General features: G+C 30.3%; 2 protein-coding genes across 4 annotated transcripts; one reads left to right on the plus strand and one right to left on the minus strand.

Annotated features, from left to right (window-relative positions):
- Positions 1-3,257: 3,257 nt before the first annotated feature.
- Positions 3,258-31,193, plus strand: LOC108912419 (C2 domain-containing protein 5). Of its 2 annotated transcripts, none has more exons than XM_018717631.1 (17): positions 3,258-3,394; positions 3,472-3,652; positions 3,706-4,015; positions 4,691-5,036; positions 10,513-12,611; positions 17,778-17,942; positions 18,002-18,170; positions 20,546-20,684; positions 20,740-20,879; positions 20,962-21,388; positions 21,438-21,539; positions 21,602-21,908; positions 24,294-24,407; positions 24,464-24,600; positions 24,941-25,066; positions 25,121-25,267; positions 30,838-31,193. In XM_018717631.1, the coding sequence occupies exons 2-17, from the start codon at positions 3,476-3,478 to the stop codon at positions 30,901-30,903; spliced, it is 4,971 nt and encodes a 1,656-aa protein (XP_018573147.1). In that variant the 5' UTR covers positions 3,258-3,394; positions 3,472-3,475; the 3' UTR covers positions 30,904-31,193. The 2 variants fall into 2 exon arrangements, with proteins under 2 accessions (XP_018573147.1, XP_018573148.1); XM_018717632.1 differs by having other exon boundaries at positions 24,294-24,359.
- Positions 31,194-36,453: 5,260 nt separating this feature from the next.
- Positions 36,454-45,342, minus strand: LOC108912411 (myosuppressin-like). Of its 2 annotated transcripts, none has more exons than XM_018717618.2 (3): positions 45,232-45,342; positions 37,577-37,773; positions 36,454-36,685 (listed from the first exon to the last, which is right to left on the minus strand). In XM_018717618.2, exons 2-3 carry the CDS (start codon positions 37,764-37,766, stop codon positions 36,588-36,590), a joined length of 288 nt encoding a protein of 95 aa, XP_018573134.1. In that variant the 5' UTR covers positions 37,767-37,773; positions 45,232-45,342; the 3' UTR covers positions 36,454-36,587. The 2 variants fall into 2 exon arrangements, with proteins under 2 accessions (XP_018573134.1, XP_018573133.1); XM_018717617.1 differs by lacking the exon at positions 45,232-45,342 and adding an exon at positions 40,087-40,173.
- Positions 45,343-50,517: the final 5,175 nt, after the last annotated feature.

Genomic DNA, 50,517 nt, shown 5'->3' on the forward strand with positions numbered 1-50,517 from the left:
TCTCTTCCTTTTCCAATGGGTTTCATCCTACTATAATTTTTTTCACTTTTTACCATTTTTGAAGGCTTAAGCACTGGTCTAACTTAATACTTAATTGTTATAAACAAAGTAGCTGTGATTTTTTTAAAAAAGTGTCTAACTTTGCCCCAAATTAAGTTAGAGCAACTTTTCCTTTTTTTTTAATTTGTGTAAAAATTCCAGTTTTATGAATATGGAAAAATAATCTCTCTAAATATACTAGCAACAAATTTATTCTAATTGTTTATAAGACAAAAATTACAGTGTTTTTGTGGTACGTTTTTGCAGTGGTAAAAAATAATTTTTTTGCAATAAAATAATTTCTTCCAATAAAAGAAGTGTTTCTCTTTCATATTACACCCGCGGAATTAAAATATCTTTTTAATTTTGCGTGTCAAGTTATTGCAAAATTAATGCCTCTGGGATAAACATTTAGAATTTTGAAAAAACTATTGGATGAATCGGTCTGAAATTTTAATCACATATTAAGGACTATAAAAGCCAACTATTTGTGCAATATCAAAGCTTTTTATTTTTTTACTGTTTTTAAACAAATATATTGTTCTCAGTTAAACATTGACCCACTGTGCATTCAGATAATAAAAAGATATATTTTGCAATTATAAAATATTTTTGCATTTACGTTTTATTTCTCTAAATTTTGTACATTTTTTCTGAAAAAAGATATGGTCACCGTTATGCACCTTCGTATAGACAAAGAATAATTGCATTGTACTGCATATACATTTTTGTTGCATGGCGTGAAGTAACAGCGTTGGGTCAAGTGTAAGAGCATAGTCCAGTATTGCAATTAAATTCATAAAGATTTACCCTTTTCTTCTCTTTCGATAAGCACCAATCCACAATCAACAATCTGTATTTGGCTAAAATTTAAAAAAATTGTAAAATTTTACTACTGTATAAATTAAGTTTTTTGTTAAATACTAATTTTAACTATTTTAAGCAATATTTTTTTAGTTACTTACATTAAAACTATGTATAAAAATTCTGTGGTTTTATATGGATAAATAAAGGAATGTATTATTATTATTATTATTATTGCTTTTTTATTTACTAGAAAGAGAATATTTCTATTTTTATTTGATTATTTGTTAAAAGATAATTATATAATGCTATTAACATCAATTTTATTGAAAATTTAGCCGCATCTGAATGAAAAAAAAATAATAATAAATCAACCCCTGCACATAAGGTGTCAAACAAAAAACCACACAGAAAAGCATAGAATTTCAAACATTATTTAATATTCATTATTGTTCTTCCAAAAAAATAATTTATTTTTCAGAAAACAATATATGCCTAGGTATGGTGTTTACGAAGATAGTTGAAACCGTATAAAAACTAAAAGTCGGCATCTCTTTATTGTGCGCGGGCGCAATTATCTACTGTTCATTATGCTCTTCCAAGATCATTTCTTTTTCAGAAAACAAGCCTAGGTATGGTAGGGCTGTATTTATTACTTTAAGTATTTCTTACTGATATGGTAACATACTATGATATATGATGATCTATTTGACAAACCTAGACCTAGACGTATTTCCTTAGTTCCGTCATATATTTTATTTTTCAATTATGAGAGCATTTTGTGACTGCGAAATATATTCAGTCACGACGAAACGAAGTCAAAAATTAAAATATGTTTTACAGTTTTCTATAAGCCATACAATTTAATGGTTAAGTTTGATACTGGCTCCATCTGGACTAGAAGCTCCAAACATTCATATTTGTTGTTCTCTCTTTGGTGCGTATCTCTACTAATGACATTTAAATAAATTGATACCAAAGAAATAATTTCACAAAAATCTAGACATTGCTGGTAATACTGCATAATTCAGTCTAATATTTTGCAGGTCAGTTCCTCAAATCTGTACGAAGGAGATGTAAAATTATAATAAAGATCTATGACATAAAATTTCAATTTGTTATTATACTTTATTTATCCACAACTTCAATAATACAAATTATTTTGCAATAAAAAATATGTCAACTCCTAGCTCAACTCAATACCTTATCTATATAGGCCACATATAATTTTCTCAGAAAATAGTGTAGTTTTTGAAAAGACTGCTTGGGTGAAGGTCTGTTTTCAGAAAATATCTTTATTCCCCGCTTAAGTTTTCTTCTTAAAATGACCCAAAGATTCACACCCTTAAGTATCGGCATTCAATTAATAAACACCCTGTATAGTACGTCGATTTTCTCAAAAATGTTTAGGCCTCTGAAAATTCTGAAAAAATTCAGGTGGACAGTAACGGCCCTGACTAATCCAAAACTGCCGTCAGTTCCTCTCTAGCTCCGCCAGTTTTCGAGATTTTTTATATTTTTCCTTCCAGTTCTACTACTTTTGTTAGGTAGGCAACATACAATACACACCTGTATACTTGCTGCATAATAATTCCTAAAACCGCCTTTAGGTACGTATTTTACTTTTTTGACGATAATTTTCGTGAAAATTCTCAAAAAATTAGAATGCCGCCTAAAGACAGCACCCCGTATGTAGTTAAGGCCGCAGAATACGCCGCTGTGGTCCGCTATTTTTGTAAGTTGCTATTCTGTGGGAAAAAAATGATTATCTCGAAAATTACGCGAGCTGGAGAGAAATTCGTTTTAGTTTTGGATTTGCCAGTACAGTTATAGTCTGGAGGAATTTTTTCATATTTTTCCGGGCCCCTAAAATTTTTGGGCCGAAAAAATCGATGGACTTATATAACACTTAGAATCTTCGAGCATATACTACTGGAGCTAGCAACCATCGCGACAAGTGTGGCTGAGTGTTCGAGAGAGACAGAGAGTATCTCAGTGCATTCTGCCGTCTCACTCTAGCACGCACGCGATTGGTTGGAAATGAATGCTCGCGCTCATTGGCTCCCGCAGGGAGGATGGTCCATGTTAATTTAATTATTAACTTAAACCATTAGCACATATAGTTATGTGCCATTAGTAGCTGTTTTGTGATCTATTACTTATGAAATACTTTTAATTATTATTGTTTGTGTATTTTATTAGATTTAAATTTACCGCCATTATAGTGCAGCGACATCTTTTAGATAGTAGAAGTATAGGTTACTCTGTGTTTTCCAATGCAATTTCCTCAATTATTTTAAGGTCCGTGGTTTCCGAGTCTCTCGTTTGCTGCACCAGCTACAGATGGCGGTACTCTGCCGTTGATACCAACAGAAGACAAGGAATAAAACCCTCTTATTTAGTTACTCATATGTATATAGGTAATTTATTTCTGCTATATAGTAAATAATTATTTTTTTATGTCGGAGACTACCAGGAATTTCCTAGATTTTGAGCCCTCAAAAATAGAAAAATACGTTTGTCACAGTTAGAAGTTTAAAAGTTAAAAAATGTAAGTGTGTGTGTGTGTATATATATAAATCGCAAGTAGCTCACATAATATGTATTTAAATTTAATTTATTTTTAAGATCCATGCCAGGAAAAGTTAAAGTGAAAATATCATCTGGTAAAAATTTACCAGTAATGGACAGATCTAGTGATACTACAGATGCTTATGTGGAGATTAAATTAGGTAGTACAACATATAAGACAGATGTATGTCGGAAATCGTTACACCCCCAGTGGAATACAGACTGGTATAGGTTCGAGGTAAGTAGATAGATCGATAGTATTTAATAGTGAAAATAAGTAAATATTTTAAGGTCGACGATTCAGAATTACAAGACGAGCCTTTGCAAATCCGGTTAATGGATCACGACACCTATTCAGCTAATGATGCTATAGGTAAAGTATATCTTAATTTAAATCCTTTATTGTTGCCCGTTGATGGTCAGTTGGTCAAATATGGATTTAATGGTGACAGTACCACACATCATGAAATTTCTGGATGGATACCGGTATACGACACAATGCATGGAATAAGGGGTGAAGTTAATGTAACAGTGAAAGTAGAACTGTTTTCTGATTTTAATAGATTTAGACAATCTTCCTGTGGTGTCCAATTTTTTTATTGTAAGTTATTTAGTAAGCTCTTTTTAAACGGCATCACCTTTGTAAAACCAATAAATTTTGTGAAAAATTATTCATTGTTAATTGTAAAATTAATATTAATGGTTTTTATCACTTCTGTTTTTTCTAAATGGAATCAACAATTTGTAAAATCATAAATAGGCACATACTAATTTGCTCATTATAATACTCGGTTTCAAATTAATCAATAATTTTGAATTTTAAAATTCTAGCCTCAGTCTAAAATTTTTGAATTTTATCTAAAAGCTCAGTTTTATTTATATTAAATGTTAGGCCAGCCTCAGTTATTATCTCCCTAGTCCTTCTCTCTTGGTTAGATGTACTTTGTATAACTTCGATTTAACTGTATCCCACAGGAATAAATATAATACTTTCAAAAAAGAGTAAACTATTTGCGTTTCTTTTAATTATGCACTTTATTTATGATTCCATATATCGCTTACTACCCTGCTTAGGAAGAATAGAAATGATAAAACACATTTGATTTTAAATAAAAAAAATAGCTAACCATTTTTTTACAAATTTGACGTTTGAAAAAAAAAGAAAATGATAACCCGGATTAAATTGGACAATAAATAAATTTATTACAAGGGTGTTTCCATTTGAAATGGATCCATTGTATAAGGATGTAACTTCAACTATATTTTAATGTTTAAGCACCTACAGTTCCTCAAGGTTATTATGCCAAAGTAATTCATGGGTTTGTAGAAGAATTGTTAGTTAATGATGATCCAGAATACCAGTGGATTGATAAAATTCGAACTCCTAGGGCTTCCAATGAGGCACGGCAGACATTGTTTTTTAAACTTTCGGGTGAACTTCAGCGCAAGATTGGAGTAAAAGCTTTAAATTTAGGAGGAAATGCAGTTATTGGGTACAGACAGAATTATGATTTGGAGGGTGAATCTGGCATTGTTGCAAGGGGTATCGGGACAGCAGTTACATTGGTAAAGTCGATCAATGTTGCCCTCCCACCCAGTGCCATGGATGACATGAAAGAAGAGTGAGTACTTGTTACCTATTCGTATTTTTTAAATTTTTACGTAGTGTCTAGGTACAAAATTGTCTGAGTGTAAGCTTTTAGGTTTATCGCCATGGTTTGTTTTGGTGTTGTATTGCTCGCTGCACCAGTTTAGTCATCAGAAAAGGTGGCCTTTGATAGGGAAAATGAACAGACCATGGCAACCAACAGTCTAGATAATTAAATACATAAATTATTTTAGATGAATGTGTTGAACTTCACTTCTGTAGTCTATTTACAATAAGTTTGCAATGACGTCACAGTGTGAAGAGATACGATGTTGCCAGATTTAAAATATTTTCAGAATATTTAAGAAAATTCACTTTTGATAATAACTATAATATGTATATATTTTAATAACTAATTAAGAACTCCGCCATTTCTTGAGCATGACTTTATAAAGGTTTTGGCATGTTAATGCTCGACACTTTACACCGTTAATTTATTAGTTGTGAAAGTAACTTTTTATATGCTTTCAACGGGTCCAATACTCAAAAATCACATGGAGCAGCTATCGAAAGTAACGAAATCCTCAAATGCCTGCCAACTGGCGATCGATTAGTTTTAATGATTTTAATTCAGTCCCCGAGCAACATCACAAGGTAAGTGTGGTAAAATTAAAACAATAAAATTTCATAGTTTGACAAGGGTCAATGCTATACAGAACAAATTTATTTTATCGGCTGCATTTAATTACTGAGTGTGACGTCATTACAACATTACATTACATAAATATGCTTTATTAAGATCCTTTAAATACTGTAATTTATTTATTGATAATTTATAGGTTTAAATAATATTTTGATTAATTAAATCATTTATTAGATTTAAATTAAAAAAAAAGAATCGATTATTAAAAATGTAATTATGACAGAAAAAATTAGTCTAGTTGTTCACCCCTGAAGAGATATGGGCCATCAGTTTCCAAAGAAATTATGAAAATTGGCAGTAATTTGAAAACCGAACGAGGTACAAATAACAAATTTTTTACAAGTTGTTTACTAATACAGATGCGAGTTTTCAGCTATTTTTCGAAAATTTTAACCCCTCGAAAGGGGTTGAAATAACCACCCCTCAAGCCATTTTTTGCCATAACTTTTATATTTCGTAAAAACTCGATATCCAAAAATACGCATTAGATGAACTGGTTCTTTTAGAAACTTTTACCTCTCTAGCAATTTTCCTTTAAAACTTTTCGTTTATTAATAAAAAAATAAAATGTACATATTTTGTTCATGTGTATTTTTGAAAAATACATTTATTTTTATTGCTATAATGAGTGTTATTTTACTATGTTAATGGTCAAGATAGTGCATTTTATTTTCTTTTGAAACAACTTAATAAAAATTGTAACATTATAAAGACGATCCATATGTACCCGACTTACCTTATATAAAATTATACAGAAAAAAAATTTTTATTAATGTAAATTTATAACATCGCATGAAACTTACAGAATAATACTATTAATTTAAATTACTTAATACTCCCTTGAGTTCTATAAAAGTAAACGGAAACCATTATATTGTATAATGTGCAATGTACAATTCAATTTAATTTCATTTGGCGGTTGAAAATTGAATGCACAGTAGCAGAGTGGAGGAGTGGCTCATGGCATCTGGAATTTAGGGAGGGTAGCTTAAAAGCTACAGCATTTAGGCCTTATTGGGCCCCTTGTACTCCCTCCCATTAGGAGATCGATCCACCTGAGCTACTACTAACCAACCTATTACAGAGAAAACGGTGATGGATGACGTTGCTCAGGGGGGATCTCTCTAATATAGGCCATAGAAGGCCAACGTTCTCCCAACATGGATTCTCTTATTGACGAGACGGCAGTGCATTCGCATAGTACTGTCTCGTCTTCCTGTTCACAACCCCTACAAAGAGGTGCTTCACACTTCCTCACGTTGTGAAGGTGCATAGAAAATTACCGAGTCATGACATTTTCTGTTTCTTAAATATTTAAATTATTATTATTATTATTATTTATTACAGTAAAATAAAATCACTTTATTGATACTTTTGATGATTTTATTAATGTTAATATTAAATTAACATATATTAAATATTCATTGTCAATGCGGTAAGAAGTGGGTTTATGTTTCACCTGGTGACGTTGTGTCCTTAAAACTTAACCAATGGTAATAATTTTTTGTTTTATCACCTTATACTTGTCATCTATAGCCAAAGAACATGTGTTTTTTGTGTTGTTTGTTTTGTAGTTAAAAACTTTTTTGATATAAATACAGATCTGTTGATGAATTTATTAAGGCAATATTGAGATTCAGTAATTTATATTTTAGAAAAATGACTTATTTTGCATAGTGAGGGGATAACAACCATTTACATTTAAGTACTATTATTTTTCCTAACTGAAACTATTTATGACATGTAATGACCGTCATGACCTGGTCATGACGGCTATGACCGTCACGAGTTTAAATGACGGTCATTTTACATCACTGGTTATACCTGCTAATTCCGTTTGTACCACTTTTCTTAGATAGATATCCGGAGGTGGCAGACACAGCATTACCTCCATTGCTATGGTGAGTGTTGTTCGCATAGCTTCAGTTATGCTCAGACAGGCAATCCTTTGTACCTGGCTTTGTTTAGCTAACATTGGTCTCACAATGGCAGTGTATATCCACATAATCACTTTTGGTTTCATTCCCCAGGTTCCACCAACGCCAACGGTTCTGCGACACTGCTCACAGGATATGTACTTTTTTTTTTATCTTCTTTCAAAATGAAGATTCCATGTTAGTTTTGCATCGAGTGTTACCCCTAGATATTTCACATCAGATGCGAAGCTTAGCGTAGTGTTTAAGAGAGTCGGTGCCTTTATTGGCTCCAGTTTTCTCTTCCTCGTGAAGAGAACCATTTCTGTCTTCCTGGGGTTGACTGACAGAGCACCACTTTTCAATAGTTCTTAGGATTGTTTCAATTTTTTGGCAAAGAGTCCCTTCGAATTTTCCACTGATCAGCATAATGAGGTCATCTGCATAAGCGATGGTATAGATGTCAATTTCCGAGTTGAGGTGGCATAGGAGACTATCCAGAACTAGGTTCCACAGCAGTGGTGATAAAACACCTCCCTTACAACAATTCCTCTCGTGGAAGCATCCCCCACACTGATTTGTGTGGCTCTTTGGTGAGCATATTCTAGTTAGTAGATCTAAATCATGATCTTTCTCTTTTGCAAGGATCTTACATAGCCTAGCAGCCTGCGAGTAGTCCTCAATCTCCATACATCCCTTTAACCAATTTTTTTAAAAGTCTCAGGTGGGTTTTGTATGTTTCCTAATCTGAGTCTTGTCTTGTCATTTTTACCTTGTTAAATGATATCATGGCCTTCTTCTTCTTCAGTTCGCTCAGCTCCAAGCTCCACCAACAGTACAGTATTCACGAATACCTCAGTCACTTCATTATTCTTGGGCTCCTGATCTTGTACCGCTGCCAGGTTCTCCCGGAGGTGACATAGATATTTATCCTTGTCAGTTCCTCGGGGGTCCCGCAACGATTTTTTAGGAGTTTTAGTAAGATTAATATCAAAATTTATCCAGCGATGATCTGACATTGAGGCAGTATCTGCTACAAACCAGTTCTGGAATGTGTTAGATATGCGCGCCGTAGTCAACGTGACATCTATTAATGTTTGACTTCTTGAATTAACAAATGTCGATACACAGCCTCTATTACCTGTTGCTAGCATTAATATAATCATATAAAGACTTGCCTCTTGTGTTGTTGTTTTCACTGCCCCAAGATACATGGTGTGAATTGGTGTCACAAGCCATGATAAGTTTCAATTTCTGGGTACGACAGTGTACTACCAGTTCCTCCATCTCCCTCGTTGGTGGTGGGATGGCCGAATCCTCCGGGAAGTAAACTGATGCAATGACAACAGCAGTTTGTTTGCCCTTGACTACACATTCCACTTTCACGACAGTCAGATCAGATGTTGAAAAGTGTTGTAGTGGTTGGGTTTATTAAAACGAGAGTGACGAGAGGTATATATCTGTGTTGGATGTACTGAAAATGAAAATACGCCCAGTTAGTTTAGTTAGACCTAATATCCTGGATTCTTGTATTAGTGCTAGTGCCTGGTAGGTAGCTCAACCATCAGGAGTGGCCCACGGAACTCATTTGCATATCAAAACTTGTAAAGTAAATGTTATACACTATCACGCAAAACAGAATAGTAATAAATAATTAAATAACGAATAAATAAATAGATCTTTATGTGAATAATTTTGTTTTAATGAATATAAAGGTAGTAGGTAATAATATCAAGGATTTTACCCATTTTCGTTTCTTCTCCACATTGTACAGGTACAATAATTATAATCTGAGTTTTTTCATTGAAATTACAAAAAAGTTTTTAGTACAATAGATTTAGCTTTTGATATGAATTTTTATAATAAAGTATTAGAAAAATCAATTGAATTGAAATCACTAAATTAAAGAAACATTTTTATTTTAAATGGAACACCCTATAAGTATATTAGTGCATACTTAGCTTCATTAAATTTTTCTCATTTCCAAAAATATATAATATGTTACTGTTTGATTCAGGATTTTTCGACATACATATTTCAGTTTTTTGAAAAAACAGGAGCGAAATTTATATCTGACGGATCACAGAGTGGCTATGGATGAGGCACGCAAAACAAACAAATGACTTTGACAGAAGTTTATTTATCATAATTAATTTATTTCCTATAACAAAGAAATAATGTTTAGTGAGAAAGAAAAATTTGAAATTATCTGTTTATTTTACAAGAATCATAATAATAATGTGAATGCAGTGCACGCCGAGTATTCTCGTTTGCATCTCGGGTTTCCAATTTCATCTCGAGCTGCAATTTACGACATTGAGTGACGCTTTAGAGAAACAAAATCTCTTGGAAGACAGAAACGAAGAATTATTCCTAATGAAGAATTAGAACTAACTATATTACTATATTTTCAAGGTAAGCAAATATTCATTGGAGGTTCACCCTGGTAAATTCAAATATTAAATTATTGTAGAAAGGCCACAAGAGTCCACACAAGCCACAAGAGTAAATGGTTCAAGACAGTTAGAAATAAGCCAAAGTAAATTTATTAGACCGTTACATAAATATTTTGTATTAAAAACTTTTTTGTAATTTCAATAATAAAATCACAATAAGTTGTGGGATTATAGTGACTAACCCTGTACTGTAGTGCCACCACCTGATCCTCTAACTTTTACGTGTTTGCGCATCTCACCTTCAGATGGAATTGGTTGGACTGTGCGTAATATTAAATTCAATGCAAAATATCATTATTATTGCGAACATGGCTTTTAATTACATCCATATCTTTTATGACATTTATTTATAACAACTCGTCTCTTATGAGATTTAAATTTTATGAGCACGTTTATATTATACTTAAAAATTCTATTAATTTTTCTGTTTTTGTACAGGCGTGTTCAAAATTACTTAAAATTCCTGGGTGGCGACAAAAGCTTTCGCTTGAGCGCTACACGAAATTTGTTAATTCCTGTTCCTCTTACTTTTCGTCCTTATCCTGTATTACCAGATCCAAACTATTCAAGGTACAAGCAACTCTCCAAAAGATTATATACTTCTTTGGATTTGGGAAATTTAGAAACAGCTTACTCAAACCCAGGTTTAAATGAGGAGATTCCACATATATCTGTAAAGACTTTATTAAAACAAGAAGATGAGCGTGGCATACCAAGTGGTGGATTATCTCACAGATTAAAGAATTTAAAATATTCACAAAACTCACTATCAAAAAGAATGACTGTTTTGAAATCAAAAATGGGTGATAGTATCGGTGAGGAACTGGACGAGGACGTGTCTGTTGACAATAGAAAGAAGGATTTCAAGAAACCTAGCAGCGAATCGAGTATTATGGCTGAATTACTAGCTAGATCTGTTATTCGAGCTCACAACAGTTTAAGTTGTATTTTGGAAGTCCAAAATCCTACACGCAATGAAGATGACAATAATGACGGTGGTACTTTGGAGATGTTGGAACCAATAGCAAACTTACTAAGTAAAACAGCCTCAGAACCTGCAATTTCCTCAGATGATAATGGCAGCGAAAGATGTTTATCTAGTTGTGATTCTAGCAGTTCTGGTTCAGATTATGATTATGATGATGAAGCTCTGGAATACACAAACTCAAATATTGATCTTGAGACGATTAGTAATATTGTTAAAGATGTAGAAATGATACAGAAGAAAAAAGTACCACTACAGAAACAAGTATCTATGCCAGCTCTAGGACCTAACAGAATTGATTCAGTAGATACATTATCCAATAATGTATTCAACTTTTCCGAGGTCACAAATAAAAATTTTACTCTTCCTTATGTTTGTTCGGAGGTTGATTTACTCTCTGAAAATGATTGTAATGAAAATTCTACAAACATGCAAGATATTTTTTTTGAACAAGAAAAAACGTATTCTGCAGGAGGGATGAATATAGTACCAGAGGAAGTTAGTGGTATTTCTGAAGCTATTAGAAGTGTTGAGATAAAAGACACGGGTTTAGTCAAAACTGCTATTCAAACATTGCTTTTAGAGAAAGTAAGTCTTATAGGGTCATGTACCCCAGCTACGTCTCCCATCTTTAAAAGTGATACGGACTATGTACAAATTTATGACAAACCACATGAGGGAACTGCAAAACTAATAAATAAACCAAAATCAAAAATTCCAAAATCGGCCAGTTCGCTCTCATTCTCTGATTATGTAAAGAACAATAATGACACAGTTTTAGGAGCACCATTTGCGTCAGCACTTGCACTTAACTCTGAACATTTTAAAAGACAGAAATCTCAGCCGTGTGTTTTTGATAATGTCAAATTACGGTCTGCCTCTTTTAAATCTTTGGGGATAGAAACATCTAAATTGGAACGACAGAACTGTTTTTCAGATACACAACTACATAAACCTCTAATAAAAATAATGTTAAATGAATCCTTGAAAAAGAAGCACAATAACGAGGAACATAAATTTAAGTTATTTCAGTTGAAAGAGAAAAAGGGAAGCCATGAGTCATCATTAAGCGAGCGTAAAAAGCTCTTCGGTTTTTTGCACTGCATTCGAAAATCCAGTCAAGGTGAATCGAAAGAACATAAAAATATAATTTCTAGAATATTTCATAGCAAAAGTGAAAAGGATGGATTGACACTGAGAAAATGTAATATAGAAGAAACATCTGAATCGAAAAATTCTTGCCTTGATGAATCATCCTGGACTACTACCCCATCCTCAAATGTACTAACTAATACTAATAGAACCCCTCGTAATTTTCCCAATGATTTGCCTGACAATATGAAAATTGATGAAGGCTCTAATTGTAGCAAAATTAAGCATGCATGCATAACCCCCAATAGGCATAACACTTCAGCACAAGCAGATCAAAATGCCGCTCAGATTGGACAAAGTCCTGAACATCATAAAGCAGACCAATCACCAGCTAGACCAAGTGGGGTGCCCTGTATACATAGAAGATCGTCGGATTCAGACCTGAGTATTACACCTAAAGGTAATTATTCAAATTTTATATATATATATATAGCTTCATTAAATTTTTCTCATTTCCAAAAATATATAATATGTTACTGTTTGATTCAGGATTTTTCGACATACATATTTCAGTTTTTTGAAAAAACAGGAGCGAAATTTATATCTGACGGATCACAGAGTGGCTATGGATGAGGCACGCAAAACAAACAAATGACTTTGACAGAAGTTTATTTATCATAATTAATTTATTTCCTATAACAAAGAAATAATGTTTAGTGAGAAAGAAAAATTTGAAATTATCTGTTTATTTTACAAGAATCATAATAATAATGTGAATGCAGTGCACGCCGAGTATTCTCGTTTGCATCTCGGGTTTCCAATTTCATCTCGAGCTGCAATTTACGACATTGAGTGACGCTTTAGAGAAACAAAATCTCTTGGAAGACAGAAACGAAGAATTATTCCTAATGAAGAATTAGAACTAACTATATTACTATATTTTCAAGGTAAGCAAATATTCATTGGAGGTTCACCCTGGTAAATTCAAATATTAAATTATTGTAGAAAGGCCACAAGAGTCCACACAAGCCACAAGAGTAAATGGTTCAAGACAGTTAGAAATAAGCCAAAGTAAATTTATTAGACCGTTACATAAATATTTTGTATTAAAAACTTTTTTGTAATTTCAATAATAAAATCACAATAAGTTGTGGGATTATAGTGACTAACCCTGTACTGTAGTGCCACCACCTGATCCTCTAACTTTTACGTGTTTGCGCATCTCACCTTCAGATGGAATTGGTTGGACTGTGCGTAATATTAAATTCAATGCAAAATATCATTATTATTGCGAACATGGCTTTTAATTACATCCATATCTTTTATGACATTTATTTATAACAACTCGTCTCTTATGAGATTTAAATTTTATGAGCACGTTTATATTATACTTAAAAATTCTATTAATTTTTCTGTTTTTGTACAGGCGTGTTCAAAATTACTTAAAATTCCTGGGTGGCGACAAAAGCTTTCGCTTGAGCGCTACACGAAATTTGTTAATTCCTGTTCCTCTTACTTTTCGTCCTTATCCTGTATTACCAGATCCAAACTATTCAAGGTACAAGCAACTCTCCAAAAGATTATATACTTCTTTGGATTTGGGAAATTTAGAAACAGCTTACTCAAACCCAGGTTTAAATGAGGAGATTCCACATATATCTGTAAAGACTTTATTAAAACAAGAAGATGAGCGTGGCATACCAAGTGGTGGATTATCTCACAGATTAAAGAATTTAAAATATTCACAAAACTCACTATCAAAAAGAATGACTGTTTTGAAATCAAAAATGGGTGATAGTATCGGTGAGGAACTGGACGAGGACGTGTCTGTTGACAATAGAAAGAAGGATTTCAAGAAACCTAGCAGCGAATCGAGTATTATGGCTGAATTACTAGCTAGATCTGTTATTCGAGCTCACAACAGTTTAAGTTGTATTTTGGAAGTCCAAAATCCTACACGCAATGAAGATGACAATAATGACGGTGGTACTTTGGAGATGTTGGAACCAATAGCAAACTTACTAAGTAAAACAGCCTCAGAACCTGCAATTTCCTCAGATGATAATGGCAGCGAAAGATGTTTATCTAGTTGTGATTCTAGCAGTTCTGGTTCAGATTATGATTATGATGATGAAGCTCTGGAATACACAAACTCAAATATTGATCTTGAGACGATTAGTAATATTGTTAAAGATGTAGAAATGATACAGAAGAAAAAAGTACCACTACAGAAACAAGTATCTATGCCAGCTCTAGGACCTAACAGAATTGATTCAGTAGATACATTATCCAATAATGTATTCAACTTTTCCGAGGTCACAAATAAAAATTTTACTCTTCCTTATGTTTGTTCGGAGGTTGATTTACTCTCTGAAAATGATTGTAATGAAAATTCTACAAACATGCAAGATATTTTTTTTGAACAAGAAAAAACGTATTCTGCAGNTTACTATAAAAGTATTGAATTAAATGAAGCCTATATTAAAATTGTAATAAAACCGTCATTATAAAATATTTATTTATGAAATTTGGCATGAAACCGTTTTAGGGGATGCAGAATCCAGTGCCGTAGATAGATTTTAAATAAAAAAATCGCTAAACAGTTTTTGTAAAATTTGACAGTGAAAAAAATTCATAGTAGGCCTTGAAAATCAAAATTTCACCTTCTAATTTTGCATCATGAGAGTGCTTTTGGAGATCTATCTTTTAAAAAAAATCCGGTTCAAATCGATCCAGAAACAACTTTTGTACGCGAGTGTTTCCATTTGAAATGGGTCACACTGTGTATATATATATATAATGTGGAAATCTTCTTGAACCTTTCATTTAATATTAAAATATATTTATTTTCTTGGGAATTGGGTTCTGGTGTGACAGTCAGTTAAAAAAAGGATAAAAAAAACACTAGCGATTTCTTTCTTGATGTTTCTTTCCTGATCAGGAACTTTGTCAAAAGGCTTTTATTGTTACATTTGTCATAGTTAATTAAATAAAACTTAAACAACAACCATTCCCCGTAAAAAATTTTTAAAAACTGCATCAATCCTACAGTGGACAAATTTTTTACAATGTAATATTATGTTTTTTTAGTTTAAATTTGAAAAAGGCTTGTGTTTTTAGATGTTGTAAGCGTGTCAGGATAATACTTTTAATCGGCAATGTGGTACGTCGATACGTTAAAAAAAAGATTTTCAACATATCGTCAAAAAAGAAATCGCTGCTGTTTCTTTTATCCTTTTTTTAACAGACTATCACAGCAGAACCCAATTCCGAAGGAAATATATATACAGTTATACACATAAAAACCCATAATATAATAATAAAAACACTAAAAGATCTATTGCACCATTCTTTTAACGTTCAGAAAATTCGTTGTTATTGGCGTTGTCTCAGTTATTTCATATTTTGTTATTTTAACACAGGTTACCTAGAAATGTACAATTTACAATAGATAATGTTAAGTTTTTAGGTACCTACCTATCTATTAACTGCCTACTTTATTTACTTGATAATTAAAATATTGAAGACAACTTGAAATATTTTTACAAAAACAATATGAACCAATGAAAATTGGTGAAATACAGGGTGATTCACTTTTTATAATTAGGACTTTAACCATTGACAGATCAAAATAATGTCATTTTGAAGTATACACTTTTTCTTCCAAAGGCTTCCTTTTAGAGATGAAAAAACATTTTTTTTTTGTTTTTATTTAATTTTCCTTAAACTATGAAAGCCATTGGTTTTATAGTTAGTATGAAGTGTATTAATGAAAAGCTTTCATTATGGTCTTCAAATTAGGCAGTGGCTCGGGAAGCATTATCCACGTCGTTGGATAGGGCGTATTTTGGAAATGAATCATGCCTGAGTACCAGAATCAGAACCTGGTACCGGTCCCATTGCTTGACTGCCACGATCGCCAGGTCTAAATCCCATGCATTATTTCGTTTGGGGATTTATTAAAGAAATGGTGTACAGTACAGTTCACCAGTCCGTACTCTTGAAATGTTATCAAGAAGAATTGAAAATAATTGTGAAACTCTTACAACTCCAATATGTTTAGGAGAGCAGTTCAAAGCTTATTTAGGTCATGTGAGAAATGCATCGAGGTTCAAGAACAACATTTCAAACATTTGTTGTGATACTTTTTCCTTTATTCTATATTATTAATTGTTATTTGTGTTTGCTTCTCAGTATGAAATATTTTATTCTGTATTACTTTGTTTGGAAAACTTAAAACCATTTCACATATAAAAACCATAAGTAATTTTTCTCATTTCATTTAAAAATAGTAAGTGACCTTTTTGCCCTAGAAACCGCAATGTAAAAAAAATATATTCATTAATTTCCAGTGGCATCAAAATTATATTAAAAATAGGGGTCATCAGAGCCCCTATGGACACCTGTGATTGATCTATTTTCACAATAATTAGTAAAATCAATAGAGCTTTTCATTCGTACGCTTTATACTAAATATAAAACAAATGGTTTTCATAGTTTAAGAAAAAAATAAATACCTAAGAACAAAAAACAATTTTTTTTTTTCAAGAGATTATGTCTAAAAGGAAGCCTTTGGAAGAAAAAGTGTATACTTCAAAATGACATTATTTTGATGAGATCTATCGGTGGTTATAGTCCTAATCCTAGAAAGCGAATCACCATGTATAACATGAAAACAATATTTTTAAATAAATCTTGAGTAAGGTCAGAACGGTCGACCTGCTTACTTGCCAGTGGCAACTTTTCAGACGATGCAGGGGAGAGAATGTCAAAACATTTTAAGAAATTAATTTTCTTTTCTTTTTATAACTGGTAATATGTAATCATTTGTTTTTATTTTAACTTCACAACTTCAATATGATATTTTTGTAGGTTGTGTTCCTATGTGATACCTCAGTAGACTCTAAATACCAATACATTATACCTATATGTGTAAAGTTGAGAATTACATCCAAATAAAAAAATAATTTGTAAATAAAAATAGTGTCATTGTTATTTAACGTAACGTAAATTTTATTGAAACTGCTTAGTTTCAATTTATGTTTCATCAATTTTATTTATGCTTTTGTAAATTTAGTGTTTTTATTCGTATATAAAATATGGATTAAAACAGTTTTTTAAATGTACCTTATTTCTTTGGTTTTTTGTTTCTACTCTTAGGATTCTTTAGAAAAAGTGAGTATGAGATGCTTGCTAAAAATAATTGTTGCATCTTTTTGCCTCATTGTTTTATTGTCTATTACATTACTAATTAAATCTAAAATCATGCTGTTACCAACACTTAATTGTAAATTCTATTTCTTTGTGTACATTTAGCTGTGCTAGCCTTCTTTTGTGTATATACAGAAAAAAATTACACTTGAATACCCCTTGACCTCAGATCACTCCCTTATGTTTAACATGTATTAGTACTTTAGGTCATATCAAATTTGTCCCCATAGTGGATATACCGACATATAATATTCCCTTTGTGTTTATTCAGTTGTCGATGCTGTCTTTAATTGTTTTGGGTTAAGAAATAAATGTTTGTTCTGGTAACAGAAGGCTAGCATTTTAGATTTTTTTAGGAAATTTTTGTGTAGCCTATTGCTTAATCGGGCACATCTTTACTAAATATATTTATCAGGGAACAGCCTAACTGGAAGTGACAGATCGGGAGGAATTCCAAGTGGATACTTCATGCGGAATAATGTTGTGTTGAGATCTCAAGTTCATCAGGAAAATTTTGACATGTTAGAATATCCCTTTCTGACAATGACCAAGTTTCCACCTGGATTTGTTGCTCAAATAGGTAGAGAGATTGATCTAATCTAATTGTTGGATATAACTTGAAGCAGTTGAATATTGTAGGTGGTGCAGTAAGTGCCAGGTCCGTTAAAAGATTGGAAATTATTTCAAATGTTGATGAACCAGAATCTAGAGACACCTGGTGGTCAGAGTTAAGAATGGAAATACGTTCCCATGCTCGTAGTTTGAACTGTAATGCTGTTCTCGGATATTCAGAATCATCAAGTCTGTGGTAGTTGAAATTAATTTAGTATATAGACTGGCCCATTTCAAATTTGAACATCCTGAATAAAAATTGTATTCATTAATCGATTTCAATTAGGACTTTCTGTAAATGGTAGAACATCAAAAACTGTACTAAGTATACTGTTAGACAAAAGTCATATTTTGTTTTTACTAATCAAGGACCTACTTCGATATTTTTTTGTGCTAGAATTCATGAAATCATTATTAGAGACTATACTCGTATCCTCTTAAATGTGATTTGATAAAAAAAAAATGTATTTTATGCATTTATTATTACAGGCAAAGTAAGCCATACCTCAAAAACAGAAAATGTGCATCGAAAACAGTAACAAAATTAGTTCTAATAATATTACAAAGCCATCGAAACAAATTGCTACAGAAATATTAAGAAAATCAATAATAATGGCATTAGAATCAGAATGATATTCAAGAAATTAAAATTTAAACACTAAAATAATAATAATTAATCTGCGTTATGAATGGTTTTGGTTATTTGAATTCAAGTTTGTATTCAATTCAATAATATGTATATGGTCTAGCCCTACATTAGCTCTAGATCAAGAACCAAACTTCTTTGAATAAATAATTGTTTTATTTATAAAGAACCAGTCTGCCAAAAAGTCCAAATCTCTGATATTAATTAGTAATATGTATTATTAGAATATACATACTATCTTCTTATCTGTTTTTGACGATATTTATTCCATGACCTACATCATAATAATATTTTATGATTAAATTTATATGCTAAATTTTGATTTTTTAAAATAAAATTTGATACATGCAATATTTGGTATTCTACTTAAAAAAAAAAACAACTTTTATCGGGGTGTTTGAATTTGAAATGGCCTTATCATTCTGTAAAACGCAGCGGTGTTAAACTCATTGAAGAACCTGTGCTCCCAAAAACAGTTTTAGAGACTGAAGAAGAAATTTGAAAATTTTGAAGAACTAAAAAGTTAAAAACAATTTGCCTTTACTGAGGTTCAGTGCCAAACTGGGAGAAAAAAGCAGCCCGGGAATTTTTCAAACTAGCGGCCCTAAAAAATTTTAAACTGACTAGGATTGCCGTAGTAAAAAGTAAACGGGTTTTTCTAGTGTACAGTTTTGAAATAGTCGTTATTTATGTCGAGTATTCCAAAGTTGAGGTGATTGAACATTTTTAAATGTATTATTTATTTTATCCATCAATTAGTTTATGGTTTCTTTTATTTTTTTTCAGTGGATAATTTTACCTTGCATTCAACCACTTTTAAGCGCTTTACTCGGTAATTTTTTACTAGAGACTTTTCTAAATCCATCAAGCTTGAACCATAGAATACGATTTTGTATTCTATATTAAATAAGACATGAAAATATGAGAGCTGTAATCTAAGAACTTAATTCTAGAATAAACCACAATTATTTGTACGAAAATAAAACCAAGGAAAGCGTATTGTTAAATCATATTATGTAGATATTAACCTAATAGTGTACAAAAGAATAACATACATGTGAAACTTAATTTCAATCGTTTCAGCAATTTCGATTAAAATACATCTGACAAATCTGAAAATAATATTATAGTAAAAGCTTATTTCTAAAACATGGATGTTTTGAAGTTAGTAAGTCAATTAGGTACTGCATCAATCGTGATCTTGTTTAAAATATCTTTTTCAGAGTTCATAAGAATAAAGGCTTCTAATTTTTCTTGTCCGATGGAATTTTGCAACCGATTTTTGATAAATTTTAAAATATGTACTAAACGATCGCTCACAAGCCATCTGCGTAAAATAAAGAGAGGAGATATTTGTATGGTAAACTAAGCGTTGGATAAGCGCCCGTCAGAAGATTATACTTGTTTAAAATTCTATAGCAGCACACAGCACAGTCTTTGGAAGATTTTTTTTGTTTTACTTTGATTGTCTTTAACATTCGAAGTAATTTCATCATCTATGTCATCATTCTGACTAACATGCAAATAACGAACTTCCTTTATCCCAAAAGCATCTGTGGTTGAACTTGAAGGTCTCTTAAATAAATTGTCCCAAAAAAAACATGAAGTTTAAAAATCGACTAAATTTTTTAATTTTTTTTTGCTTTCCATTCTAAAAAAGTTTCAAATTTTTGAAATATATATAATTAAATGTTGGGCCTTTTTTCTCTATGGCCAGTCCGGCGCTGCTGAGGTTACTTTGACATCGGTGCTTATTTCTATAAAATCAGATTCAAGCATCTTAGGTAACATGTGCCCACACCCCCTGCTAAGAAATTACAGTAGAACTGAAAATTTTGTACATTAAAAGGAATTAACTGATAATATTTTCACTTTCATCAGAATCATCATCTGCTGTTACTTAATATTGTTTGAATTTTTTTTAGTGATGATATTTGCGTTTTGAGTGCATGTGGTACAGCAGCTATAATAGATTTTCAATGTTCTGAAGATATTGACGAATCCAGGCAAAATATAGTTAAAGATTCTATGAATGTTTCAGTTGAAAGAGATAGAATTAATATGGTAATTTAAAAAATATTAATAAAATTTAGACACTGTTATAAAAAAAATATTTTAGAGTAGTTGTAATAAGGTTTTTGAAAGTCCAGAGCACACAATGAACAATCAGATAAATAGCAATTGTACTATTACTCATCTTCCATATGATAGCAATAATGTTCCAATAAAAACAACAGCTACAAAATGTGCAATATGTCAGTAAGTATAAAAAATATTTTAACATGTAACAAATAGTCCATTGGAATTTATTGGAGATTAAAAAAAAATTTTTTTTATTTAGTAAAGGAAAAGTTCCAGAAGTTCTTATAGCAACAATAGAACCACCAGAGGCTATTCCATGTACTGGTAAGGGATGCTTTATCGATTCTTATATATGTCGGCCTTTAAAAGATATACGAGGCGAATCAATAGCCAAGGAAATATCTGATGGATTGCCTTTCTTAGAATACGAGCTGCATAGGTTACTTATAAATAAATTGAAAATAAAAGGTATGAATGCAATCTTTGGTTTAAAGTTCCGTATGTCTATTGGGGAACGAATAATAATGGGAATAGCTACAGGTACAGCAGTATATTTGAATCCATTGCCGAGCCCAATATTACCAAAGCTGGTGTCCGACAAAGTCTCAGGTGACAAAAAATTAGCTAATATTCAGAAACGTTTGAATGACACTGTGAAGAAGAATAAGGAAATTTATCAAATTAAGGTAAATAGTTATAATTACAAGGAAAATATATTAATGAATTTTCTAACAGGATGAAGCCCAAAATGGCCACGTTTTATCTGAGGATGAATCTGAAGATGAATCGACGTCAGTAGATTTGTCAGTAGGCAATAAAGATTGTTGTATTTTAGAAGTAGGTTTTTTATAAGTCACCAAATATTGGGAAAGAAAAATAAGTAATTGCAAATGTTTTAGGTTGATGATCCAGAAGATGAGGAAGTTCTGAGATTATTAATGGAAGAACGTCCACCGGATGGTTTTCATGTTGTAAATACTGAAATTGTGCCGGGTTTAGACGATTTAGAAATCATAAAAAATCTACAAATGTTTACTCAAATCTACAGAGTCAAATTTCATCAGCCTTACAATATTAGCAATCATTTTCACAGATTATTGCAAACTGTTTATTTCAAATTAAGGAGGATGGTGCCATGTGCCTTATGCGATCTCCAGTTTCGTATCGATTTGCCTGAACCAGATGAAGTTCAACTTTGTGTTTTTGGTAAATATATATATATATATATATATATATATATATATATATATATATATATATATATATATATATATATATATATATATATATATATATATATATATATATATATATATATATATATATATATATATATATATATATATATATATATATATATATATATATATATATATATATATATATATATATATATATATATATATATATATATATATATATATATATATATATATATATATATATATATATATATATATATATATATATATATATATATATATATATATATATATATATATATATATATATATATATATATATATATATATATATATATATATATATATATATATATATATATATATATATATATATATATATATATATATATATATATATATATATATATATATATATATATATATATATATATATATATATATATATATATATATATATATATATATATATATATATATATATATATATATATATATATATATATATATATATATATATATATATATATATATATATATATATATATATATATATATATATATATATATATATATATATATATATATATATATATATATATATATATATATATATATATATATATATATATATATATATATATATATATATATATATATATATATATATATATATATATATATATATATATATATATATATATATATATATATATATATATATATATATATATATATATATATATATATATATATATATATATATATATATATATATATATATATATATATATATATATATATATATATATATATATATATATATATATATATATATATATATATATATNTTTTTTTTTGTCCGTGTAGAGGGCGCAGCAATTTACATACGATAGTTCTAAAATCTGTTTATACCAGGTGAAAGATATCAATTTTGCCATGAAATTTTATTAAAATAAGTTTTCTCTATCTCTTAAAATAAAAAAGTTAAACGACCCTAAACTTTCGGTACTTTTCCGGTTTTTTTATGATTACTCACAAAGTTGGCCATGGATCTCAAATTTGTTTCTACAGGCATAAAGGCCTCAAAAAATGTAACAAAAAACATATAAAGATTTTTGACGTGCGTCGTATATTAAGCGAGATACATAGGAGTGGCCCTCTTATAGTAGACAGCCTGTATATATATATACCAAATTTCTTTCTTAGACGGGGATGCAGGCAAGGATAAAAAAGTAATACTCTTAAATTTTCAAGCTTGTTTCCTCGTCAGGAAAAAACGACAATAGCATACAAGTTAAAATTTTTCTTATAAATTTGTCATTAAATTCTCTCTCATTATAGAATAGTAAGTAATTCTTTAATGACTTATTTATAAGGAAAATTTTAACTTGTATCTGTTTGTAGTTTTTTCCTGATGAAGAAAAAAATATAGTTTCGAAAGCTTAAAAATTTAAAAGAGTATTACTTTTTCTTCCTTGGCTGCATCCCCGTCTAAAAAAGAATTTTGGTTTATATATACAGGGTGATTCACAACTTATTAAAAAAAAATTGGGAGTAGATACAGCATGAGAAATGGAGTCAATATCCTAAAAAAAATTTAGGAGAGAAAAAATTTTTTGTAAAATCCTTATAGTTTCCGAGAAAAAAATTATTGAAGTTGTAGTACTTTCAACCATTACATAGCAGGACAACTGTAGTCTCTAGCGTCATTTGTAATACGCCTGGAGAGCCACGCCTCAGCGACTCGGAATACTGAAATTCGATTTTACAATTGTCGATGCGATAATGTTTACAATAGTTTTTTAGTAGTTAGTGTCAAAAATGGCTTGCGTGTATAGCAACTCGGACTTGATGAATATCATTTTAATTTATGGTGAAACAATACAACATTTTTTGTGTTAGTTCATAGAAACTGTTTAAGCCGGGTCCAAATGTGTTTACATGTCGATGGGCAAAATTTTGAAGAGTTGTTGTAACATCAGGTATGTCAAATTATTTTATTAACTAAAATCACAAATTAATTTTATTAATTAATAATAACAACAGCGGCAAAAGCAGTTGAATTTGCCGATATAAATTAGGTGCTATAAAATTCTATTTATTTCTTATGAAATTCTTTTAAGTTTTTGAGCGTTTTTATCATACCGCCATGGCGGTTCCATTGTGTGAGGTCAGATTTTACAGTGGACCAGTTTCCAGTGCCGTGCAGAAGTGTATTTTTAAATCATTTTCGAACTGCTCTTTTTGATTTTTTCTTTACAAAATTGTATTTGTAAGAGTCCCCTGTACATCCAAAAATTTTTTTTTAGGATAAGTTCTGAATCACTATATAATTTGCTGCTACAAGTATAATAAATATAATTTAAATTATATTTATTATTTGTAGGTATGGCACTTGGTTTGGGCAAGACACAAAAGAAAGCAAAGGTTATTGTAGCAACCAAACGGAATGGTAACTTTTTTAGTTATGTTTTCTATTTAGGATACAGCAAATTGAACAGTTTAATAATATTCTTTTTTATTAGCTATTTATTTATTAATTTATTTCAATTTTAGATGAAGATTTAATATTTAAGTTAGATGAAGACCAAATTCCTGAAAATAGTATAATATCAACCAATCAAAATAGGATTTTGAAATATAAACAGAAGTCACCGTCTAAGTACAGACCACAATCAGTAAAACAGAGACATGTATGTAATTAACTGAAATTGATAATTTATATGGAAAACAGAAACAAAAAAAATTAAATTGAAGACTTTTTTGGGTTTCATACATATTGCTCGTATTAAAGCTTGCTGCTCATTTCTGCGGCATGGTACGGCACATCAAAATAAAGGCAGAATCAAATACACAAACTAAATGAATGGTTCTCACACAGCGTGTGTTTTAATTATGTAGACATACTGAATGTACGTGAGGAGCCGCTCCATGTCGCAAAGTGAACAGCACACTTTAGTCACATATTTTTTATGAAAAGCAACAAATCAAATATTTGTATTGCTTGGTCACCGTTCTATTATCCGTTTTTAGATAGCACATAGGGAGAGACATGGTGTTGACATAACACCTTTATCCTATGTACCTGGTGGAGTAATTGAAAGATATTTGGGCAACTTAAATTTCTTTTTTATTAGAGAAACCACATCAATTCGAGAAGTAAATATATTTTTACTGTTTTTGATATAAGAGATACTATATTTTTTATTTTAGGAAGGAGGTCTTAGTGGATTTATTCACAGTTTTGTAACCGAAGTTTTAGCAATTGTTCGTGCCCACGTAACTGCACTAGGTGGAAATGCTATGATTGCCTTCTTTTTGACTGAAATCGTGCTATTACATAATCTACATAAAAACCAAGTAAGTATATTCACTGTCACTCATTGATTATTGTTGTGTGATCATAAATAATTATACGACATAGAGCAACAGCAGAATCTATACACGAAAAATATTACTTAGTTCAAAAATTGACACAGATAGTCACCTTTAAAGTTTCTAATACAATGAATTTAAATGATTTTGAAAAATTAATAAAAAACGTTTTCAAACCTAGTAACCGAAATATATTATGTATATACAGGGTGTAACTTTAAGTGGGGGTCAATTGTTTAGGGGTAACAGCGCGTGTTCCCCTGAATACCAATCTGAACTTTTTTTTTTAATCAAATAAGTAGTCGATTAGTTTTTTAAAATGCACTTGAATGTTCATCTGCCATTGTTTGATTAAAAAAGCACCCCCACACTTGCGACCACGTAATTTTGCCGTCCAAACGACTCCAGCCGGCTTACAGCAAGCGAGTCAAAGTGATGACGTATTCGGCCAATAATAATAATTATATTACCATTTAATTAGTTATTAGTTAGTTATTAATATAAATTAAACAGCCTGTATATAAGTACTTTTGCCAAAACGGAAACGTTTTTGAACATTTACTGTAATTTTTTAAAATACAATGTTCATTTGGAGTTTTGGTTGATATGCATTTTTAAGAATTAATTTCTCATACTGGAATTAAAATTCTAATAATGTTTTAATTTTGACGCAAAAACTTATCGAACTATGTATGACCAGGTGATGGAGATTAAAACTCTGATAATGTTTTATTGTAACGTGTGATAGTACTTAATAGTTTAAATAACTTGGTAGATTTCACAGGGTCTAACGACACTTAGAGTGTACGATAATTCAATAAACATAGAAATCTAAAAAAAATTAGATAAATTTGGAACGAATACATTGAAGATTAATTTTTCGAGACGAAACGTCTGAATTTGGTTTGTGCTGAGGCAGTTCAGTATTGGGGGTCATAAAAGCTTGCAAAAAATGTAATAAAATTTCTAGGGTTGTATTTAAAAAAATGAAGTTGATGATGGTCCTGGAGAGACGAAACGTTACATATAAAAATTGATTACGCCATTCGATAGAGCGCAAAAAGTGGCCATGAGAAAGAGTTCTTCTTTTTTCAGTATCACCTCAAACAAGGCTGATTTGAAACAAAAACGGATTTCCTAAATTTCGGTTTTTTTCAAATATTTCGAAAACTAATCATGTTAGCCTTGATTTTTTTAGAGGCATAATGTTGGTCCCCTCATTACGCAACTTTGCCCCCATTTAAGTTACTTCGTACCTCTGGTCAAGACGTGTGCCGTTCTATGCTCAGGACAGGCATTAGGGTGCCGCTAGATACATATCGATAAAATTGATCGATGCAATCATACAATGACGCAGATAGTGGGATTAATAAAATGTGAAGTAGTTGATGCTTCGCCACCATTAGTAATAAATGAAAAGTAAAAAAAAATTAAAAACAAGTTCTTATTAAAATGCACTAAAAAGAAAAAAATAAATAAATAAGTTCATAGAACCCATAATGTTGTGTAAACCCCAATCCCACAAAAGGGTTGAATATGGCTGCTCTATAGAAGTGTTATAAGCAAAAGTATGACAAATAGACACGTACTACATATCCATAATAAGTATGTTCATGTTCTTATGCGATTTAAAAGCTTGTCGCGAGGTTTATTCCTAACTGGAATTTTTACTTTAAGGTTTAAGTTAACGAAATTATGTGACAAGCTTTTAAGTCGCATAAGAACATGAACATACTGATTATAGATAGTACGTGTCTATTTATAATACTTTTGCTGATGACACTTCCGTAGAGCAGGCCATATTCAACCCATTTGTGGATTTGGGGTTTCCACAACATTATGGGTTTTATGAACGTCTTGGTTTATTTGTTGTTTTTACTGCATTTTAATAAAGGCTTGTTTAAAAAAAAATACTTTTAATTTTTTTAGTTTTATCATCAGAATTGAACAAGCATGCAAAATTTCAAAGTCGTAAGTTTAGAGATAGTGCATTGTCATCCAAACAAAACGTGTATGCTAAATTTCAACTGTTTTAAAGTTCAGTTGCAAGATTTGATCCATACTAACAGACAAGTTAAAAAAAAATTTTAAAAATAATAAAAGCGTGTAAAAATAGCATCTATTAAAAACTGTGACTATTTTAGCTACGCGCCTGTGACCTCGGTAAATGTTGAACGGTCATTTTCGGTTTTGAAATGGGTATTTCCCTACCGATCGTCAGGCAGGGTTGATAATTCTTATAACTTTTTCTGGACTGGGCTCCATAATCTTTTTTAAGCCCAAAGAACCTCTTATAAAGGTTTCAAAACCATAAATAGTTTTCTTTTTCAAGAATCCATGTTGCAAACATCAAATTCCCAGACTTTCGTGAATATTTTTAAAATTCCCCGACTATTCCCTTTTTTTATGAAGAATAATGAATTCCCTGACCTCTCCCGGTATTCCCCGTTTTCCAGGCCGCTACGAGCCCTGTCAGAGACGATTAACCGCGGAACACTTCGGACAACTTTCTACAAACTCTTTCCTTATTAGTGAGAAATTATTATTTTGTTAACTTTTGCCAGGTACTTATTATTACCTACGTTCCGTAAGATATTTGTTGAGATAGAATTCCAAGAATACCTCTGCGTCACTTACTTATTAACAGCGTTCGACACCCGAGGGTAGAAAAACCTAGGCGGCGCGGCTTGCAGTGTATACTGTGTTTTGCAGTTACGATGGTGTGTTTCTTCGTAATTGTATCGTCCTGTATGCTTTCAGTGTAATTTTTTATTAAAATAAATCAGTGGAGGTGAAAAATAAAAGAAAGGAATTTAATTCTCAGTCGAAGAGTATCGTGTTTATTCTGAAAATAACGGCACAATTCTACAATTTTAAGGCACGCTACTGACGCGGTAAATTGTTACAGTAGTTCGGATAATAGAACTTTTCTTGGAATTCTATCTCAACAAATATTGCACGGACTTATATACAGGGTGTCCCGTTCATGTTTCAAAAAGACTTGTGTGGTGTGCAAGTTCCTCATGGGAAAATAATGAGGGTAGTTCAAAGTAACGTTTTTTTTTCTTAGATGCCCTGTTTTCGCGATACAGCGTGTTGAAATTGTTACTTGCCATAGGGTTTTCCTTAATTATCTTTAAATCGGCGGAATATAAAAAAATGTCAAAACTTGTAGACGAGTAAACATCAACTGTGCGTTAAGAATAACGTGCAAACGACTTCCTTCTGAAAAGCAGTTTCGCCGATACATATAATTGGAGGGATACAATTAAAAAAAAATATGTATGTTAAAAGTCAAAATTTGTTACATTTGTAAACGGTTTTGTAAACTCTAAAAGCATACTACAAAAAAAGGTAGGTATACTTGTCGAAATATTCGGTAGCATGTACCATTTTCGAGAAAAATGAAGTTGCATGGAAGCAATTGGGGGACAATTTCAGCATCTACTGTAGGTAGTATTTCGAGTCTGCCCCTAATTACTTAAATATTCTTATAATGTAAAGCGTGCAACTGCACTATAAGAAGGCAACGGTTGTGTTTTCAAATTACCTTTTGAAACGTCACCCTAACTTTTGAGATGTTTTCTAATAGGTAGGTACCTACTGTAATTTGATAAAACTGCTCTTATATAGGTACCCTACCCAAATTTTTTTACAATATTAATTTATCATTTACAAGGTCCATGTCAATTTAGTAGTCAGGTTACAAAGTAATTAACTACTGTTCCACCTCAGACCTCAAGATATATTAACATTTGTGCAGAAAGCTTATATCGCTTTTTCTTCATTATGTAAAAGCAACTCAATGGATAGTAAAGCGTGAGTAACAGGGATATAGTAAAAAGTATGTTATGTGGCACGATAAATTTTATGGAAATTTTTATAAAAGTTTTAGCGAATAGGAAATTGTTCACACATCTTTATATGGTGTCGCCACAATTTTTAATAAATTACGCAGTCTTTTCGAGAGAAACATATGGGGTAAGTATGTTCATAAATTTTTATAAACATTCAAGTGATATTACCCCCAATCATTTTAACTCAAACGAGTATTCAAAGTTAATAATGGATTGTATTTTTACCAGTATTTTATATTATTCGGTAAGTTCATATTGTATTAAGGTTTTATGATCAGTTAGCGTAAAACATATTGTTTTATTTTATATAAAAATCTAATGAAATCAGTTCCATAACCGTTTGCGGCAATTGTAAATTATGCTTACATGGGTGTCCAATAAATAAGCGTCAAAATTTTTGTCACTTATTTAACTTATCAAAGGCTATTTGATACGTTTTTATTCGGTATTTTGCTCCCACTAAAATAACACTAACGGACGAATGTTCTGTGGATTGATTTTCAATTTTTTTAAACTTTATTTAGTGTAATTATTAACACTAATTAGTTTGAATTTAATTTCATTTGATTCTTAAAGCAAATAAAACATGCCCGTCCTGAATTTTCGGCTGTTTTGTGGCAACCATACTTCCAAATCATCAGTTTGAAATTTTCCTAATATTATGTAATTCGGATAACGTTCATTAAAGCATTATTTTATTACCCCTATAATCTATAAATTGTACGAGTTAAAGCAGTGTGGGTTTGAGATATAAATTTATTATATTTAACCTAACCTAGATGTACTTACTAGGGCCAGTTCTCGCATCATGACCGATTGAAGAAAATATTATTTTTTTCTCTAAGAAAATGTAACTCACAGACTGTCCTATATTTTGATGGAGAAAAATCCTCTCGAGGGACGGCAGCAACCCGTTTCTTACATAAATACCTTTGGGCCGCCTTTATAATTCCCACGACATCCAGAGACACACACATGGCATTTTTTAGTTATTTAAACAGAACAACAATGCACGCACATATAAATAATCAAAAACAAAAATTATAAATCACTTTAACTAATACTCTAATTTTAAATGCACTGCACATTAAATGAAAACAAAATCTGTATCACGTACTCGTCGAACAGAGTAGTCGGAGTACTACTAATGGTTGGTTTATAAAAAAGTATTAGTCCTAACTTAGCCTTAACTTAACCGTAATCTTAGTCCTAAAAATTGAAATGTACAAAATGTAATGTATAGAACTAGGGCAAGGTTAAGATTTTTATAAACCGATACATTAAATTCTGTACATTTAACTTTTTAGGACTAAGATTAAGGTTAAGTTACGGCTTAGTTAGGACTAATACTTTTTTATAAACCAACCATAACAGTACTAACTGAACGACGTCTTCACCTGGATGTCTATACGTCACACAATTACGTCAGATCCCTCATCCCTCTAGTCATTATTTTCGGTGGTAGGTATAATACCTAACTACTTTTTTCATTTTCTGAATTCAGATAAAAATGAAATAAAAATAGATCGAATATTTAAGTTGTTTGCAAGGATGTGTTTGATCTATTATAAATAACAGTACGCAAAGCAAGTCAAATGGAAAACGTCTCGTCGCGCCATATACCTAAATATATGTAATATAATTTTCATACGTCAGACAATCAAAATGAATTTTATTGTCTAAACTGTTTCTTTATAGGGTCAATGCCTTGTCAACGTGGGAGGAGATGTGGTACTAGTTTCGTACTTTAAAGAAGATACATAGACCTGCAAAATCATCTAGTACCTATCTAATTTTTTGTTATGCGACTTCATAAGTACGGAGCCGATCCTTTTACTGCAGGAGAAAAGTTAGATTGTCACTGTTGAAATTATGTATATATATTATTTTTTCTGTTTTTCCTTAGTCACAAAACACTGCTATTTTTAAATATCGTATTATTGTATTAGAACCATCCCTGTATTTGTTATGATAGTTGCAATCCCCGAATCCTGATATGTTTGTATTTAATAGACAAGTACCTATGTAGTTTAATAGAGCAATGTTATTATCTCTTTTTGAATTTGTTATTTATTTGTTACCTACAAACAAATGACAAATGTGCATGAGGTAGGTATGTCACTACAATTTAATTATTTTTACATTACTCATTTGTAAGATTAATTAAAAAATATTTTGTATATCTCGCATCTATAGAATATATATCTGCTAGCTTACTTTGTTCAGTATTAGTGAACCCAAAAATGTTTTTATTATAAAAGAAAAAACAAACAACAAAACAACAACAAACACCCACTGATTTGAGTAACTAGATGTAATCCACTTTAAAATGCAGGTTAAAACAGTAGTAAATTAATATCGTACCTTCACTATGTGGATAGAAGGTAACTTCAACGAATGGACTCGTATTATTTGTATAGGGTACATTCCTAAGGACAAATATGATTATATTCAACATTCAACAAGAATTTAATTAGCATGCCAGACATCAATTTACAACAAAAAAAAAAGAAAACAAGAATTAATTTTCTCGATATATCTGCCCACAACCAACGCAAACCATTCGAATGACTAAGTACAGATTTTCTCTTTATTTAATAATATGTATATAGGTACCTACATATTACTATATACGCAATAAAGATTAGGTATTTAACAATAATAAGATATATAAATAAGAATAAACAGTCAATATTTTTTTTTCCTACACTTAGGATAGACTGTTTATTCGACATGCAAAACTTCAGTTTCGAATTATTTTATTGCGTGAAGAGTTTTTACTGTTAATAGTATATAACAGTTTTAACTTTAGTATTTTCCGATCGAGCGCATGTAACTTAAGACAAACATAAATATTTCAGAAAGTGATTCCTTGCATTATTTGTGAGAAGAGAAGCTATGTCGTGAAAGACTTAATTTTCGAGATGTCTGGTCAAAATTAAAAAAAAAATTGTGCAAATATTTCTTAGGTCAAACAGTGGTAAAGATATTTTGGACATTCAATTAGTACATTTGATTTCTATTTAATTGATTGATTTTCAAAGAAAAAAAAGTTTCTTCCATTTTATTTGGAAAATGCCCTGTTCGAGCTAGCGGACATTGTGATACCCTCGGTGATACCTATATCATGTCAAAGAGAAATGTCCAGTTAGATAAGACGTGGTATCGTTGCAGTTCTGTTGGTGCACCGAATAGAGACTTTGTTGATTGCAATAAGTCTTCTATAGGGTTTTGAATTGTGAGCCGAAATCACTTAACGTATGTACACTCTCGAGTCTATTTCCGAAGTAACCTTCGATTGCAATTTTATCGCGGAAATATTTAACACAAATAAATATTGCAAAAAAAAGCGGAATGGGAGGTTTAAAGCCGCCACATAATAAGTTTCTTTAACAGACTATTGTAACCAATTAAATTAAACTAAATTTACTTAGTAAATTAGTAAAAATTACTGATTTGAGTGCGTGAACCGTTCTCGAATTACTTATTTCTTTAATTCTAAAATAAACTTATCACATTTGTATAAATCCAGAGTAATTCTAATGTTCTTTAATAGGAGCAGTTTTGTAATAGATTTATTCCACTTTGTGGTACTTAAGCCTAAACCTAAATAGGTTTGTTCCATTTTAATTGGGACACGAGCTATTTTCGAATTTTTTTTTCTAAATCCCAAATAGAAAATACTCAGTGGCATCAGAACGAATGCGAATACTAATATTCGGAACATTTCTAGTTAAAACACTTGTTGTCCAGAAGACATGTCACACACACAACCACTACCAACATACAGCGTTTGAGATATAGTCATATATATGATTTTTCCCGTTCTTTTTTTTTACCAAAAACGGCCAATATCTCTTTGAGGACGTATTTTTTCGAATCAAAGTTGTTCAAAATTAAACTCTACAAAATTGCTCCTATGAAAAATTTCGATTTTCCCAATAATTTTCCCTTATATTTTTTAAATGAAGTACCGATTATGTGATAATTAAAAGTTTTGGAGCCAAAATAATGGCCAATTCATTTTTAAATAACAAAAGTGAATTAGAGAAAAGAAAATTGCGGAAAATTCTTGGAAAATCTTGTACAGTTTTCCGAGGTTTGATTATTTATGAGCATCAAACGTATCATTTTATAGGTTTTCGGACATTACGAATAAATTATGTGCTTTTTAATATTTTCCAGAAAAAATATGTTTTTCAAAAATTCACTTTTGTTAGGTATTTAAAAATCGAATCTGGCGTTGGCGACCACCCCCCGGAACCTGGACCTTGAAATCGGCGTCATCGCCAGAAAAATCAATAAACAGTGAATTTTCAATATATTTGAGACTACCATTAATACTGCAATAACTTGTTTGGAATTGTTGATCTCATTTAAAATATGCAAGTTGAAAATAGAGGGAATAAATTGAATGAATGTCACAATTTATACAAGTGTTGTTTCAAAAACAAATCAAAATCATTTATTTCCAAATCAATTGTCATTTCTAACCTACTCTTAACTGCAATTTAATTTAACTCAAATATACTAACTCCATTTTATCCTAATCTAATCAACTATTAACTTTAATTTGAAAATATTCTACTAAATATCATTTTCATCATCAATTGACGTATAGGACCCGGATAGTTTTTCGAGGGCCCCGGTCTGGGGGCCCACAGTCGTGCATGCGTCATATTATAAGATGATTTCGAGAAGGGTGCCCCGAAAAAACCCCTGATGCGATTTTCGGCTCGTTTACGCGAATTTTACAGGAAAATTCCCGGAGATGACGTCCACGTCCAGGTTCCGGTGCACCAGGTGTCCGGGGGGTGCTCGCCGACGCCAGATTAGGAATCAGCGACCCGAAAAACCTCCGGGTGTCAAGTCTCGTTGCATTTAAGAGTGAAATTCAGGAGAAGCCTCTGAGATGACGTTCATCATCAATTCTAATGGACCAATTTGAAGGTCATATTCGGGATCAGCGACCTCGCAAACCCCCAGGACCCTGATTTGAGTCCATTCCAGGCATTATTAACCGAGTTATGAATTTTTTCTAAGTGACTAAAAAATGCATTTTTCCGGATGCATTTGGCACTGCACAAATGCAATTTGGCCGAAAAACATAATACAAAGTTGATACATTTTTTCCACATAATTTTAGAAAGCGAATGCAAAAAACCCCATCTTGATACGACTTGATCGAAAAATTTCGGAGATTTCGGCTCTTTTTGTGCTTTATGTCCTCGACTATAATTTGACATGCAGTTTGTTAAAATAGTAACAATTATAAAATTAAAATCCCACTTTCGATAATATCCTGCATTTTATAGGACTCAACGAAAATCAATTTTGCTGTATGTAAATTAAATTATGTGAGTGAGGTCAATGTATTCGTAGATATATGTATATGAAAAAACAAATTTAGACAAACTGAACATAGTTTTAATAAAGAAGTTCGTGTTTTATTAAAGGAACAATGTTATTTAAAATATCTTGCTACCATAATGGCGTTGAGTGACAAAATAATGGGAAAAACGTCAGTTTTTTTCCAAGCCAAGTCAGCGAAATGTATGTAGCCTTTCGTTTTATTTTAATATATTGTATTTTTCACTTTCGCGTCTTTATTCCCCATAGTAAGCGTACGTAGATATTTTGAGAAAAATATGTACATTTTTGTACAATACTCTCCGTTTTATTTATTCATATTTAATTTTTTTGTTAAAATAATAATAAGTTTTATTATATTTACTTGGTGTTTTAATTTTTCATATTTTACTTAATAGGTGAATATATTATATTGTAATATAAATTAAATATGTACATAAACATATTGGACTGTTCTATAAAAATAGCTACTTCTCTAATAATTGGGAAATTTATGTATCTCTAGAATTCTAAAGTAAAGACTGTACCTATTAGTTTTGTTATTTGTTGGCATTAAATTATAATAATAATTATTAAAGAAGTTCGACTCATAACCGACCTTTATAAACAGTCTGTGACTTTTTAAATGCTCAACTAGATTATATAAAGCCGATATTATTAAAGTATTCTATTATAAATTTTATGAAAAGGTGGAAGATATATAAAAAATGGTAGGAAAATAATTGATGTTTAAATAACATACTACATCCCTAAGTGGCTAAAAGCCACTTCCCAGGCATAGGTTCGGCTAGTCAAGACGATGTTTGGAGTTTGCACCAGTTTTGGGTCAATCAAGAACAAGGCGCGGGACATACGAAATTGCAATTTGACGTGAGTGTATCATAGGTCGTGAACAGCGAGTGCTCGGCAAATTGATTTGCTAACGAGATCGTCGGACAACACAGCGTGGAAATGCGCCTTTTGACATACTAGGTATATGGATTAACCCGAAATAATAATGAACATCATTTTAGAAACTAACTAACCATCCTGCACACATATAGATAAGTTGGATAGTGCCAACTAATAGTCCTATATGGTATACCTGTATTACCATGTCCTTATTTCAGACTAATTAATCATGCCAAAGCAGTAAGTAGCAGTAAGAGTTTTTGAGTGTTCTAATACTCTGACTCATACAATTTATTTTATAGATGTGATTACGTGTATTTTATACATGTACGAGTGTACAACTTTTTTTTATTTATAAAATTTACAACTACACACATACATAATATGTATGTGTACCTACATATCTGTATTCCGATAAGTAAAACATGTAGTATTTAATATAGAAAATTTGTTTAATTGGTAATTAAATGTTATAGACTTAATTTGTTAATGATTTTAATTTTTCTTTCTCTGTATTAGTTATTGCAAATAAAATATTCAAATAATCAAATTAAATAATTATTGTATTGTTAAACTTAATTAACGTTAAACTTGTCTTAATGACCTTACTTCCCCAAAACTGAAAAAATATGTAGTATACAGGGTATAACAATTTACAGGATTTTTTTTTAACTACTAATAAATATTTGATGCTGTTCCGATTCCGATTTGATTTGGTTTCGGATTTTTTTTGGGTATTTTTTTCACGTTGTAAATTAAAAAAAATTAACAAAATGTCGGGAGTTAAATTTTCGCTCTCGTTGCCAAAAATTCATTTTAAGTTAACAAAATAGTCTCCCTGCTTCTTGGTGGTTTACAGAGGAAACAATAACGATCGATAGTGGTTGTGAAGCCGACTAAAAAAAAATCAGTCGGTATAGTTGTTACGATTGCCGTTTTATTTTTATTCTTCATAGAAAACACATTTATAAATACATTATTTATTAAATAATACTCTGAATATAACTAAACTTCTAGTATAGTATTGAATACTTATACTTAAATTTAGGATTTAAAAAAAAATATTGGCATTTCAGTAATTTATTTTAATTATATATTGTATAAACAATCATTAAAAAGCTCAAACAATCGAATCTTATAAATATTTTACAGCAAAAAAAAACGTGAAGCGTTTAGCCAGTAGTCGTTTATAAACCAAATCTCCTTCCAAATCGCAAGAATACATGATCCACATCTTGTCTCTTAGCGTTCAAGTTGGTGTTCCTCTCTTCAAGTCTTCCAGGAACTGTGAACAGAATAAAACAATATTTTTGCAAAAAAAAAAACATGCACGACTATTGGACTATGTGGTATATTATTATTATTATTCTAAACCCACTTTTGAATACAGAAACACATATTATGTATATTCGTTCTGATGTTATTTAACTTTAAGTAATAGTAATTTATACTCTACGAGCATTATGGAGGATGACTAATATAAATAAATAGGTACGTATGTAGTTTTTATGCTATATTTTAATTTCGGTAAAGATACTCGCCAATACACATTACCGTTTACCATTTAAAAGAAGTTGATGATTTTGGGAAAATAACGAATGTCGAGTAAGTACATACCTATCCAGTTGCATCTGTTCTATATTCATTTGTTTTTTTTTTTAAAACGAGATCAAATGGTAAAAATCTGTTTTCAAGCGGGTAGGTAAGTACTTATCCTTATATACATATACATATAATATGTATTTCCTATTACACAGACATCTCGGGTTACAACAGTTTTTCAGTATAAAGTGATACCTACGTGAGGTATACATTTTAACATGTTTACGTTTTATAAACTACATATTTCAGTAACATGCAAAATTCTCTCTTCCTGTAACAGAAGCTTTTTACGATAAAGTTAGGAATGAAATTACGTACATATTTGTGTCCTAATCCTAGTATAAGTTATAATAGATAATAATAACAAAATATTTCCAAACAAATATATGAAGACAATAAGTGTTTGCTATTGCAGAAAATAATATACGTGACAGATTAACGACGCTACGAAAATAACGAATAATTCGGCTTGGCAAATTAAATAAAAAAGACGTAGTTAATTCAGATTTCGTACACATTTCCATTTACGCAAAAAAAAATTAAATGCAAAATAATGAAGAAGAGAATTACTCACATTGTGTTTGTTGTGGCACTACTTCGTCGACGGCTTGTTCAATAGCATAACATAATTGTCTCAGAGCGGGGTTGGATTGTTCTTGAAATGAGCTTGGCGGACAGCTTATAACTGACGCCTTAGATATAGAGGATGTTAAAATGAGGGTGACGACTCCAAAAATTAAAGAAAAGACGGTGTAGGTTTGCATTTTGGTTCTGTAATATTAAACGACACCCTTTAATCATACATAATAAATAACTAAAACTTTGGATGTACTGAAATTTGACATTTTTTATATATGGGTAAATTTTGAAATCAGTATTAATTTTTTCTCATCGGCTAATAGCAAGTATCATAAATATATTTATTAATATAATATGTGAATTGATAAACTTTTAGTAGTCAACTTAGACCTTTGCGGTGGGAGAAGAAATATTTTAAAAATTTGTAATTCATCCTATACTTATTTAAATGATTTCTATATTTTACTATTGTATTTTATTTCTCTTGTTCTCTTGTGTACATTTAATATACCTACGCGTAATGTTTACAAAGGGTACTTCCTATTATTCCTTATTTTCATTTAATTTTCACATACCTTTAAGCAACACCCTATATATTTTATTCAATATTATTTGTTCATTTCTTTGGAAATTATGAAAACGCTTTGACTATTTCCACTGAATTATTAACAAAGGTATAAAACGCGAAACGTTGTGATATAACACGATTTAGAAATGACACAAAAAGAGATGAAATAATTAACTGAATGTTTCTTCTACAAATACCTAATTTTAGATTAAATTAAATCACGTTTCAATTGCCCAGCAGACGTGTTACTTACACAGGAATGTTTTTCACTGGTTGTCAAAGAGTAACTAGGTTTTAACACGTTTCTGAAAGCAACCCTGTTTGACATATCATTCGGCAAATATCCTTCTCTTGAAAATGAATATGAAAAGCCATTTACTTCTGCATGAAAAACTACGACTAGCCAGGATTGTTTCCATTTACAATGATATAGATACAGTTTCCGGATAAGTTATTTTAGTAATTCGTACATAGAGGTGAAATAAATATTTTCGTTTTCTCCTGTGTACGTCCTTCTAAGTCGAATAAAAAAGTATGCTACTCAGTAAAGTATTAAGAGCATTATAATATTAGATGCATACATAATATAAAAAAAGAGATGTTACTTTGCCTACTTCCTGGAATAGGTGCGAAGAAAAATATTCGGATTATCCCTAGACATATATATTAGAAAATTTTCTTATTATAAATTGAAATATAGTCAAAGTGTTCATATAGATAATACTTACTATTTACATATATGTCCAAAATACTGTAATGGCGACATGAATAATTTAAAATATTGGTTTTAAGATAGAGGACGTCCAAGTGTTCAGATAAAATGATAAATTAGCCGAATATCTATGAAACGACGAAAATGAAATTTGGCGCTTTCAACATAGTATGGCTTTCCTTGAAAAACCCAGCTTTGATGTTTTCATAACTAATTAAGAAATGGCTGATTATTGTTTCATTTCTAATTTATAAATTGTATTCAAATATACGTATATTCGCCGATAATTTTATCGTATAAAAACAAATGGACGTTGTCAACTGTTTTTTAAACTATTATTTATTATACATATTAGATTATGGACTTACTTTTAATTTTATTGATATGCGTAATTTACATTTAAAAAATTACTTATTCTCAAAACAAATCCTATATGTATTTTAGAAAAACATGTTTACATATTTCTTTATTTTTGATTTAAGAAAATATATTTTATTAAATAAAAAAAATCAATATATATATTTACTGTCCATTAGAGTAAAGTTATTATTTTTCTGGCGCTTTTTATCTCTATATAATATCCTTGCCTTATCTCTTATCCCAGTCATATATGCGACGTGTTTTCAAAGACTCGTGAGACTCCTTTGTTAAAATTCCTAAATATGTTTCTAGAATTTGGAATTGAATACAATATGGTTTGAATAATACAATTGGGTGGTAAAGAAAAATGTATACTTAAGTGGGTTTATTGCTTATAAAAAAATCTCAACGCGTGCCCTGAATTATAAAAAGCCACGATATTCTGCTTAATGCATTTTTGATAATAGTACAAAATGGTATGTTTTTGATTTTTTTATTTTTATTATATAATTAGAAACAATATTTTTTAGTCGTGAATAATTTTGTGCAAAAAAATAGCGATGTGTAACACACATACATTTATGTAAATGCATTAAATTTGGAGCAAATGTTGATTTATATTTTTTACAACATATTAAAATATTTGATAAAAAAAATCCTCGCTTCATGAATTAAGTGATACAAAAAAAAAACAACAAAATATTCGCAATACATAACAGACAGCGTAAAATTATAATTATTACCAAAAACCCAACGTACATTCCAATAAGAATTTATCACATAATTTGTTTGGAAACAAATAGATGCTTTAACAGTTTCCGAAAAAATACACATCAACCGAACGTAAAAATAAGATATCACTTACATGTAGAGTTAGGGCAGAACGAACAAATTTCTTGTAAAATATCTTTTACGATATGTTTGAATTTAGTTGGTGGATCGTCTTTTATATATACCCCGAAAGCGCCTACGGTCCATTCTGTTCTTTTGTGCGCAACTCGCACCTCTTCTGATTGCACACCTAGGCATTATCTGAATTAGATGTCAACCCAACATTTACTTTGAAGTGTACTATAGATAATATAGTGCTAATTGACTATTTTTCGTCCAAACAAATTAATGTCCCAAAATCGTAAATATGGACTGGAAAGGTAAATCATGAACACAAAACATATAAAAAAATTTCTTTTTAGAGTGGGGTGTGCAGTCAAAGCCAATTTAATAGTAAACTGTTTTTATTTCTCGAGCTTTTGGGATTTAATTATCCCTTGAGGAGGAACTACAAAATCCATTACTGAATATCTAGGTAACACTCGTTGATTATATATAGGTACCTACCTATAGATTACTTACAAATATAATATTTGAATAAAAAATTATCAATTTAAACATAGAATTATCTTAAAACAGAAAACCAGTCACAATTATAAAAACCTTTCTTAAAAATATTGTTAAAATATAATGATGAATTTAATAAGTCTTATAATATTATTAGTCATATGGTAAACTGAATCATCGAAATTTATAGTTCAATTATTTTCACTAAACTATTATACTCGAAAATTTAATGTTTCATTTAATCGAGTGGTGCAAACATCCAATATGGTGTTCATATGAAAATAAAAAGTTGGTTATGAAAACATATGTATATACATACCGATTTTCATTACCCTATATAGTTTCAATGGGTAGTAAAAAATATATGGAAGAAATAAGAAGTTTTTTCAGCTCACTTCGGGAACTTATCCCCAATTTCTTTTCATAAACTGAAATGGCAATAGTTTGCTAGATTAATTTCTTCACTGCTAATTTTTGCAATAAATATGAAAACCATAGTATTTTTGAATAGAGAATGAAAATGGTACCCATTTAAAAATTTAGGGATTGTAACTGCCATTCGAAGGATGTTGAATTTAGGGATGAAATTTTTATGTTGCTGCAGGATGTCTTTTCAGAATCCAAAATCGACGTGTCTCGGGATTTTTTATAAATATGCATAGGTAATCATTGAAATACTGAATTTATTCCATTTCGCTGTTCCACGACTTTTATTGTTAAAATTGTTATAGTTAATTAAATAAAACCTAAACAACAACCATTTTCCGAAAAAATTTTTTAAAATCTATGCATCAATAATCAGTGAACAAATTTTTCATTTTATTTTAAATTTGAAAAAGACTTGCATTTTTAGATGTTGTAAGCGTGTCAGGATAATACTTTTAATCGGCAATGTGGTACGTCGATACGATAAAAATGAAAATATATACAGGCTGTTTCAGGAAAACCTCCCGGGGGGTGATAGTACGACAAAAAGAAATTAACAATATTTTGTCTTACATAACAAGAGGAGTCTTGTTTTCGAGATACAGAGCGATAAAATACAATTTTTTAAATAGAATTTTTACGAAAATTTCCAAACGAAATTTGCTATTCTGGGGTTTTTAAGGATGCCAAATGCACTGGTCCAATTGTTTTTTGGATATTTCATAGAGGGAGCTGGTTATGCTACATTCCTATAACATTTTAAGTTCTCTATTTTCTTTAAGGATAGGTTTTTTACCAATCGGGCTCAAATTTCTAAATTTTCTAAAAATAATGTACTCTTGTTAGAAGGCCAATGCTATTACAAACAAATCCATATAATATAATCGAACTAGAAGGAAATTAGGGAAAGTAATGGTTTTCAATTCAAGTGTTGTATGCGAATAGTGACCGTAAAATGTAGATTATGTACAAAGAGTGGTAGTCAGGAATACTGCAAAGAAATAACGTTTCATTGCCTGACTAGCGATTTTTTTAATTTTTAGTACAAATAAAACAACATAAAAGCCATAAAAATAAACCCCAACAGCTCCATACCCCACGATATAAAACCAAACAGTCCGATACTGATATCAACAGGCGCTTCCGCCCCTCAAAATCCACTCTGGATCCGCCCCTGAGTCAACGGTTCGATATTTACTTTAAATATTCGTCATGGCTGAATAATATTTATTATAGGAGATTGTATATACATATAACATTTAAAATCTTTTAGAAAATGTTTTTAAAATTATTGCTTCAAAAAAACCTTACATTAACATTATTGTCAATATTAACTAAGTCTACACAACAAAAATGTGAATACTAAAAACATATTTAAGCAAAAAAACATGTAATGGAACGAATAGCAGACCAAAGCAACCTTATCCAGGGAGATAAAACTGTTTTCAAAGAAAGTTAAAGATGCATCTCGTCAGATTGACAAAATTATCCATTAAGTAAACAATCATAGTGTGCGGGAGAATGAATATGAATTGTTGAAGAATAGTTTTTGAGACTCTGCTATGCCATGATAAAAGAAACACGTAAATCATCAAGATTGTTTTAATTTTTCCGATGAACCTACATAGGTACTTTTTCCGTATTAAATGTTCTGTGTTACTTGCTTCTGCATTTACATTAACTTTGAAGACGAATCAATGGAAATCATTGATAACGAAGAAACTGTCAAAAAACTTAAAATAATAATAAATAATTAAAATTCATTAAGTACATATATAATTAATTAAAAATTAATAAATGTTTTAAATTATAATAAAACAATTACACCAATTACATTATTCTTTTCTTGTTTACGTTTTTTGTATTTAAAAATTATCTTATTATAAATTTTGATAATTCTGTATAACAAGGTTAGTTGTTAGTAAATTCCTAACCAAAAATTAAAAGTAGTAGGTATTCGGTATATTTGTTAAGTTAAGTAGATTATGATGGGACCCTCCCCTGCTGGATCCTGTTGCCAAAGAGTTTGTTACCAAAATTAAGGCCACTTAATTTGATTGGAATAATTGTTCAGTTGCATTCTCAATAATATCTCAATACCGAATACTACACGTTTTTTCTCCCTTTTCAACATAAAAAATATGTAAATAAAACCTAAAAAATATTACTAATGTCTAGAATGCCTAAAATGTAAATGTTTTCTTTAAAAAACATTTACGAGAAACACACACACAGATATATATATATATATANCTGTCTTTAATTTACAAAATTTCGCCACCAGGCGTACTACCTGTTCGAATTTATCATAATAATTATTATACTGCTCATTTTATTTTCATCGTATCCACGTACCACATTGCCGACTAAAAGTATTTTCCAGACACATTTACAATATTAAAAAATGCAGGCCTTTTTCAAATTTAAAATGAAAAAAGATAATATATTATGAAAATATGTCCACTGTATGACGATTGATGCATATTTTTAAAATTTTGACGTAAAATGGTTGTTGTTTAGGTATGTATTAACGAAATTATGGTCTTATTAAATTAATTGTAATTACAGAAAAAAAATTCAAAATATTAAGTAAGTTATTGTTTGTTGTGGGTTTTAATTTTATTAATTATAACAATTTTAATAATAAAAGCCATTTGAAAAAGTTCCTGATCAGGAACGAAACGTCAAGAAAGAAATCGCTGCTGTTTTTTATCCTTTTTTTTTTAACTGACTGTCACACCAGAGCCCAATTCCCAAGAAAATAAATATATTTTAATATTAAACAAAAGGTTCAAGAAAATTTCAACTTTATATATATATATCAAAAATCCGAAATCAAACAAAATGAACTGGTTGGTTCATTTTGTTTGATCATTTTCATCATTGGCTGCATCCCCGTCTAAAAAAGAAATTTGGTTTTTAACTTAGACAGCCGTCTAATTTTTTGGCTTTATATATATATATATAATTTTGAACAGTTGTTGTAACATCAAGTAGGTCAAATTATTTTATTAATTNATATGTGTGTGTATATAAAGTGGCAATAAATTTAACAAACATAATTGATTTAATTGCATTTTTATTAAAAAAAATGGGAAAATCAATTAATATTATCTATCATTCTATAAATGCAGTGGGAACAGTCTCTGCTGGAGACGGCGATAAATATTATAATTTGTTTTGTATTCCGAGTTAGTTGCTCATTTCTGTATATAAATTTATAGAATGTGACAATCCACGTCAGCATTCGAGGGTAAAACAATAAATATTAATGCGGTAGCAAATTTATTTATTTTTTATTAATTCTTATTTATGGAAGTAATTTAATGAATGTTTAGCAAAGGTTAAAGCAAAACCAGTTGGAAGTTGAGGATTAACTCAAGATTTGTTTAATTTTTTTTTTAATTATCCAATATGATAATTACGAGGTATTCATCTTAAAACGAATATCGACTTCACGAATATGCCTCTTGCGGCGGTCTCACAAGGCGTGCCTAGTAAAGTTAGGGTTGCCAACCGTCCTGAATTTCGGTGGCCGTTCTTAATTTGACACCTTTGACAGACTTTTACACAATCCGGTAATTGCGTCCTGACTAAAACCACCGAATTCTCAACCTTGCATGTTTATAAATGAATTGCATAAGGAATTTCACATCATAATACCTATCATTTTAATAAAATTGACATTTACAAAGAATATATTTTTATTATTTTATATGTAGGCATTAATAATAATAATAAAGCTTTATTTTCATATGCATTAGGTACATACATAGAAAACAGGTCAAAAAAAAACACACTGGTCAAAGTTAAATATAAAAAACATCAATACACTACAATACATATACAAATACAAAATCCTGGATGGAGAAAAAATGAAAAAAAATCGCTGGAATGGAAAGATGGAGAAAAAAAGAAAACTAAAATAATACATTAATAAATTATTGATTAAAGTTTGCGGTAGATAAGTTTTAAAACGATAACGAAACAATACTATATTTTCTATTAAAAAAATTAATATATTTCCGTTGCCCCTAATTTCTTATCTGCTTTGTCCTGAACATAAGAAAATAAAAGTTATCAACTCCTACAGATTCAGGCACAACGCAAATACCTTTTGTTAAAAAAATAAAGTTGGTCGCTTTAATTTTTTTTCCATTGAATTGATTCGTGACAGGCCGATAATTAAATGTTATTTAATTATTAACATTAAATTAGATAAGGCAGACTAAGGTTAGATAGATACCAGTCGTCGAGTCGCTACATTTGTAAAAGGTACGTTTATTCGAGAACTAAAAGTAAACTTTCCTTAGTAACAGGATGCATATTGCTTGGACTAGGGAGAAATATTGCACAGGTGTGTAGCTGCTTTAATAGAATTGTTCCGACAAACGAAGCTGTGACATGTGGTGTATAAATTTAGAAAAGGTCGGCATTACCTCCGTCCTCCGTTAAACGCTATACGAGTATGTACAAAGTGACCTTTTAAATAAGTACCTATATAGAATCCGATGTTTCTTTTGCGCGATTTTATCTCATATGATCCTGATCACGTTATAGTATGCATGCTTATTCAAATACAGGTAAAAGGTAACGTTTTACTTTTATTGAAAAAATCAAATGAACTATTCAAAAACTTATTAACTACTGATGTTTTATAAAATTAAGCAATTTTATTCGAAGTGAGATATCTCGCTCGTATCTAACTAAGAATGCTGCTTCTTTTTCGAATAAAATACTAGTACCTACTTTATTTTATATTTTTCGATATACCCGACGATCAATCTTATCATACACTTTCCGCCTTCAAAATAGTGTCATAAATGTTTACCTCGATTTTATCAATTAATGAAGTAGATAAACTTTTGTTGATGTAACAACATTAGCAACCTCGACTACCAGAAGCACATCATTTAATTTTTTTCTGATAACAATAAAATTATTATTTTAGAAATAAAATTTATCACGTATACAGGGTGTTTTGTAAAAAGTAGCATAAATCTGGGAGTAATAGAACATAAAGAAATTAAATTACTTTTTTCCCTATAGACCATGAGCCTATATTGTCTCTTGTCTTTGAGATACAGTGTCAAAAACGATTTTTACAATCAAATATTAACGATATTTTTTTAGAAAATAATGTGTAGGACCTTTCTCAGACACTTGATGACAAATTTTTTTTTGAGATTACGTTTTTTACAGTGTAGATATGTTCTACATGAAAACGTAAATTTCCATTTCACTTGAAAAAAGGTACACTTGACGCATCAGCTGGAAAAGTACAATTTTTAAGAAAAATGCAATTGATTGTCCCATAGTAAACCAGCTTCTATTCGTTAATATACAAAATGTTTGGAAACGAAAGAGCCGTACCTCAAGGGAAGCTTCCTTGAAAATAAACCGTTTAAATCAAGTTACTTCTGTACAGTTTTACTTCTTTAAACTGTTATGGTAGTATAAGTTAATTAAAATGGAATAAGACAACTTCTAAATCTAAATCGGCTCATTTTCACCCAAGGCAAGCGATATACCTTTGAGGTATGGCCTATTCGTTTTTGGACACCCTGTATATTAAAAAATAAATGTTCGATTTTGGAAAGGTCGGTTGAGTATTTCTTAAAAACGGCGCGATTTCAACCTCTCGTGGAAAATGAAAGTTCATGTTACAATATACCTAATATATTTGTTATCTGGATTAAAGCGGATATTTCATATTTCACTGAGGTTTATGTTCATAAAATATTTCTCTCATTGTGTATTATACACTCACTGCCTTTCTCTAACATTCGTAATGAAGTCCTGTAAATAGACGACGTCGTCAAATTAAGTACCTACGCTTACTTCAATGAAATTGAATATACCTACCAATTTCAAGCTATAATCGAATAATCAAAATATAAACTGACGACTGAAGGGACTTAAAATAAATAAAAATTTCTAAATAGGTATTTTAAAATCTAAGCAGTGTAGGAAGGTAAAATAAACAATTGCAATTAAGAAATAAATCAAGTTTTACACCTCTATTTCATATAAAACAAAGACTAATTTATATTAAAATTCAACAAAGAATCATTTTTACATATAAATTTATATCAGGTCTGTTCCTGAAACTTATAGGTGGAAATATACTTAACAACTATTACTGTTACACATTTAGTAAGAATGAGAAAAAAAATTCTAAATTAAAAAAAAAGAATAAAATCAATGGAAGAAATTGTACGAAAACAATAACATAATCTTAAAAATTAATTACTGGAATTTGGCGAATAAACAAAAATAATAATCCTTTTCTCGCTCCGGATGACCTCATTCATAAAGTGGGTAGATTTAATTAACTTTTGGTAAAGCAAATTTGTGATGACTACGTTAACGTACCTACCCGTTAATACAATTTTTATAATTTGAACACATCGCGTTAAATTAATTTTATATAGCATTAATTTATAAAAGTGGAAATAATTCATATTTCATATGAAATATTTATATATCCAAAAAGGGTCTAGCCGTACTTCCATGGCGAAACTGCCCCCAATAGGAACCTATATCGTAACCTATGTTATATTGTAGAGGGCGCTAATAGTAGTTGATCGAGTAGATATTAGCTCTAAATCTGAGTTAATTTAGGAGCTACTTGAAAGAAAGTGTCAATAGACGACTTTTTTTCAAAGTTAATTTCAAAGCTAAGAAAATAAATCTAAATGGCAGTGTTATGGTACACTTTGCAGTTTATTTTATATAGTAGTTCCTATGGGCCAAGCCTAAATAAAAGTATTAAAAAAGGGCAGTTAAGAATTCTTTATCTTAACTCAAACTGAATTAAATTCGATTCGCTAATCAGTATAAAAGTAGATCAAAAATACATTGTAATAGGCTAATAGTTGACCCCACCAAGCGATGATATACTTTTTATGCGCTGTCAAAACGCAAGGCTTGGCCCATAGGAACTGCTATAAAATAAACTGTAAAGTGTACCATAACACTGCCATTTAGATATATCGCTTTGAAAGAAAGTTGTCTATCGACATTTTTTTTCAAATAGCTCCTAAATTAACTAAGATATAGAGCTAAACATCTACTCGATCAACTACTATTAGCTCCCTCTACAAAATAACATAGGTTACGAAATAGGTTCCTATTGGGGGCAGTTTCGCCATGGAAGTACGGCTAAACTCTTTATACTTATGACAGTACTTAAGTAATCGAAATAATAAATTATTATTAATGAATGTACACTAAATGTTATTGTTATTTGCAATGACAAGAAATTTTAATACATTTTTTTAATATGCCAGAGAAGTATTATATCCAATCGTTAAGGTAATAGAACCCCACTAAAAATTTATCGAGGAAAGTTAATCAAAGTATTGTATCAATATTTACCAATATTAAATAATGATGTGGACAATAGGTGCTTTATTGTCTTTTTGTTTGACGAAGCCTTAAACATACTTTGATGAACTCACAGAACGGTATTAATTACAATTTTTTGCTAAGCGAAGCACACTTGTCCATAACTTGAGACCTAATGTAACTACATGTATAGATTTGTTTATTTTAATTGAGTTATAATTTGCCATTATTTTTATCCTGATTAGGTACGATCTATTTAATAAATAAATTGTGGTATTTTATACATTCTAAAGATAAAACAAACAGAATTTCTTGTTGATATCATCAACTCCAAAATATTGTCAATTTCTTTGGAGTCTTCCTTAGGTGCTTTTTTATGGCGCTGATCAGATTTCCAATCCGGTAGAAACTACTACGAATATTTTGAAACAATTAATAACCGGAAAAAGTAGTACTTAATACAACAAACAAACTTAAAAACAACAAATTGACGTCTGGGCTTAAGAACATACGGTAGGTATTTCACCAACCAGCAGTCAGCACGTATTTATAAAAAATAGATGGTCGGACAGGCAAGGTAATCACCGTGTTTTAATAAGAAAAATACAGTTTCAGCACAAATATTTCTTCCAACAGTTTAGCTAGCTAGACAATTTAAAAGTATACCGTAGGTGTAAAATGTACGGTATTATTAGGTTATTATTAGAAATTCTGTATCATTAGAAATTCAGTAGACAATCACATTTCAGTGTACAAACATCTTTACTACTTAATAAATCCCCGATTTTAACAAGATGTGTTATTTTTGTGATATTAATTAATTGTAGCTTGAAACTCTTATTCAAATTGTGAATGTCAATGTCTAAAATGTATCTATCTATCTATCTATAAATATCAATAATTGAGTTTTTTGTAAGTATTCCACTTTTATATTTTAACCTATTATAATTATATCTATACCACATATCTAACCCATATGCGACACTCCTTTGATGTGGCGTAAATGCCGCCGTTAACCTCATCCCTTTAAATAGAATGCTAAACGTTGCCAGATTGGGCAATAAAAATTTATATCTGAAGAAAGTGTTGTCGGTTCGAAATATTGAATAAACATGAACATAAAATACTTACACCTACATTTATCACAATTTTCACTTAATTAATAAAGTGTCTGTCTAAACGGGTAGATAAATTAGATAACTAATGTATTGAAGTAAAATTTCTATATATGTATTAAATGTAAAATTACACATATTTAATTTTTCATTTTTTTTATTAGAGGTTTACTAAAATTTTGATTGATAGATTTTATGTAGTAGTAAATTCGCAGAATTACAAGTTATTTTATTAAATAGCTCAATTAGAGTAAAGAATATAGAAAATATGTCATTTTAGTGATAGTAAACTTCCAAATGGTGTTACACTAGTTATGTAAATTTGAAATCGTTTTATCCATGCATTATTAATTCTGGGCGTCCACATTTTTCTATCGACATTTAAAAGAACAATTTATATTATAAAAATTGAATTTTTAATCAATTTTTATAAGAAATTTAAATTTATCTATATAAAAAGTACTTAATAATTATACAATTAATTGTTCTTCTTTAGGAAAGCGAAAAAAATGTATGTTTTTATTTTCTTTCTTGCATTTCCGATACTGATTTAGACATTCTTTGCAACTGCAAATAATTGTTAATAAAAACGCCAAAGTTTTAAAAAGAAATAACTATAAATCCACTGTAAACAACTTTTTAAAACACTCCAATACAGCTAACGGCAACAATGTTTACAAAATGGCTATTATATGATTTAACGTAACGTCACTAACAGAAACCACGCGGAGATAAAATATGTTCGGAAGTATTCAGGCTTCATCGGTAATGTATTTAATTCGCAGATAAAAACCGTTCATAGGAGCAGCATCATTTTATGGGCAAAATAATCAAACATTCTATTTTACTCTACAAAATTTATATATCCTTAAAGTTTTGTATTTCATATTTATTCTGTTTATTGCCGAAATAATAGTAAACCTGAAAATATCATCTTACGTTGTCACACAGCTGTTCTGTTTGGAAATACGCATGCGTTCAGTCCCTTTAACTTGGATGTATCTCCATTCGTGTTGCACGAAGTAGCCTTATCTCTCTCAGTGTCGCATATGGGTTAGATATGTGAT

Source organism: Anoplophora glabripennis, unplaced genomic scaffold (assembly GCF_000390285.2).
Source record: "Anoplophora glabripennis isolate ALB-LARVAE unplaced genomic scaffold, Agla_2.0 scaffold518, whole genome shotgun sequence".
NCBI classification, from domain to species: Eukaryota; Metazoa; Arthropoda; class Insecta; order Coleoptera; family Cerambycidae; genus Anoplophora; species Anoplophora glabripennis.

What these genes read in the sequence shown, in the direction of transcription:
- LOC108912419 (XM_018717631.1), top strand. Translation starts at nt 3,476, where the DNA reads ATGCCAGGAAAAGTTAAAGTGAAAATATCATCTGGTAAAAATTTACCA. An exon ending in CAGACTGGTATAGGTTCGAG is followed by an intron (nt 3,653 to 3,705) that starts GTAAGTAGATAG and finishes AAATATTTTAAG; the next exon opens with GTCGACGATTCAGAATTACA. An exon ending in AGGAAATTTATCAAATTAAG is followed by an intron (nt 21,389 to 21,437) that starts GTAAATAGTTAT and finishes ATTTTCTAACAG; the next exon opens with GATGAAGCCCAAAATGGCCA.
- LOC108912411 (XM_018717618.2), bottom strand. Translation starts at nt 37,766, where the DNA reads ATGCAAACCTACACCGTCTTTTCTTTAATTTTTGGAGTCGTCACCCTC. An exon ending in AGTGCCACAACAAACACAAT is followed by an intron (nt 36,686 to 37,576) that starts GTGAGTAATTCT and finishes TTCTGTTCACAG; the next exon opens with TTCCTGGAAGACTTGAAGAG.